The 71,280-nt window shown below is 44.7% G+C and overlaps 2 protein-coding genes and 1 long non-coding RNA gene across 11 annotated transcripts in view; all 3 read left to right on the forward strand.

The window, feature by feature from the left end:
* Positions 1 to 551: 551 nt before the first annotated feature.
* LOC143527687 (uncharacterized) lies at positions 552 to 37,404 on the forward strand. Of its 3 annotated transcripts, XR_013134229.1 has the most exons (5): positions 552 to 751; positions 33,431 to 33,467; positions 33,557 to 33,634; positions 35,620 to 35,671; positions 35,950 to 37,404. It is a non-coding gene; the product is annotated as an uncharacterized LOC143527687 (long non-coding RNA). The 3 variants fall into 3 exon arrangements; XR_013134228.1 differs by lacking the exon at positions 33,557 to 33,634; XR_013134227.1 differs by lacking the exons at positions 33,431 to 33,467; positions 33,557 to 33,634.
* Positions 37,405 to 49,148: 11,744 nt separating this feature from the next.
* cysltr1 (cysteinyl leukotriene receptor 1) lies at positions 49,149 to 51,282 on the forward strand. Its single transcript, XM_077022979.1, has 2 exons — positions 49,149 to 49,300; positions 50,008 to 51,282. Exon 2 carries the CDS (start codon positions 50,018 to 50,020, stop codon positions 51,083 to 51,085), a length of 1,068 nt encoding a protein of 355 aa, XP_076879094.1. The 5' UTR covers positions 49,149 to 49,300; positions 50,008 to 50,017; the 3' UTR covers positions 51,086 to 51,282.
* Positions 51,283 to 52,040: 758 nt separating this feature from the next.
* LOC143527474 (fibronectin type-III domain-containing protein 3a-like) overlaps positions 52,041 to 71,280 on the forward strand; it is a 23,927-nt gene continuing 4,687 nt past the window's right edge. Inside the window, exons 1-26 of one of the 7 annotated variants that reach the window (XM_077022710.1) lie at positions 52,041 to 52,241; positions 53,473 to 53,580; positions 55,386 to 55,515; positions 61,208 to 61,283; positions 61,378 to 61,454; positions 61,538 to 61,742; positions 61,870 to 62,160; positions 62,258 to 62,316; positions 62,442 to 62,611; positions 62,831 to 62,890; positions 62,968 to 63,106; positions 63,226 to 63,279; positions 63,368 to 63,492; positions 63,690 to 63,876; positions 65,290 to 65,376; positions 66,519 to 66,657; positions 66,855 to 66,917; positions 67,009 to 67,127; positions 67,246 to 67,351; positions 67,635 to 67,810; positions 69,422 to 69,535; positions 69,625 to 69,774; positions 69,893 to 70,170; positions 70,293 to 70,505; positions 70,751 to 70,917; positions 71,028 to 71,149. In XM_077022710.1, the coding sequence (XP_076878825.1) occupies positions 55,417 to 55,515; positions 61,208 to 61,283; positions 61,378 to 61,454; positions 61,538 to 61,742; positions 61,870 to 62,160; positions 62,258 to 62,316; positions 62,442 to 62,611; positions 62,831 to 62,890; positions 62,968 to 63,106; positions 63,226 to 63,279; positions 63,368 to 63,492; positions 63,690 to 63,876; positions 65,290 to 65,376; positions 66,519 to 66,657; positions 66,855 to 66,917; positions 67,009 to 67,127; positions 67,246 to 67,351; positions 67,635 to 67,810; positions 69,422 to 69,535; positions 69,625 to 69,774; positions 69,893 to 70,170; positions 70,293 to 70,505; positions 70,751 to 70,917; positions 71,028 to 71,149 (3,276 nt within the window). In that variant the 5' untranslated portion in view covers positions 52,041 to 52,241; positions 53,473 to 53,580; positions 55,386 to 55,416. Of the gene's footprint in view, positions 52,281 to 52,302; positions 52,799 to 53,472; positions 53,581 to 55,385; positions 55,516 to 61,207; positions 61,284 to 61,377; positions 61,455 to 61,537; positions 61,743 to 61,869; positions 62,161 to 62,257; positions 62,317 to 62,441; positions 62,612 to 62,830; positions 62,891 to 62,967; positions 63,107 to 63,225; positions 63,280 to 63,367; positions 63,493 to 63,689; positions 63,877 to 65,289; positions 65,377 to 66,518; positions 66,658 to 66,854; positions 66,918 to 67,008; positions 67,128 to 67,245; positions 67,352 to 67,634; positions 67,811 to 69,421; positions 69,536 to 69,624; positions 69,775 to 69,892; positions 70,171 to 70,292; positions 70,506 to 70,750; positions 70,918 to 71,027; positions 71,150 to 71,280 lie in introns of those variants that run through there. The other 6 variants (XM_077022711.1, XM_077022712.1, XM_077022709.1 and 3 more) reach the window with 6 other exon arrangements.

The raw sequence follows: 71,280 nt of genomic DNA on the forward strand, positions 1-71,280 counted from the left end.
GTGGTTTATAGACTTCCTGAGCCCTGAGAACCACTGTGTCAGGGGATTGCAGGAAAACACCATGTTTGAAATATGTATGTAGGAATAACTGGCTCTTTCTGATAAAGTTGGCTAATCAAACCAAAACAAGCTTTGTTTGTCACATACACTCTCAAGGATTAGTGTCTAAGTACAGCTGCAGCAGTTTGTTTACCAGAACAACATGCATTGCTGAGTGCAAACTGTAGTGAATACGTGTGAAACAGGAGCACCCACACTGCAGAGTTGGACTGGGTAAGGTCCAATCGGGGGGAAGCCATGTAAATCAGACATTAGCAACACAGAATTGGCCCAAAAGGCCATGCATTAATGTTTTGCTCAGCACAGAGACCTGAACTGTTTCCTTGTAAGTGCGTATAGAGCGTGCTCTCTGTCTGCCCCCAGCCCGGACTGCCCACAGAACTCATAGCGCACTCCCTCTTGCCGTAGACGGAGAGGGGGAGGGGTTATTGGTGGCACAGTATCCAAGCACTCAAACTCCAAACTCCTCACCACCGGGCTGCCGTCCCCGATGGCACGGTGCCGCCCGCCGCCATGCATAGTTTCATCTTGACAACGCCTTTGAAAGCCAAGCATTAGCTGCCCCGCCAGCTTGTAAAGACTGGCATGTGGGGCTGACTGGGTCAGCCAGCACTCTTTGTTCAGGGTGATTTGCTCATCGTTACAGGTGTGGACTGCTGGCGCGGACTGGGAGTGGTTCGGAGGAAATCACGTAAGTCCAAGCACTAGTCCCACTTTGGCCTGATGAGATTCATGGCTGGGAACGAGGCCAGAGGCAGTGGCCCCTGGTTTCCCACTGTGGCTCCGGTGCATTGTGAGGGATGTCTGTTTATCCGCCGAGGCTGATTGGGATGTGGGATAGAGGCACTTGACCTCCCCAGCCACTTTCTCCACTGGTTGGGACGTGTGTGGGGGTGGGACGTTTGCATGGCTTGATGGGTGGGGGTGGGGCAGGTGCGTGTTTTGATGGGTGGGGTGGGGTGGTTGCGTGGATGATGGGTGGGGGTGGGGCAGGTGCGTGTTTTGATGGGTGGGGGTGGGGTGAGTGTGTGTTTTGATGGGTGGGGGTGGGGCAGGTGCGTGTTTTGATGGGTGGGGGTGGGGTGAGTGCGTGTTTTGATGGGTGGGGGTGGGGTGAGTGCGTGTTTTGATGGGTGGGGGTGGAGTGAGTGCGTGTTTTGATGGGTGGGGGTGGGGTGAGTGCGTGTTTTGATGGGTGGGGGTGGGGTGGGTGCATGTTTTGATGGGTGGGGGTGGGGTGGGTGCGTGTTTTGATGGGTGGGGGTGGGGTGGGTGCGTGTTTTGATGGGTGGGGGTGGGGTGAGTGCGTGTTTTGATGGGTGGGGGTGGGGTGGGTGCGTGTTTTGATGGGTGGGGGTGGGGTGAGTGTGTGTTTTGATGGGTGGGGGTGGGGTGAGTGCGTGTTTTGATGGGTGGGGGTGGGGTGAGTGTGTGTTTTGATGGGTGGGGCTGGGGTGAGTGCGTGATTTGATGGGTGGGGGTGGGGTGGGTGCGTGTTTTGATGGGTGGGGGTGGGGTGGGTGTGTGTTTTGATGGGTGGGGGTGGGGTGAGTGCGTGTTTTGATGGGTGGGGGTGGGGTGAGTGTGTGTTTTGATGGGTGGGGCTGGGGTGAGTGCGTGATTTGATGGGTGGGGGTGGGGTGGGTGCGTGTTTTGATGGGTGGGGGTGGGGTGAGTGTGTGTTTTGATGGGTGGGGGTGGGGTGAGTGCGTGTTTTGATGGGTGGGGGTGGGGTGGGTGCGTGTTTTGATGGGTGGGGGTGGGGTGGGTGTGTGTTTTGATGGGTGGGGGTGGGGTGAGTGCGTGTTTTGATGGGTGGGGGTGGGGTGAGTGTGTGTTTTGATGGGTGGGGCTGGGGTGAGTGCGTGATTTGATGGGTGGGGGTGGGGTGGGTGCGTGTTTTGATGGGTGGGGGTGGGGTGAGTGCGTGTTTTGATGGGTGGGGGTGGGGTGAGTGCGTGTTTTGATGGGTGGGGGTGGGGCGGGTGCGTGTTTTGATGGGTGGGGGTGGGGTGAGTGCGTGTTTTGATGGGTGGGGGTGGGGTGGGTGTGTGTTTTGATGGGTGGGGGTGGGGCGGGTGCGTGTTTTGATGGGTGGGGGTGGGGTGGGTGTGTGTTTTGATGGGTGGGGGTGGGGCGGGTGCGTGTTTTGATGGGTGGGGGTGGGGTGAGTGCGTGTTTTGATGGGTGGGGGTGGGGTGGGTGTGTGTTTTGATGGGTGGGGGTGGGGCGGGTGCGTGTTTTGATGGGTGGGGGTGGGGTGAGTGCGTGTTTTGATGGGTGGGGGTGGGGTGAGTGTGTGTTTTGATGGGTGGGGGTGGGGTGGGTGCGTGTTTTGATGGGTGGGGGTGGGGCGGGTGCGTGTTTTGATGGGTGGGGGTGGGGTGAGTGCGTGTTTTGATGGGTGGGGGTGGGGTGAGTGCGTGTTTTGATGGGTGGGGGTGGGGTGGGTGCATGTTTTGATGGGTGGGGGTGGGGTGGGTGCGTGTTTTGATGGGTGGGGGTGGGGCGGGTGCGTGTTTTGATGGGTGGGGGTGGGGCGGGTGCGTGTTTTGATGGGTGGGGGTGGGGTGAGTGTGTGTTTTGATGGGTGGGGCTGGGGTGAGTGCGTGATTTGATGGGTGGGGGTGGGGTGGGTGCGTGTTTTGATGGGTGGGGGTGGGGTGAGTGCGTGTTTTGATGGGTGGGGGTGGGGCGGGTGCGTGTTTTGATGGGTGGGGGTGGGGTGAGTGCGTGTTTTGATGGGTGGGGGTGGGGTGGGTGTGTGTTTTGATGGGTGGGGGTGGGGTGAGTGCGTGTTTTGATGGGTGGGGGTGGGGTGAGTGTGTGTTTTGATGGGTGGGGGTGGGGTGAGTGCGTGTTTTGATGGGTGGGGGTGGGGTGAGTGTGTGTTTTGATGGGTGGGGGTGGGGTGAGTGCGTGTTTTGATGGGTGGGGGTGGGGTGAGTGTGTGTTTTGATGGGTGGGGGTGGGGCGGGTGCGTGTTTTGATGGGTGGGGGTGGGGTGGGTGCGTGTTTTGATGGGTGGGGGTGGGGTGGGTGCGTGTTTTGATGGGTGGGGGTGGGGCGGGTGCGTGTTTTGATGGGTGGGGGTGGGGTGGGTGCGTGTTTTGATGGGTGGGGGTGGGGTGAGTGTGTGTTTTGATGAGTGGGGGTGCCTAGGTAGCAGGAGGAGACAAAAACAATGAAAAACATGGTCCATGTGTCTCTTTGACAAGATACATGGCAGCAGTTTCAAGCTCAGATTAATTACAGAGGCGTGACACGGACTATAAACAAGAACATGAGGAGGGCCAGCTGGAGATATGGAAAATATCCTCTTAAACCCTGAAACATCTGAAAGTTAAAAAAATAGGACATTCATTGCAAGGGAGGGAATGATACAGGCAGGCTGGGTGTGCGTAAACAAACTGTCAAAGAGGGACAGGGAAGATATGTCTGAGAATATTATGACTGCGACAACTTATAATGGATGTTCTTTCCAATACTGCTTTCAGCTCGGTGGTCATCAGAGACCACTCCAAATGGCCTCCGAGGTCATGGGGTCAGTGGGACCAAAGGCCCGGGCTTTTACTGAAGCAGTGACACAGAGCTGTGGAAATGCATGTCTCACACACACATAGCCTTTGTTCTCATTGTTTAAACCCCGTCTGCACTTTAGATGATGTTCCAGCGTGGAGACATCAGCTTCACGTCTTTCTTCCAGTGTGGCTTCCACGACATCTGGGCTGGTCTGGGAGCTTCTGGACTTTTAACCAACACATCAGAACTTACTCATATTGTTCTATATTAATCTTGTACAAACAAGAGAATATATAAGAATAAAAGTATTTGTCTTTTTTGTGCAAAGAATACATTAACTGGCATGTGAATAAATATTTGTGGTTCCAAACAAAAATAGGAAAAATTTAAGAATCGGCTATACACGTTTTTTTAACATGTGCCTTCCTCATCCCTTTGCTGCCTGTGTTTTGTTAGTGTTCGCTGTTGTCATTGGCTGTGTCACGTGAGAGCCTTCCTATTATGGTGTTCCTTTAAGGGCCCCCAGTGATGGGTGGTGCTGGCTCACTGCCCAGTGCCTGTCCGATCACTGCTCTTTGGGCCTGGGGTGCCACTGTTAATACTGAACAACTGCTAATTCCATCTTCAGTTAGTCCTGACCCTAGGACCTAGTGCTACGCTGAAGCAGAATGAACCAACTGGTGACAGTTGAGCATTTCGTCTAAGCAGGAAGAATTTGGTAATCTGGACAAAAAAAAACTTCAGTTTAGTACTTTTTAGATAAAGGGAAACATGATTCTCACAGTTTCGTCTTTTTTCTTGAGCTTTTTATAGATGTTTTTTCTACCAATAAATCTGAAGGTGTCCTCAGACGTCTGCGCCCATCTGTACCCATCCTATTTGGTACCTTCCACCTCCATCTCCTCGCAGGCCCCGCCCCCTGATTTCTGCACTGGTCTGTGATCTCGTCATCCCTGTATTTTGTCTGTGAGGTATTGCTCGGGTTTTGTGAGCACGGGCATTGTGCAGACCCTTCTGTTTCCTTGCTTCCCCACTGTGCTCTTGTTTCTTGGCTTTTAGATGCCTTTTTAGAGTGCTAGAATATGTTTCTCACTACTGATTAAGTTTTTATATTGGACATACTGAAACAAAATAAGACTATGCTTAATTCCTATACCTTTAGACTTCCATAAAGAGATGTCATGACTAAATCGCAGTGCTAGGTATATATGTATAGATGTGTATATATGTGTGTGCTTGAACATAAGGGACATCATGGGACATCAACCTTCTTTTAGCCAGGGGAGGAGTTTCCAAGATAAAACCTCAGGAGGCGCATTCGGGGGGTGCACTATATATGTACACTATATTGCCAAAAGTGTTCGCTCACCCATCCAACTTATTGAAATTGGGTGTTCCAATCACTTCCATGGCCACAGGTATATACAACTAAGCACCTAGAAAGGCAGATTGTTTTCATAAACATTTGTGAAAGAATGGATCACTCTCAGGAGCTCATTGAATTCCAGCGTGGAACTGTGATAGGATGCTACCTGTGCAACAAATCAAGTCATGAAATTTCCTTGCTGCTAAATATTCCACCGTTATTCAAGTTATTCCACAATTATTCAAGAACATTGTGCAGAGAGCTTCATTGAATGGGTTTCCATGGTCGAGCAGCTGCATCCAAGCCATACATCACCAAGTGCAATGCAAAGCGTCAGATGCAGTGGTGTAAAGCATGGTCAAAAATCCCCATAAACACTGTGAAGCTGTTCTAGCTGCAAAGGGTGGACCAACGTCATATTGAACTCTATGGATTAGGAATGGGATGTCAGTTAAGCTCATATGTGAGTCAAGGAAGGTGAGTGAATACGTTTGGCAATATAGTGTATCTCTTGCCATATGTGTCTGGTTAAAGGTCATAGCTGTTAGTGGCTAGTGTCAGCATGTATACATATAGAGAAGTGAGAGAAGGAAACCTGTACAGATGAGGCTGAACCTTGTGCTGAAGCCTCACAGTATCTTACTTTTATCTTTTGTTTCTTTTCATTCGGTTTAGTTTTTGGTTTCTTATGTGTAAAGATTGGGATTAACCAGCTGTCCACTAGTCTGGTATCCCATCTCCCCGTGGCATCCAAGGCACGGTCGCATGTCAAACACAGCTTACTGTCTTTAGGAGATATGAAATGTTACACTCTCTAATGGATGAATAGAACTTTGGTAATGGCTTTGTTTGGATGAATGTTTTCGAAAGCTACAGTGTATTAATGATATAGCTGATGGTTTTTTCCATTTCAGATCCCATGAGATTATTGTTCCAAGAAATGTGAAATATAATTAATCTCAGGAAGCACTGGAAGAACTGTTCTTCAGAACTTCTCCACAATTGCTATTATAACAGGGATGGGCAACTTCCATGATAAAGAGGGCCAACATTTTTTCAGCACTATTATTGGAGGGCCACATGACCACGCACTTCAAATAATTGGATATGAAAGACACTACAAATTATTCTCAATAAGAACACATTTTAAATGAATTCAGATCTGTATGTTTATTGCACCAACATACATATATTTTCTGCATATAAATGCTTTAACATGTCCTTAATAAGCAACAAAGACAAAACATTTGCTTAATAAAAAAGTGCAAAAAGGAATTTGAACTCCTTCATATCAAAGAACTGTAACGCGTGGCGCGCTGCGGAGCGAGGAGGAGGACACAAACGCTGAGAAGAGTGAGATTTAATAAGGGGAATTCCATAGGCGAAGTCGATTGTACAGGCACGGGTCAAAACGGGAGAGCCGTCCAAGTGGTCAACAGGACAGGCAGGAGTCGTAACAGGAGAGTCAATCACACCGGAGAAACGCAACAGAGATGGAAAATACCAGAACAGCGATGACAGAGATAATCGACAAAACTGAACAAACCACAAATAACCAACAACGGGCGAAACACAGAGATACAAGTACACCGGACTAAACTAGACACAACTGAACACAATGACGACACGGGCGTGGCAGACAGAGGGAAACCAGTGCAACAGACATGCAGGGTGGGATAACCGGGCAAGGAACAACACAGACACGGGAGAGGGGGGCGTAGCCCTACGTGACAAGAACAAAAAAGTTTTTTCTTTTAATTATTAAATTATTATTGATCTATTTGCGGCCGCGGGCCGCCAGTTGCCCATCCCAGTATTATAACATTAGCTCCAGCCTGTTGGAACTTCACTAGGGAAAGATCCACTTGATGTATGGATGGATTACAGATACTCTCAAAGTGCACAAATCAGAGGGAACAGTTTGCAATATCCAGAAGTGCAAGGACTTCAGGCTCAGAAGATCTGAGATGAGCACATTTGCAGTGAGGAAAATAAGTATTTAAACACCCTGCAACTTTGCAAGTTCGAAATCAGAGAAATCATGGAGGGTCTGAAATTTTCATCTTAGGTTTTTAAAATTATTTATTCGTGTTACTGCTGCAAATAAGTATAAGCAAAAATTCTGGCCCTCAAATACCTGTTAGTCCGCCTCTAAAATGTCCACCTCCACTCTACTTATTATTCTAAAAACACCTGTTTGAGGAGGTTAGCTGCATAAAGACACCTGTCCACCCCACACAATCAAGACCAAAGAGCTGAATAAAGACACCAGAGACAAAATTGTAGACCTGCACAAGACTGGGTAGGTCTACGGGGCAATTGCCAAGCAGCTTGGTGAAAAAAGATCAACTGATGGAGCAATTATTAGAAAATGGAAGAAGCTAAACACGACTGTCAATCTCCCTCAGACTGGAGCTCCATGTAAGATCTCACCTCGTGTAGCAGTGATCATATGAAATGTGAAGAATCAGGCCAGAACTACACGGGAGGAGCTGGTCAATGACCTGAAGAGAGCTGGCACCACTGTTTCCAAGGTTACTGTGGGTAATACACTAAGATATCATAGTTTAAAGTCATGGTACAGAAGGTTCCCCTGCTTAAATCAGCACACGTCCAGGCCCGTCTTGAGTTCACCCATGACCATTTAGATGATCCAGAGGAGTCATGGGAGAAAGTTCTGTGGTCAGATGAGACCAAAATAGAACTTATTGGTCTTAATTCCACTCACCGTGTTTGGAGGTCAAAGAATGATGAGTACCACCCCAAAAACACCGTCCCTACTGGATACTGAATCATGGGGGTGGAAGCATCATGCTTTGGGGGTGTTTTTCTGCACATGAGACAGGACGACTGTACTGTATTAAGGAGAGGATGACCGGGATCATGTATTGTGAGATTTTGGGGAACAACCTCTTTCCCTCAGTTAGAGCATTGAGAATGGGTCGTGGCTGGGGCTTTCAACATGACAATGACCCAAAGCACACCGCCAGGATAACCAAGGAGTGGCTCCGTAAGAAGCATATCAAGGTTTTCAATTGTCGATGGGGGGGGATAGAGCGGATAGCAAGAGCGGATAGCACGATTGAAAAAAAAGATTCCTAAAAAAAAACACTTTTCAAAACAGCTCGCGGGCCAGAAATTGATAGCCCGCGGGCCGCTATTTGAGTATGGGGGCCCTATAGGGTGCTCGAACTCTGTTTCTCAGCAACAGCCCAGAAACCGGGCTGATCTGGAGAAGATCTGTGTGGAAGAATGGACCAAAATCCCTGCTGCAGTGTGTGCAAACCTGGTGAAACACTACAGGAAACGTTTGACCTCTGCAAACAAAGGCTACTGCACCAAATATTAACATTGATTTTCACAGGTGTTCAAATACCTATTTACAGCAGTAACACAAATAAATTATTTAAAAAATCATACATTGTGATATCTGGATTTGGTTTTTATATTATGTCTCTCACAGTGGACCCAAGATGAAAATTTCAGACCCCTCTATGATTTCTAAGTGGAAGAACTTGCAAAGTCACAGGGTGTTCAAATACTTGAATATTGAGGAATACAAATGTTCCTCACTGTAACCTCGCATGCTAAGCAGTGCATGTCTAGCCTCACATGCCGTTTCCTGTCCATCGGGAAGTCAGGGATCCACCAGCAGATGGAATCTGGCACAGGCAGTTGGGACAGGCAGTTGGCACAGGCAGTTGGCACAGCTTAGTTGGTAACATCTGAAGGATTTTTGGATTAAATGCAAACTGAATACTGACACAGAAATTGTTTCTTCCACTGCGCCCCCCTGTCTGCAGGTTTTCCACAGTCTGCCCATAGTTTACAAACTGTCCACAATATGTAGGTTAAAAATCAAGGCTTAAATTCATGGCATTGCTTGCATGTCTGTTTTCGGGGGCCACAAACTGCCTGGTTTAGCTTTTTGGATATGGTAGCACTGACCCTTTGAGACATCTTGAGACACTGGTGTCAGGTACTTAGTGTATCTGTACAGTACGTTCCACAGTGTCAGCCTGCTTTGTTTCTTCTTTAAAACTCCATGGAAACCTGAGTCATATCTCCTAGTCAGCCAAGCTAGGAATTTGCAGCCAGCCTTGTCTATGTGCTGCCCATGATCAAAGCTGACAGGCTAGGACGACAACCTCATTGTACAGAGGTTTACCCATCAATAAATACGACAGCACCATGTGTCAAATACACACACGGACACATACTTTCACAAACTATTTTTTTCCACAGTATCCATTTTAGTGATTGCTGTCAGGATGTGAAGACAATCCAGCCAAAGTGTTCGACATGGAAAGTGCTTACATCAGCTTTAAGTAGCTAAACGATGCATTGTTGAAGTCGTGCTGTAAAAAGAAGGGTCACGTTGGGCACTCAGGGGGTTGAGGAGGTGGTCAGATGCTGCAGTCCGCAGTTTCCTTCGCTGGACTGCATGACTAGGTTGTAGTGCGTATTTTTAACCAGCGTCAGCCACTGCCCGTCCCCTGTGCTCCCCATTGCTAAGGGTGGCTTATCTTCCTTCCTGTCATTCAGACAGACTCTCTGGCCTGCCTGAGGAGGCCTGACATTATAGAAACAATTCACAATCCCGCAAAATACAAAGAGATCGCACCTCACCCCCAGATCACCCTGGGCGAGGCCTCACGCGACCTGATGGTCTTATGCAACTGTGTTGTTTTGCTAATAGGTCCATAGTTCTAAATGTTTTGTCTGCATTGTCTCCTCTTCTAAGCATATTCCTGAGTGTGTATATTTAGCTGCCCCTCTAAAAATTCCCTGACATGACACAGCTCCACTGCATTTAGTCATAACAGTAGAGCCATTTTTAGTGAAAAGGATATGAGTAACATGAAGACCCCCACCTCAACCCCCCAACCTTCACAGTCAATTCGGAGTCTAAAGTCTGCTGGCTCTCTAGCTCCCTCTGCTCCTTGCAGCAGGAACTGAGCTCAGCGGTTTCAGAAACGCCCCTTCCCCTCCGCTACACCGTCATACAGCAGGTAAGGCATGTTGCTGAATGTCGGAAGACAGCGCAGGAGTCCAGAATATGAACTGCTAGCTAAAGACATCAGGACCATATACTACTTAACCTGCCATTGTTGTGCACTCTGGATGCATAAACTGCCCCCAATGTAGAATGATACTGTGGCTTAACCTGCCATTGTTGTGCACATTGGCTGCATAATGGGGAAGCAGTTGTTCTAGCCAGCCCCGCTCCCACAAGTCTTTGCTTTAATTGATTTGTTCCGGGAACTCCTGAACAATTGCTGCTCTGTGGTGGCCATGCTAATTGGCACCGTAACCTAGCAGCAAGAACTGAACAGACAAGTACACTGACTCCATAGCGTTGCAAACGCCCTCCCCCAATCCCCCTGCCGGCTGAAGACCACATGGTCTTATGCTCAAGCCGATTCATTTCCGATGTGACTTGCAGCGTTCGAGTGCTTGGCGGGGAGGAGCTGGCTGGAGGTGTGTGCATGAGGTCTTGTTCTGAGCACAACAGCAGTTATCAATTACAAAATGAAATAGGCTTTGCTCCGCCATAACTCAGACATAACTTTTTAGGTGTGTGTATCTCCATTGTAGTTTACAAGATAATCATAGTATTCCTGGTAGACAGGGAGGAAGTGCAGTGTTTGCCACTTACTGCACATTTGGGTAGTAGTGTAGAGTTATTTGCAGTGGTGCCACATGTTAGTCCAGCTGTGGATCATGGCAGATGTTTGAGTCCAGTGGGTTACTGCCCTCCGTGGCTTTCACCTAACCCTGTGAAGAGCTACAGGTGTCCTCAAAAACAGGGTTCAGCATACCAAATGCTCTCAGGGTGAAAACTATTTAGAAATGTTGAGAAAATCATATGTGTATGTATATATATATATATATATATATATATATATATATATATATATATATATATATATATATATAGCCTCACCATGATTAGATTATTAGATTGAACAAAAACACACAATGTAATGCATTGCAAACTAAGCAAGATATTTTACATAACATTTAATTTGTCTATACGCCGGCCACTTTAAGTTTCCCTGTCAGAAATTGACCTCCCAATCCAATAATGATTTTTAGTGTTTGTCCAAACATTCCTTTCAAATGTTCCTTCATTGGTCATTAATTCCCTTCTCTGTTCATCCAAAGCAACTTTCTTTTTCATCCCGTTTTTAGATTATTTCTGGGATCTAAACAGGTGCAGGGTTACACCTGGCTGATGTGTGATAGGTCCTCAGGGCCACAGTCAAGCGCAACACTTTTACTTCATTTATTTGTCGTCCTTCAAGTCAGAGGCAACTGGACCCAAAATCTGATACAGCGCTAGTTTATTTCTGCTTTCTAAACAGACGAGATGGAATGTGGGCTGTCGATTTGACACAAGGTTGATGAGACACAGCGACAGTTCCCACTGTTGTCCACCAGAGGGCAGAGCAAGTGTGGAGTTTAAAAGAGTTCACTGGCGTTATGCAGCCCAACAACCCTCAACCCCTTAGGTTTTTTTTTTTTGTTGTTTTGTAGCTTTTGACAGGAGCGAGAGGTTTACCTTAGGTGTGTGCTCGCAGGCAAATGCAAATGAGAAATTCAACTTCAATATTTAATGAAGGACTACTGGTCCATAAAACTGCATAGTAAAGAGTAACATAAGCTAATATCAACATTAAAGTCCTACTTGAATACATCAGTATAACTAACATGGGACTATATGAGCTATGTTGCCTTTTTTAAAGTTATGTTTCTTTCTTTGCTTTACTCAACACTGAGAGTGGCAAGTGGACAGAATAACCATATAATAATGTTAATACTCGACTACAAAGTTAAAAAGTCGCCAGGTTTAGATACCGCCCCATCATCTTAAAGGATACGTAGCTGAGTAACACTAGCACTAAAACACTTCGGTTCAATGGAGCGGCACGACTCTTAATTATTGACATAATTGGCATGAAGCGCTTCTTCCTCGGTGCTTTCCCATTTCACACAAATGTGCCTGGTGCTCTGTTCAAATCAGTAAAGGATTTCCTTCATAAAATCTCAGGGACAAGGACAAAGCTGGCGGGGGCTGCCACATCACAAAACAAGCAAACAGCCTACAGCTAATAAACTCCCAACTGCTCATAACTTACTCTAAACTCTCGCTGTGAGCTCGCGAGACACGTTTCTGCTCAGATCCGCAAATCTCTCTAAATATTTAAATCTCCTCGCTATAAAACGCTGCCATATTTGCACCCAAACTCCAGCCAACTCTAGTGGCGAATCCTAACCTTGCACCAATAATACATGTTACAGTTTCTTAAATGCTTGTAGTGAGTATGTCTGCGTGTAACTTTTTACATTAACTAGACTGATCAATCAAATTATGTTACATTTTATTTGATCCTAGAAAGTAAGCTGGCCTTATAGCTAGTTAACTGCTGTTAAACACACTCAAGTCCATATAACCAAACCCAGGGGCGATTTTAGGATCTGGTCTTTAGGGGTGCCCAGCCCCCAGTGCTCACAGAGGCACAATACCAAAGTATTGCGCAGGTGCAGAGCAAGGTTTTTGCATAATATAATATTTAAAAAATGTGTTGAGCCAGGGGGTGCTGAGCAACTTCACGGTGGTGCTCTAGCACCACTAAAAATACCCTAGCCTCGCCCCTGAAAACCGATGCTTTCTTATTTGGACATAAAAAATAACACTCACTGGAAAAGATTATTGTGCTTGGACAAATTGAGGGTCAAAACCAAAGTATGAACAGTTATCAAATCCTCTTAATGTACTTGTGAAGTACTTCCACTACTAGACACACATTTCAGATAATTACTGTTGTAATAATTACAGTCCCTCTGCTTCATGTAGATCAACAGTTTTCTCCTGGTCTGTTCCCCCTGAAAATGGAGTCTTCCAGAAATAAATCAACACTGGGCAAAATAGTTTTTATGCAGGAAATTCCATCTTTGGACATTGCTCACTCTTGAAATTGATTTGTACAAAGTAGTAAAAGCTAGCCAACATTAAAAAAACAAAAAAAAAGTAAAAGACAAGACAAGGATCAAGCCTGAACAAACACCATGATGCAGACATATGGTTTTCTCCCCAAATGCTGCCTGCATCAAGATCATCTCCTTCACACATTTTGGACTATGGTGTGATCTAAAAGATAAAATGGACTTGTGTGATAAAGCGTGACCCAAAACTAGTCAGAGTTTAGAGATCTGTGACTGCAAAGTCACATAGATCCCACCTTTACCTACATTACAGGCCTGATCTCCCGGGCTCGTTCTCCACTCTGGCTAGTTACACCCCGTTATATTCTGTAAGCCCCTCCACAAGAATATTCCATTCATGTTACAGGTAACACAGGAACAAAGAATATAAAACATTCTAACTGCTGTCAATACACAATTGAATAAACATCTTTGGTCACATCTTTTCATGTCATGACATTACTCCTTTTTACATAATTTCCACTTTACAGGTGCACATGCATATATAATCACTTTTGTCCAATTTATGTTCATCCCTCCTCTTCTGCAGAGGTTACACCTGGTAAGTAAAAGCCTGAATTTTGAACTCTTTCTCTTTTAGTCCAATGGATGCAGACTGGTCACAGGTAAGCATAATCATAAACCATAATCATATGTCTATTGGTGATGTGTAGGTCTACATCATCACAACTTGGCTTGTAGGGCTTTGTTAGATTTCTCCATTGCCTTCACCTCTGCCAAGTCCTTTGATACAACCCTGGATCAGTAATCAAGACACATCTGAATAAAGGAATCTTTAAAGCGCTTTTATTAGTTTCATTGGAAATGGAAGCAAAACCAAAATACAGATATGAACTGGGATAATGTATGCAGTCTTTTTTTTTATGCAGTCTTTTTTTTTTTCTTTCATCCAAACGAACACGCCCTCCACGGCGGGAGCAAATGTCTGGACCAGTAAGGACCGGTAGCAGTTCCAGGATGCCACCAGCCCAGCCCTGCGTCAGTGACCCATCCCCGCCCCGGCAGGGAGCAGGAAATGTGTGAAGGATGCAGTCTAAAACAATGAACTATTAGTGCAAGGTTTTCACCATCAGCCATCTAACCTAAAGAGGAGATTTCCGTAACCCAGTCACTAATGTTTTCCCCTGTATACACAGTACCACACACAGCGTCCAACTTTGGTACCTCATTGTATCATTTCCATTTACCTTTACATTTATGGCATTTAGCAGACGCTCTTATCCAGAGGGACTTACAAAAGTGCTACGTAGTTGCTTGGAATCTCCAAGGTAGTATAGATAGTCCTGAACACAAGGTACTCTAAGCTGGAAAAACCACTAGACGATACCTAACAATTATACCTGAATATACACATCACCTGAGAAAATAGACAGTAAGCAATTCCTATAACACAATTATGCACAATACCTGAGAAAAGTCAGTAAGCAATACCTGTAACAAACACCTGAGGAAAGAGACGATAAAGCACAGTAGACTAGGCATAATTAATTAAAGTGCACTTGAAAGAGGTGGGTCTTCAGTCGGCGCCTGAAGACAGCAAGTGACTCCGATGTTCGGACACACAAGGGAAGTTCATTCCACCACCTTGGAGCCAGGACAGAGAAAAGTCTGGATGCTTGTCTCCCATGTGTCCTGGATGATGGAGGGTCAAGACGAGACATACTTTAGGGCGCGGAGGGCTCTAGGTATGCTTCTGGGTATCAAAGAGTTAATATTCTAATGTCTTAATTTTAAAAAATTAACCAAACCATCTTAATCTCGCTTCTCTAACTTTATCTCCAAAACATGCTACATGTGCTGATCCTCTAATAAACTCATTTCTGATCCTATCCTTCCTCGTCACTCCAAATGAGTGAATCCAAATGAATCTTAACATCTTCATCTCAGACACCTCCATCTCCCTCACCTGTCTCTTGTCAGTGGCACTGTCTCCAGTCCATATAACATAGCAGGTCTCACTACTGTCCTATAGATCTTTCCTTTCATTCTAGCCGACACCCTTCTATCACAGATCAACCCAGACACTTTATGCCAACCACACCACCCTGCCTGCACTCTCTTCTTTACCTCTCTTTCACTTCCTCCGTTACTCTGTACCCTCGACCCTAAGTAGGTACTCGTCAACCTTCACCAAATCAACTCCTTGTAACTGGACCTGTCCACCGTCTGCCCTCTCATTCACACACATGTACTCTGTTTTACTCCTACTCACTTTCATTCCCCTGCTCTCCAAAGCATATCTCCATCTTTCCAAGCTCACCTCCACCTGCTCCCTACTCTCACTACAGATCACAATGTCATCAGCAAACATCATAGTCAAAGGGGACTCCTGCCTAACCTCGTCCGTCAGTCTGTCCATGACAATTGTGAACAGGAAGGGACTCAGGGCTGATCTCTGATGTAGTCCTACCCCTACTTTAAACCCGTCTGTCATTCCTACCCAGAGGTGGGTAGGAACGCGTTACATTTACTCCGTTACATTTACTCAAGTAGCTTTTTGGACAAAAATGTACTTGTAGGAGTAGTTTTAATATGAAAGACTTCTACTTTTACTTGAGTAAATATGTGGTGAGAAAAACGCGACTTTTACTCCGTTACAATCGGATTTGCGCCGCGCGCTACCGTTACTTTCGTTTTGTAAATAATTCGTCTTTTCAGTGAGAAGACTGACCAACGTCTCGTCACCTGAGTATGAGTGACCAATCAAATGAAGCCGGTCAATCACGTGATCACATACGCAAACTTTCTCCACCGGTAGCAAGAAAGTGACAGAAAAACTTACTGAGCAACCCTGACCTCATACAGCCAATGTTCACATTACAAACGTGTAAAAGGACAGCTATATTATGCGCTGCAGGGTTGCCAAGTTTTCAAGATCGCTTTTAGTGAGATTTAAACTGGGTGGGGGTTGGGATTTGGGTGGTGAACGTAAATTGTTGACGGTGGGGGGGGGGTGTAAAATGGACACAAATTAAGTATTATATCGCGATCGATCGATCGCCAGTGGTTGGCGCCAGAGCGAACTAGTAACTCATTGATTCATAGATGTGGATCAGATGTAAATCAGGCATGAAAATCTGTCACCTTTCGGCGAAATTCGCCGTTTTGAAGTTGAAAAGGGTGACCTACGTGAATCGTGTAGATCCGATGAGTTTTTTTGTTTGGGGGGGGGGGGGTCGGGAGATTATATTTTAATTATCATATTGACTTAATTAGCAAACAGAGCACTTCCGAAATTGGCTATTTCAATGACAGTGGCCAGCAGTTTCCGCCCAGAACCTTCATAGAGGCCAAATAGCGTTTCAATCATACGAACGTTCTTCATTCATGTTATTCATTTACTGCTAAGCGGGACGAGAAGCAGGACCTAGTGCTACACCGCGGACAAGTCAGAAAAGCGTACATTTACCACTACATTTACCAGATCGTACATTTACCACTACATTTACCACATCGTACATTTACCACTACATTTACCAGATCGTACATTTACCACTACATTTACCACATCGTACATTTTTAATTGGGTGGATTTAATTGGGTTATTAATGGTTTCAATCGTTTTCATATTTTGCGGTAAAACAAAGTTACTGCCGTTCGCTACAGCGTTGAACACTGTCAGATCTAACCACAAGCTCTTGTGATAATAGGGCCATCTATCTACCTATTTAAGTTCGCGTCAACCCCGTGTAGTTAACGGTGACATAAAATAAGAAACAAGATTTTTTTTCTAGTGTGTCTGTAGTTGTAACTGGTGAATCCAGGGACGTGTGAGGATCACATTCGCACCAGGGCTGAAAAGGTTGAAAATGAAGTTGTAAACTCTTGTCGTTTGAGTCTACCCTGTGCTTTAGCTCATGTTAGAAAATAAAAACACGTAAACCTGGTATTTTTACAATAATTTTCGCCGCTGATGTATGTATTGGTTCATTAAGACGTAATGGTTTTGACTGAGCCATCCGGAATGGCGAAAGCGGCTTCTTGCGTTTACGGATTGCGTTTATATTGAATCCATTGACATGACAGTCAAAAAAAAAATTTTTTAATGGATTTTACTATATTTTACGGAGCCCGTAAGGTGACATCATGTAAAAAATAAATAAATAACGCGTGGCCACGACTTATTAACGCGTGGGAACGAGATAGTAAGTCGTTCGCATGCGTTAGTATGTCGTGGCCACGCGTTATTATATTTTTTACATGACGTCACCTTACGAGCTCTGTAATATTTGGCATCACCTGTCGCTGTATCCCCGTACACCAGCAGCCACCCCCAACCCACCCCCCCCTCCTCGCAGTATACCCATGACGTCACATGTCAACGCCCCGTCGTCGTATCCCCATGACGTCACATGCCCCGCCCCCCGGTCTTCTCACCTTTTTAACCCCTGACCCATTTTCATGCCTGGTAAATAAACTAGATTTTTTTCGGCGTGAGAAATCGGATGTGTGGCGTGTAAACGTGTGAAGACAGCCAAATGCGTGTGTCTCACGCTCAATGCGTGAGAGTTTGCAACCTTGGCGCTGCCAATTGTGTCTGCAAACGTGTGGACATTTCAGCCTACAATAACTCAACATCAAATATGAGGAAACACGATGTGATAACGTTTGTATGATGTAATTATTAAATGTAACGCAGTGCAATACTAAAAACCAGTTCTCACACTGATTGTACACACTAGCAATATAGGATGATTAAGTCTGCTACAAATTGATTCAGTTGGGGTCAAGTTGTAGCTACACGTATTGGCTGACAGTCTCATCAGTTAGTGCCTTTGTGGAACACATTAAAGTTACACAGGCCTAATAATTAGGAACAAACAAAAATACATATTATGTATAATAAATAATTTATATATATAATATTTATTTATAATACATTATTTTTATCATTAAAAGTCATTGTTTCCCATAATTCAATTTCCCATGATGTAATTTACTGACACAAGACAGTACTCATGCATTTACTCACTACTTGAGTAGCTTTTAATCAAAGTACTTTTTTACTTTTACTCAAGTAAATTTTTGGGATGCATACTTTTACTTTTACTTGAGTAACATTTGGTTCAAGTAACTGTACTTTTACTTGAGTAAAATTGTTGAATACTCTACCCACCTCTGTTCCTACCGCACATCTCACTACTGTCACACTGTTCTGATACATATCCTGCACTACCCTCACATACTTTTCTGCTACTCTTGACTTCCTCATACACAGCTCCTGTCTGGGTACTCTATCATAAGCTTTCTCCAAGTCAACAAACACACAATGTAACTCCTTCTGTCCTTCCCTATACTTCTCCATTAACACTCTCAAAGCAAACATAGCATCTGTGGTGCACTTAGCTGGCATGAAACCATACTGCTGCTCACAGATCTCTACCTCTCCTCTAAGCCTAGCTTCCACTACTCTTTCCCAGATTTTCAGGCTGTGACTGATAAACTTTATTCCCCTGTAATTACTACAGCTCTGAACGTCGCCCTCTTGAAAATCGGCACCATTATGCTTTGTCTTCACTCCTCAGGCATCTTCTGACCTTCCAAGATTTTGTTAAATAACCCAGTCAAAAACTCCACTGCTGTCTCTCCCAAACATTTCCATTCCTCCACTGGAATATCATCCGGTCCAACTGCCTTACCACAATTCATTCTCCGAATTGCAGCCCTAACTTCCTCCTTGCTCACCTGAGGCACTTCCTGATTCACAACCTCTACCTCTTCTAACCTTCTTTCCCTTTCATTCTCTTGATTCATCAGTTCCTCAAAATACTCCTTCCACCTTCCCAAGACACTCTCCTCACCAGACAACACATTTCCAACTTTATCCTTTATCATCCTAACTTGCTGCACATCCTGCCCATCACGGTTTTTCTGTCTGGCCAGTCTGTACAGATCCTTTTCCCCTTCCTTAGTGTCCAACTTCGCATTCCCAGGTATCCAGAACACCACCACCATTACCCAGTACCTGCCTCACCTCATCCCTGAATTTTACACCACAGTCCTCATCCTTTAATTTCCACCACCTGATCTTAGGTTCCACTCTCACTCTCTTCCTCTTCTTCACCTCCAAAACCATCCTACATATCACCATCCTATGCTGTTTAGCTACACTCTCCCCTGGTAACACCTTGCAATCACTAACCTCTTTCAGGTTTTGTCTCCTACAGAGGATATAGTCGACCTGTGTGCATCTTCCCGCACTCTTATACGTTACCCTGTGCTCTTCCTTTTTCTTAACTACAGCCATCTTTATCCTTTTAGCAAAATCTACCACCATTTGTCCTCCTGTATTCCTTTCTTTAACACCATATCTACCCAACACCTCCTCATCACCATTGTTCCCTCCACCAACATGTCCATTTAAATCTGCTCCAATCTGCTCTCTCTTCTTTAGGAACCAGCAAATAACTTCATCTAACTCTCCAGAATTCTTCTTTCTCCTCCACAACACAACCTACCTGAGGAGCATAAGCACTCATGACATTCATCATCACCCCATCAATCTCTAACTTTACACATATCACCCTGTCACTTACTCTCTCTTTACCTCCACTACACTCTTACTAAACTCATCCTTCAGGATTACCCTTACTCCATTTCTCTTCCTATCTACACCATGATAGAAGAGTTTGAAGCCACCACCAATGCACCTGGCCTTGCTCCCCTTCCACATGGTCTCCTGTACACACAGTATATCTATCTTCCTCCTCTCCATCTCATCAGCTAACTCTCTCCCTTTACCTGTCATAGAGCCCACATTCAACGTACCAACTCTAACCTCCACCCTCCTGCTCTGCCTCCTCTCCTTCAGCTTCAGAACCCTCTTCTCCTCTCCTCCTCCTCCTCCTTGTCCCAACAGTAGTCCAATTTCCACTAATGCCCTGTTGGACAACAGCACCAGTGGCGGTTGTTGTTAACCCGGGCCTCGACCGATCCGGTATGGAATTCCTATTTTTGATCCACATCATTTGATTTGGCGCAGTTTTTACACCGGATGCCCTTCCTGACACAACCCTCCCTATTTATCTGGGCTTGGAACCGGCACTAAAATACACTGGTGTGTGCACCCTAGTGGCTAGGTTATGTCTATATATGTATACATACCTTTATTTAAACTTATATCACTATGCGCTCTTTGTTGTCTGTGTAGTTTCTTATATGGATTAGCTGTCAGTAGATCACTAGTCAGTAGATCACTAGCTGTCAGTAGATCACTAGCTGTCAGTAGATCACTAGTCATAGGTATAACCTGTTCACCACCTTTCACCACATTTGTTATGGGTCCAACCTAGACTGGGACGTAACAGCTACCGCTGGGCACCATCATTCGTTGGCATAGTATTAACTTCCATTGCTACGCAGATCATACTCAGTTGTATATATCTTCCAATCCAGATGATATCAATACTACTTTCAAAATTGAGAACTGCATCCAGGCAGAGGTGGGTAGAGTATTCAACAATTTTTTTATTTTTTTATTTTTTTCAAATGTGTGCATTTTTGGCAACATACTGTCTACGCAATGAGTGATATTTACTGTTAGGTACTATATGGAATGTAGATTAGACAAAAAAGGAGTCAGTAACAGTTTTGCAGTAATGGGTATATTTTACTGTATTAGGGACATTACTGTAAATTGTGGCCTAACCCAAAAAATAATTACCGTAATTGTAAACATAATTAGCCATGGTCCCATATGTGTATAAATACACATATACAAAAAATGCCACACAAGGGGGAAAAACAGAATACAAAACTGAACAGTCTTGTTATGTGTAATGTAAGTGGTCTTCAGCAGTTGGCCACGTTTTCATCCACATCACATCTGATGTTGGCCCTTGCCATGCACCTGAGATAGAAAAGCTTGGTATGCCTTATTCACCCCTGGCAGTCTTCAGCTGAAATGTCTCTGCAGCCGGGATCCATTGCATCCAGGAGGGACATTTGGTCATGGGGCCGATGATCATACACCTTCCACCTCCAGACTGAAAAAAGTTCCTTAGTGGGGTTGAGGAAAGGCGAGATGGGCGGGAGGAAAAGGGACATCACTCTTGGATGGTCTATAAACCAGTTTGTGATGACATGAGAATGACAAAATGCTACATTGTCTCATCACAAATGTCCTGGTGTTTCCTCCCACCTGTTCCCTTTCTGCTTCTGGAACCAGTTGTTGGTAGAGTTCATTCAAAAATGAAAGAAGGAGGTCACTGTTATAGGGACCAACCCAGTACTTGAGATTGCAGGACAAATTGTTATATTTGCTCCTCTCTGACCCGGTACATTACTGTACTTCATTGTATTTCATTGATCTATGTGTGCAAAAAATATGTATTACAGTAATAGCTTTTCAGCTGCCTTTGTTTTTGCAGAACTTTGCATTTTATACAGTATTTAAGGTTTTGAACCTTAGGTTTTCATTTTTGACATGCTGTATGCAAGCAATTGTAAATAAGGCAAAAATGATCCAGAATTTTGTTATTGGATAACCTTGTGTGTATAGAAAATTTAGGCATTATAAAAACATGTAAAATGACTGCATTTCATGCCATAACAACATGAATTGAACTAATAGTATAGCCACTAAAGACTGATGTTGTGTTCAATGTGTTTAGAGTTTTGAAAATGTGACTACAGATTGGACAAACGCACGTTAGCAGTCAAAAACTGTAAGATGGCATTAAGACCTACCCCTATCAACCATAGATGGCTTAGTGGAATGATTCAAACAGACTCAAGGCTATGCTCTGTAAATTCGTTTCACTGACTGGGACCATCGGCTTCCCTACCTTCTCATTGCATATAAGGAGGTCCACAAAATCCACAGGATTTTCCCCCTTTGAGTTGCTGTACGGACATCACATAAGGGGTCCATTAGAGCTTTTGAGTGAACAGTGGAAGGAACCCAAGGCTACTGGAGAGAATGTGGTGGTGTTGCCGGCCTCAAGGCCTAGGGGTACCTGGGCCGTGCACAAAATGGCATCATAGCCGTGGATGGCTGTATGATGTCCGTAATCAGGTCTCTAGTGTAGTCTCTAGTTCTCTCTCTCTCTCTCTCTCTCTCTCTCTCTCTCTCTCTCTCTCTCTCTCTCTCTCTCTCTCTACAATGACAAGAAAAAACCCAACACGCAGATTAATGTGTTGTCAGCCCGATGCAGTAGGCTTCTTCTGAACCTCCTAAGCTACACAGGGCTGTAGTTGCCTTGCCACTGCAGGCTAAGAGCGCCCCCTACTGGGTGAGACGACAATACAAGCAAATAATGATGTAATGAGAATTACACTATGTTTTAAAACAGACTAACTGAAATCCAATTAAGTTAAATACAGAAAAATGTAAATAATTTAAAAAAATTATGGGTGCCTATTTTTACTAAAAATAACTTTTTTCAGTCCGTTACACTCTCCCCTATTTTTTTAAGATGGCTCCGTGCATCTTATTGAGTGTCAAGGCTACACCACCCAAGTGACTGGCTGGGGGTAGAAATGGAATTCTGGTGGGGTTGTGTAAGCTAACAGGATCGGTGCTGTACCAACTGTATTTACTCCCGGTGCCCATGGCTGATAAGAGGGCTGACCAAGGTTTTGGTATGTAAATAGTTCTTTCGGTCTCACAGTGCGCGCAGACCTTCGCAGGACAGGTTCCTCGTCCTCTGCCTGGTTTGTCATTTCGCATTCATTCTGAATCTCTGAAGGCATCTCTGGCACATTTTCCATTAATTCAGAACGTTCTTGGCTTTCTTCCATTTCTGCATCTTGCTGCACTGGTACTGGTTGTGGTGTTGGTTCTAACTGTTCGAATTCTAGTTGGTGGGACTCTTGGATAACAGTCTTTGGCATGGAGTACATCTCAACATTATCAGTTTCCTGGCTGATTCGTACTGGCAGACGTCTCAAAGGTTGTGGCAGGTAGTAGAGTTCCTCATCTTCCTCATCAGAATCATCATGCTTACTGGTGACACTTTGGGTTCGTTGTCTTTTTGGCGTGGTCCTAACAACAGGTCTACTGTGAGTGTCTGTTTCAAGAGGTAAGTCATTCACAGGTAAGAGAAGGTTTCTGTGTAGGACACGGAGGGCTTTGTATCCACCCTCTGCTTGGACTCTGTACACAGGACTGGAAGTTTCCCCCACTCTGTCCACAATACGGTGCACCTTCTTTTCCCAGTAGGACCGAAGTTTACCAGGTCCGCCTCTTTCAGAGAGATTCCTGACAAGCACTCGGTCACCTGGCTGAAGGGGAATGCCTCTTACTCCCTTGTCATATTGCCTTTTCCCTTTTGCCGATGACTTTAGACTATTCTCAGCAGCAATTTTGTATGCTTCACGCATTCTCACGCCCCACTTTTGTGCAAATGTCTGTCCTGTGTCCGTGTCACTGTCTGGTTTCAGTCCAAAAAGTAAGTCTATCGGTAGGCGAGGATTTCTACCAAATAGTAAAAAAAATGGGGAATATCCCGTAGACTCATGCCTTGTGCAATTATATGCATGGACAATTTGCTGCAGATGGTCTTTCCATTCGGTTTTCTCCTCCTCATGTAGTGTCCGAAGCATTTGTAAGAGTGTTCGATTCAGCCTCTCGACTGGATTGCTTTGGGGGTGATAGGGTGTTGTACGAGAATGAGATATTCCAGCCAACTGCTGCAGTCTCCTGAATAAGTTGTTCTCGAATTCCCGACCCTGATCATGGTGGAGTCTTTCTGGATATCCAAAACGAGGTATGAAATCATGAAATATTTTCTCAGCCGCCGTTTTACCTGACTTATTCTTTGTAGCGTATGCCTGTGCATATCGGCTGAAATGATCAACCAGTACTAGGATGTATTGATAACCACCCTTGCTGGTCTCAAGGTGGAGGTAATCAATAGCAACCAGCTCAAATGGTGCAGATGTGACAATGGACCCCATGGGTGCCTTCTCATGGACCACGGGATGTTTCTGTTTCACGCAGTTGCATTTTCGGATTACGTGATCTTCAATTTCACGCTTCATGAAAGGCCAGTAAAACCGGTCTCTAGCTAAATGAATGACCTTGTCTGCCCCTACATGTCCCATTTCATTATGTAATTTCTTTAGCACCTCTGGTCTTAGTTTACTTGGTAAGACTAATTGTCTGCGAGTACCTGTCTGTCTGTAAAGAATGCCGTCATTGATTACCAGTTTGTTCCACTCGTGTATGAGTCTCTTTGTGTCTTGGCCCATTGTTCTTTTGTCTTTTTCATTTGGCTTCCAATTTCTTTCTTTCAGTTTCAGAACCTCCCTGATCGTCTCATCCTCGTACTGTGCTGTCTTGATGTCATGGGGTATGACCGAGGACGTACTACCTGATGAGAGGTTTTCATCACTGGAAGTAAGCAGCAATGCAGCAGCCCATGGCACTTCCTCTTCCTTGACAGCCTTGCTGCCCTGCAATACAGTCGAGACCATCTCTGGTGACATAGTTTCAGTGTACTCACTCAGGTTGTCGGTAAGCGTGACAGGATAGCGGGATAAGGTGTCTGCATCCACGTTCATCTTTCCTGGCCTGTATTTGATATCGAAGTGAAAGTCGGCCAGCTCCCCCACCCATCGATGACCTACTGCATTGAGTCTTGCTGTACTCAAAACATAGGTTAGTGGGTTGTTGTCGGTAAACACTGTAAAGGTAGGTGCATAGTATAGGTAGTCCCTGAACTTATCACAAATAGCCCACTTAAGAGCTAGAAATTCCAGTTTGCCAGAGTGTAAATGATATTTCTTTTCAGCTAGACTTAGTGTTCGAGACCCATACCCAATTACTCGCAGTTTACCTCCCTGCTGCTGATAAAGTACAGCTCCTAACCCCTCATTGGATGCGTCAGTATGCAGCACAAAAGGTAGGTCAAAATCGGGGTATGCAAGAATAGGTGGGCTGGTTAACATATCCACAAGCTTCGCCACAACAACTTGGTGTTCAGTAGTCCAAGTGACTGGTGTTTTTGAAGGGAGCTGTCCAGAAGCTTTACTGTCAACCCTTCTGTTCTTGGACCTGGCTCCTGAACTTTTGGGTTCATCTGTCCTCTGAAGGAGTCCAAATAGAGGCCTGGCCAACCTTGAAAAATCCTGAATAAAGGAGCGATAATAGCTTAGGAAGCCGACCAGAGCTCTAACGTCTCCAACTGTTTTGGGTATCTTTTCTTTCCATTGTAGGACTGATTCTAAATCCTTAGGGTCAATCTGAACCCCCTCGCCAGAGACTAAACGACCTACATATCTAACTTGGTGTTTAAATAACTCGCACTTCTTTGGACGCAGTTTTATTCCATGCTCACGCATCCTTCCAAATACACGTCGGAGGTCCTCCACATGCTCGTCAAATTTTTTCGAGAAACAAAGTACATCGTCTAAATATGGATAGCAGCACTCATCTCGCAAACCTTCCAGTACCCCTTCCATGCACCTCTGGAAAGCTGCTGGGGCGTTCGTAAGACCAAATGGAACCCGTACCCAGTCATATAGACCCCAGGGGGTGCTAAACGCAGTGAACTGCTGTGAATTTTCCTCAACAAAGCCCTGGTGGTATGCACTGCCTTGATCTAAAATCGAAAACCAAACATACCCCCCTAGGTTATCTAGCAGGTCCTGGATACGTGGTAGAGGGTGCCGATCTGGGATTGTTTTACGGTTGAGTTCCCTGTAGTCCACACACAGGCGCAAGCTTGCATCCTTTTTCCTGACACACACCACCGGAGATGAGTACGGTGAGACAGACTTCTTTATCCAACCACGATCTAGCAAATTCTGTACGTATTCTTTGACTTCCTTATACAAAGGCTTTGGGATGGAATTATAACTTTTCTGAACCGGTGTTTCGTCTTTTAAATTGATCTTGAGTTTCAGGCTCGGGATACACCCAATGTCACTGTCGTCCTGGGCAAAAATATCAGATTCCTCATATAACATACCTCTGACAATTTCTTGCTCTACTGCTGACAGATGGGACAGGTCAACAGGTGGATTCCATTTTTCCCCATTTCTTACATTGTTGCAGTTTTTGTCAGTAGCAACTTGAGCTGAGTTTGCTTGGGCGTTGACTAGTTGAGTCACTGGACCTGAATCTTGCTTCTGCTGGAACATTGGCACAAGGTCAGTGATTTCCTCTAGCCTACCCAACACTGTTCTTTTAGCAAGGTAGATGTCACGCTGTGTGGAGTTTTGAATGGGAATTTTGACAATCTTAGTGAAACCTGCAGGAACATCAACAACAGCTGGAAATACTTCTAAGCCATCAGGACAGTGGATTTCCATTGCTGGTTCAAACGACATTGTCCCTCCTTTATGACAGCATCTCACTCTACATCTGATGTCACATATCCGGCCTGCAGGAATGACGAGACCTCTCTTTCCCACTTTCACCAGATTGCCAGATGATGGTGTTTCCAACAAATTCAATTTGGCTACAGATACAATTGTCTCAACAGTGTTTTTCCTTAGATTAAGCACTTCACTGAGCAGTGCGCTTAGATCAGTCATGCCAGTTGGACTGTCATTTTCCCGAATAATCTCTTCAATGACATTGAATCCTAGGAGTGGACAGTTAACACTGCTCCCACTAACTAACATAGGCACTTGAATTGCTAGACCGCCATGTCTTTTGCTTGCTAGTTCCAAGGACACATCTATCCATCCGTCAAATGGGACTTCAGTGCCATTAGCTGCAGCGATATGGAAAGATTCATCATGAAGCAATCTGTCAAGAGGTTGGATCTCAATGCCCGGGAGTTCCCTCTCCAGCCATTCTCTACCAATGATGCTGACTTGAGCGCCAGTGTCTAATAACATGTTTGTTTGGACCCCATTTATTGAACAAACTACCATACATCGACTCCCAATGAGCTGTGCCACGTAGTTCCTTTTGGGGATTTTATCTCGAGTGGGGTTACTCATTGGTAATTTTGTGTCACTGCGACTCGGACTGCACTGGGACGACTGTTTTTTATAGGTCACTGGCTGTCCCTTTCCAGTGACCTCACCCCATTTCCCGATACTGATCGCCTAAGACACCCAACTGCTCTATGTCCGGTCTGACCACAACGAAAACAATGCGTACATTTTTCATTTCTCTGCTGAATACATTCATGGCATTTCCCTTTTATGGCAGCCTTGGGTGGTTGGAATCTCGGACATGATTGTGAGGGGGTTACAGGTATTTCGCTACCCGACTTAGGGGTCACTACGTTCTCTAGGCTCTTGGTCAGTGCTGACACCTGGGCTGTCAGCTGCATAATGGCAGTGCGGTTGGCTTGTAACTCACTATCAACCTGAGTTAGTTTAGTCTGACTAGTCTGGTCAGTATCAACCTCCTGAGCTAAGTTAACAGCCACTGGTCTCTGTTTACCTATAGGAGCCAAGCGTTTCTGTCTTTCTGTCTCCTCAGTTGCAGATTTAGTGATTTGCTCTAGGAGAAAATCATCTGGCACTTGTGGATCTGTGAGGTAAGGCTTTATGTCACGTCTAATGTTATTGCTTTTTTCATTCAGACCCTGATACAGTGTATGGAGAAACACACCTTGGACTAGTCGCCGATCGTAATTGAACTCAGGGTTACACTGCTGTGATGCCAGCAGTACGCGTTGTTTAAGACCCATTATTCGATAGACAAACTGCTGAGGGGTCTCCTTTTCAAGCTGTTTAGCATTGCTCAAATCTTGAAATAGCTCAGTACTACTTTTGTCTCGAATGTGAGATCTCAATAAGCGCTTCAATCCATCCACTGTGAGGTCAACATTGTCTGTCAAAAACTCTTTGAAAGTACCCGGTTTTGTGACTCTGAGAACAGACCTAATAATTTCTGATTCTGTGAATCCATCTCTCAGACCTTCATCTATCTGTTTACAGATGCTACTGTAAGTAATTTCAGACCCCGAGTCTGATATTTGCCCCCCCTGAATTTTCAACTCTCTACGTGGGAGAAAAGCAGCTACCTCAGTGAGTCTTACCACCTGATCTGACCCCACTGATGAAATACTTCTCCTACCTACAGATGCAGAAGCTCTACCTGCTGCACCCTGCATTAAAGAGTCTCTGTCCCTGCTGGCAGGTGTGCTTGTCTCTGGAGTTGTCGTGGTTGAGTCTGAAGATGGGTGATCGTCACCTTGAGCAGGAGTCCCAACGGGTGGTGGAGTTGTTCCCTTGCTTTGCTGCGTCGCTGTGTCCTCACTTGCTGCTTGTGCCGAATCATCACTAGCTGCGAGTTCATCCATCATATCACGGAGGAGAAGCAAGCATGACATCCCCTCATCCTCCAGGCTCTGCAACTTTGTACTCTTAACATAGTCTGAAATGTAGAAAAACAGTTCTGGCTCGCTGAGGGTAGAGACGTCTGGAGTCTCTTCCACTGGTTCACCCCCCAAGGTTGCGGCCAGAGTTTGTAGCTGTCTCAGGTTTAATGCAGGCAGTTTTTTGTGAATGTCCCAGACAAGCGTCTGACGTGGTTTGGATGCCATCTTCCTTGCCTGAAGTCTTTACTCTCTGGATGACTTGATTTCAGAAGCCCTCCCTGAAGCGTTGACCACAGGATACTTTAGGTGCAATAGCTTCTATCCTCACCAGGTGGCGCTATCCCGGACGAGCCCCCAATTGTTGCCGGCCTCAAGGCCTAGGGGTACCTGGGCCGTGCACAAAATGGCATCATAGCCGTGGATGGCTGTATGATGTCCGTAATCAGGTCTCTAGTGTAGTCTCTAGTTCTCTCTCTCTCTCTCTCTCTCTCTCTCTCTCTCTCTCTCTCTCTCTCTCTCTCTCTCTCTCTACAATGACAAGAAAAAACCCAACACGCAGATTAATGTGTTGTCAGCCCGATGCAGTAGGCTTCTTCTGAACCTCCTAAGCTACACAGGGCTGTAGTTGCCTTGCCACTGCAGGCTAAGAGCGCCCCCTACTGGGTGAGACGACAATACAAGCAAATAATGATGTAATGAGAATTACACTATGTTTTAAAACAGACTAACTGAAATCCAATTAAGTTAAATACAGAAAAATGTAAATAATTTAAAAAAATTATGGGTGCCTATTTTTACTAAAAATAACTTTTTTCAGTCCGTTACAGTGGCATATTTGATAAAGCTGAGGGAGAAACTGGGAGGAGATGACAGCCCTGGCCCAGAAGCACCACACACTATTACTACTCCTCTTTATCCACTGTGGGGCCTAAGGCTTCAATGAGCTCTACCCATCACATACGAGCTTTGGCAACATGCTGTTTGTCCCCTCGACAGTTTCATCTTTTAAAGCTCCTGTACCACAGTTCTACACCAGGTGTTTTTAGGTCTTCCAGGTTTTCTTTTTCCAGGTGGTGTCCATCTTAAGGCAACTCTTGGAATGCAGTTTTGCTACATCCTTAACACAACACATGTCCAAGCTATCTTAAGCGTCTTAATGTAATGTCCTCGGTGATGCTTTGACTGCTGGTTTTCATGTATAGTTGGTTTGATATTTTGTTAGGCCAAAAGATCAGGCAGATTCATCTGAGGCATCTGATGTAAAAGACCTCAAGTCTCCTCCTCCACAAGACCTGTCAGTGGACACCAGAAACAAAGTTGTGCACCAGGCTAGGAAGACTGAATCTGCAATGGGCAAGTAGTTTGGTGTGAAGAAATCAACTGTGGGAGCAATAATCAGAAAATGGAAGACCTACAAGACCACTACTAATCTCCCTCGATCAGGGACTCCATGCAAGATCTCAGCCCGTGGGGTCAAAATGATCACAATAACGCTGAGCAAAATTCCCAGAACCACACGGGGGGACCTAGTGAATGACCTGCAGAAAGCTGGGACCAACGTTACAAAGGCTATTGTCAGAAACACATTACGCCACCAGGGACTCAGATCCTGCAGTGCCAGATGTGTCATCTGCTTAAGCCAGTACACATCTGGGCCCGTCTGAAGTTTGCTGGAGAACATTTGTATGTTCCAGAAGAGTATTGGGAGAATGTCATATGGTCAGATGAAACCAAAGTAGAACTATTTGGTACAAACACAACTCGTCGTGTTTGGAGGAGAGTGAATGCTGAGTTGCATCCATAGAACACCATACCAACTGTGAAGCATGGGGGTATCAACATCATGGGGGGGGCAACATCCTGCTTTGGGCCTGTTTCTCTGCAAAGGGACCAGGATGACTGATGCGTGTTCATGAAAGAATAAATGGGCCCATGTATTGTGAGATTTTGAGTGCAAACCTCCTTCCATCAGCAAGAGCACTGAAGATGAAACGTGGCTGGGTCTTTCAGCATGACAATGATCCCAAGCACACTGCCAGGGCAACAAATGAGTGGTTTCAAGGTCCTGGAGTGGCCTAGCCAGTCTCCAGATCTCAACCCCATAGAAAACCTTTGGAGGGAGTTGAAAGTCCATGTTGCTCGCCAACGGCCCCAAACCATCACTGCTGTAGAGGAGATCTGCATGGAGGTATGAGCCAACATACCTTACAGACTTACAGAAAACATTTGACCTCTGTCATTGCCAACAAAGGATATATAACAAAGTATTGAGAAATTTTGTTATTAACCAAATGCTTATTTTTCATCATTATTTGCAAATAAATTCTTTAAAAATCTCATTTTGTCTCTCATAGTTTAGGTCTATCTATGATGTCAATTACAGGCCTCTCTCATCTTTTTAATTGTGAGAACTTGCACAATTGGTGACTGACAAAATACTTTTTCCCCACAGTACATTGCTTTACAGTTTTTTGCAGATGCTAAGACAATTTCTGAAACTATGGTTCTTTTGTCGAAACTTACTGTAACACATAGTAGCCAATGCTACACACACAACAGGCAAAACATCTCACACTTTTGGAAAAAACACACACTTCAACCAAAGCTCTTGCAACTCTTGCCAAAACCATATTTTTGCATCTAAATGCTACACATAAATATCAGATGATTAGCCTTTCATATATGTGACTACACACAGTTTTTGAGTGTTTAGTTTGTAGTCTGCTGTGAAGGTCTGTCAGAGGTCTCACATAGGCTATACATGAATATTCACAAATATTGAAGTTATTTCTGCATATTCAGTACATTTACACCATAAAGTAAAATAAAAGGGGAAGGTTTTTTTGTTTTGCATGAACTCTACAACAACACATGCTGTATATACTGTAAACCAGAGTTGTATAGTAACGAAGTAGAACTACTTCGCTACTGTACTTAAGTACTAAAATGCTGTATCTGTACTTTACTGGAGTATTATTTTTTTCTCCTACTTTTACTTCGTTACATATTTTCCATCAGTTTAATACTTTTACTCCAATACATTTTTTACATGCTGTATAGTTACTTGTTACAATTATAAACATGTTAGCTGGCGCTGTCACCGGGTCAAGCGATCAGGCTGTCTTATGAGAAAACTGCGCATGCTCCGGTCGCGTCTCGTTTACTCTGCTGCTGCCTTCACTGAACACTTGAGCTTCCTAATCTAGGTTCACTTGATACGTTGTGACTGCCGCAAGGGTCCGCGCAGCAAAATGACGCAATCGCGGTGGCTCCGCCCATGCGCGTTGGCCATGCACGCGGTCGTGTCGCGAGGTCGTGCACCTCTCGATTTTTGTGTATGTGGCCTTTGAAGGTCAATTTTCAGTATTTTCTAGCACCTTCAGCTTAATTTACATATTTATACAAATACACATATACTCAAAATTATTCCAAATAATTCGCTTTTTATCTCATTATAAGAGATGGTACCGTGTTTGGTAACAGCAGAAGAGCAGCATAAGTGCTGCATAATAAGCTTGTTGGTGTTTTAATGTACATATATTGGCACCTTCTACATCGAGTGATCGTGAGGGTGAGGAAGGAGACCACCCTGGCCCTACCTAGAGACAGTGTTTGCGTTTGCTGGATTGAAAGTAAATTCCTATAGTGCCATCTCTGCCTCCCTAAAGAGGGTGAAATATTGACCTTCAAAAATTCACCTTCGAACTTGAAGAAACACATCAATGTAAGTTATAAATATAATGCACAGAATATATCTTCGCTAATTAACCTAATTATGTTCATGACGTGCTGCAATATTCACTCAACATTAGCTGGCAGTCATAAAGGCGATGTTTTGTTTTTAGCAACAGTAAGCCGTGTCTCTTTTCATGCTGACTAATCATGTGCCCATTTTTATAGTGTAGTGCATTTTTTGTTGGGGGTAAACGCAGGACAGTAGGCTCATCCTTAGAATCCGACGAACGGATTTTACATCCAAAATACAACTCGTTTTCTCAGCTAAATTAAGTCGAACTTGTACTTCGCGTCAAACCTACGACGTAGCGGGACATAGGTTATCTGTTTTTTGTGTATGAAGTGTTAAGCCCAGTTTTTTAAGTTGCTTCTTTGGACATACAGAACATACAGTGTTTGTGGTCTTTGACATCTTTGATTTGTAAGAGATATATAAAAACAATTGATAATCAAACTTTGACGGCTTTCTCTAATTAATTAAAAACACAATACTTGTACTTTTTACTTTCAGTACTTGAGTAATACATTTTAGAATAAACTACTTGCAATACTTAAGTACAAAAAATGCTGAATACTTCTGTACTTCTACTTAAGTAAAGTTTTTAAAGAACACTTCAACTTCTACTCAAGTAAAATTTTTGATAGAGTACTTGTACTTTTACTCAAGTATGGGTCTCTAATACTTTATACAACCCTGGTCATCTGACACTGGTCTCTTAGTTGTTCCCAGATTCAAGTTGAGCACCATGGGTGGTCGATCTTTTAGTGTGACGGCCCTGCCCCTCTGGAACTCTCTTCCCCTCTCCCTCCGTCTCTTACCATCTCTCAACACATTCAAGGCTCAACTAAAGACTCATCTATTTAATCAACATTTTCTCACAACCTCCTCTACTTAGGTCTGTTCTATGAGATTTCTGTTTCTCTTTCTATTGTTTTTTTTTTGTCTGTTTTGTTCTTGTCTGTTCTTTTTTGTATTTCTCTGTCCTTGGGTACTTTGAAAGGTGCTATATAAGTGGAAATTATTATTATTATTATTATTATTATTATTATTATTATTATTATTATTATTATTATTATTGTGTGCACAGAACGAAGGAGAGTTAGTTTTCCTTGCTGCTATATATATATTTTTTTTACTGTTTTGTGGAATCATCTGAAGCCCCAAACATTTCTATGTATATATAAAAAAATATTTCATCATATGCCCACACTAAGAAAAAACTGTTTCAAAAAGAGCAGAGAGATCTCAACCTTTTCCCAGTACACCACAAACAGCTGGTTCCCACAACTGGGACACATGTACATTGGTGTAATAGCTATTGGTATTATTCAGAAATTCTTATTCTGTAATTCATTTTTCTCATGAAATAGTAAACTGATTATAGATGTGTGCATTGCAGCCAGGATGAGTCAGGCCATTTGTCAGGATCTTGTTAGAAGTTCCAGAGAAGAGACATTGGCAACAAGATTTGTTTGTCTTCTGTTCTGATCTTTGTCATCTTCATAGGAATCACGGAAGTAAAGAAGCTAAAGAATCACTAACTGTAAGATTTACAGTATGTCTAAAGATCAAAAACAATAATTTTTGCTACATCTTTTAAATCTTTCTTTATTATATTATTTCTTTATATAGCGTCAGTATTCCAGGAGCTAACCAGGCAATTCTACTTAATCCTCGTCTGCAAGTAACTCAGGTTTCAGTTTGGATTAAGTACGTAAGACAGGGCGAGCGTGACTATGTCCCGTTCCCCTCTCTGACTATGGTTCCCTCCCCATGATCTCCCTGACACCCCGGGGTGGGTGTTTCTGCTGCTTCAGTCCTGTCCCGCCTGCTGGATGAATCTCTTAACTCAGGCCCTGTGTTTCAACTGAGTGTAACTGCAGACAAATTTGTGTTTGTCTGTATGTTGGTGTTTCTGTGCCTCTGTGTGCATGCGCATGTGAATGCATATTTCAGGACACTTCTGATCCCTTTTGTGTATGCTGGAAACACGGCAGCTGTAACCATTGAGGACAGCGGCATTAACAGCAAATTTCACTCTTATCCTCTTATCAGACTGCGATCAGATAACAGCAGCAACATGATTTATATCTCACGTAAGAAGCATGAACCTCAGGTATTAATATACATACGTTTGACTTTCAACATTTACTTATAATTTATCACAATGCAAGATGATTTTTTTTCTTTGGACATATGTATCTGATTTGAAATAAACTTTTTCTTAGCTTGCACCTGCAGCATAGAAAACCTTCACTGTTTTTGCTGTGTGTATATATAAATGGTTCAGTGTATTGATTGAAAAAAGTGATGATATTGAGCAAATGAGAATGTGTCTACACAAGCTGAAGATAAAGATCATGTCTATGTTCAATTTAAAGCAGGTCACTAGAAGCTATTTCAGGTCAAGCATTCAGTTTCTTCAATTTATTCTGACTCAAAAAGGAGCATTCAACCAGAGTTCAGCAAACTCTGTTTAACAGACAGCCCTAAGTCATGCCTGTGACCTAAATCTGTGTAGATCTATCGTTAACCTACACGTACACACACATGTATGTACTGAATAGAGGCACAAATACAGCGTTGCACTGCGTTCCTTTTAAGGTGGCTGCAAGCTGACATAAGCAGTTAGTTTTGGTCCAAATCCAGGCTACCATAAAAGGCATTAGGTACCTCAATAACAAATGAAGCAACCTTCACAGTGTAGACCTTGTAGACCTTGTTTTTTCTCACCTAATGTAATGGGTCAGCATAGGTAGCTCTGAGATTTCAGCAGCAGTGGATCCAAAATTGGTTCAGTAGCCCCATTTCATTGACATTTATAACAGCATGACACCATCTGGTCACGTGCCAATCTCACTAAGTCTACCATTGCTGTCTTTGATTGACAATTGTCTGGACCTTTGTACAAGTCAGCAAGAGTTGTGGATCTTTACTAATCTGTCAAATATTATCCATGCAGTGTGAGCAAACCAGAGCAAGCTTTATTTCAGCATGCCAGCAGCTATAGTCCTCTTCCCAAAGCAAACACTGTGGCCAGTCCTGGTGCCTATCTTCCACAGTACATACTGCAGTCCTCACTGTCATGAGTTAAGGAAACATCCTCCTTCCTCCTTCTAGTGAATATCATCCCATCACTTATTATAATCACAATGTTTTTTAGATCATGTGACCTCTGTAAAGAGATCAACACTGTTACTTCAAAAGCATCGCACCCGCATTTAAACACAACAGAGTAGAAGTTCATTTATTTTTGCTAATTTTGTCATACTAACTGAAACTCTGAAACTCACAGGTGCCATCATACAATGTGTGACCTGATAAATAATCTATAGATGAATTGCGTGGTGGAATAGCTGAAGACATCCCAGCTTGTGGGTTAAACATCAAACAAGTCTTCGCAATAAAGCACAAATAATTATAATGGTAGTTTAAAATAATAGTTATTTTATTCACCAGCTGCCATGTACAGTTGAATTTTGCTCATGGCCCCCATCTGGTATACTGAGTAAACCTGAGAGAAACGCGGTGTAGACTCTCCGATAGCACCAGGACGACATATATATGCCTCTTTGCTCTCACTCCTGGCTTTGTGTGGACCCCAGCTAGGCTAACAATATCACTATTTTGTATGTTTTCTACTAGCAATTGTACTGACTTTAATCTGGGTGTTGCCCTCTCCTCCCACCCCACAGGCCTGCTGAAGAAGGGATGTGGTTAACAAAAAGAGGCAGCAAAGACATCTGTGTGGGTATAATATTTCAATAAACGAATATAGCTACTGATGCAGTAACTGACAATTTTTTTAAAGCCTTCTTAAAGCTTAAGAAGGTTTATGCCTTAAAGGGAGTGTAAATTCTGCTGTTCTTTCACCAAGACCTCTGAAATAAAACAGAGACCACTGGCAAACATCCAACAGAAGCAACATCAACCATCTAAACATAATGAGAACTATTAAACATGGAGAATTTAAAAAATATTAGAAACATGTAAAGAGTTTGTTTGTTTTATTTTCTGCTCTGCAGCAGTTTCCGAGAAATCAAGACTCTTCAGTGATCCATTGTGACTTGTGTGCACATTTACTGGACGGACCGTCATACTGTCAGAGCAAAGGATGAAGATGAAGAAAACAGAAACAACAACACATCAAACCAATCTCTAGCCACATCTTGCAAACTCATTTGCTCCTTTAACTTCAGTCTACTTCTTTCTCAATGCTCTTGATATTTTTGAGTGTGACCCAGTTGATCGTATCTATAGAACTAGTTTCAATACAAACAAAAAACAAATCAGGTAAATGCCACACATATATCACCACATGAGTCTAGATATTCTGCTGCTCTGAATCTAGAGGGGTCTTAATGGAAATCTGGAGTTATATCTTACTCAAAACATCAGTGCTTCTTTAAACTTCAGTGAATCTTTCATACTGCTACAAGTATTAATGGCCTCAGCCTGCTTCCTCCAACGTCAGTCTGTTCTCGCCGTGAGACAGTGGAGTCAGTGGAGACAGTGGAGACAGTGGAGACAGTGGAGACAGTGGAGTCAGTGGAGTCAGTGGAGTCAGTGGAGACAGTGGAGACAGTGGAGTCAGTGGAGACAGTGGAGTCAGTGGAGTCAGTGGAGTCAGTGGAGACAGTGGAGACAGTGGAGTCAGTGGAGACAGTGGAGACAGTGGAGACAGTGGAGACAGTGGAGTCAGTGGAGACAGTGGAGTCAGTGGAGACAGTGGAGACAGTGGAGACAGTGGAGACAGTGGAGACAGTGAAGTCAGTGGAGACAGTGGAGTCTAGCTCGGACCTTCTCCAGTGTACAACCAATCAGCAGCTGTTTCTCTTCTGAGGTTGGCCGTGTATCAGCATTAAAACTAATGGGTCTAATAACTGCCACCATTTCATTATTGTTCCTCATGCAAATGATGCACATACCTTTCAACAAATAATCACACCTTTAGTTTCACATACTACAGTTTCAGTAACTTTGAGAGATTTGAGATCTTTGAGCCATCAAAGTCAAACTTGAATTTATCAGTATTTACAGATAATTACATTAATTAAAGTTAAAGGTTCTGATCTCTCATGCCAAAGCACTCTCCAAAGGATTTACCCTAGATGGTTGCTTTGTACTGAACGTCATAGGAAAGTGAATGGGTGTGACTCTAATGACTGTTCCAAGTTATAGGAGCCAAACACATCATACGTCACTGTGTTTAGAGCAGATCATGAAGATCATAATCAGATCATGGTTGATTTCCCAAGTTTTCGCAATGTTCTTGCAATAAATGTACGGATGTTTTGAAGACTTGAATGCGGTGGTGGCCTCTCCGCCTTTTTGACATTGTATTATCTCTCATTATAAAAATGAGCATATAGATAATGGAGACCCACTGTAGTACATTTTCTGTGAGCATGTCATGAATTGGAGAAATGCCTCTTTCTTTCCATGTAAGCCTATAGTGATGAGGAACAGGGAAGCAGTGTATAGTGAGAACAATGTAGAACATACAGCATATAAAACTAATTAAAAACCTTAAAAATGATGATCTGCAGATCCATTTTTGAACATGAACAGTAAATTATTTCTGTAAGTCAGAAAACTTAATGTATCTCAGTAACAGAATTACACGCCCAGAACCACAGACAAATGCTAATACTGATTTGATTAGTGCCTTAGCAGAGAAGATGTCTCACTTAGCAGAGTTTGTACAAAGTGCACCCAGATTAATGCACTGTTTCCATTCAATACTTTAAACAGAGCACTTTGGCTGGCTTGGTACTAGCAGGACTTCCACTTGCTATCAGATCAATTGCCACATGAAGATTTGTCTGAGTTTTGGTTTTGTCATTCATAAACATTTGCTCACAAAGCACAGAATATCCAATACAACTACAACAGGAGCAAATACCCCACATTTTACAGGAAACATTCATTTGGGCAGAGAACATGCAGAATAAATTAAGCAAGTCTTGTGAAAACATGAATTTGGTGCTCAAACAAATCCATATACTGGATACAACACACAACATACAAGCCAAGGACAAACGACCCTCAAGTGGAGAACTTGCTTATGGGTACCACCCACCTGAGGGTGTAGACATAACAAGACACTGCCTCTGCTGCTGGAGGATGGCACAGGCCTCCGTACAGTGACAACTGTGAGTGATCTGCTACCCACATTAAAAAACTGTCAAAACAAGAAATTTTACCAAATAAAGCCAATACATAAAAAGAGAGATTACATATTGGTGATAAATTAAAGCCACAGCTAAAATGTATTTTTATATCAACATACATTTATATCACATACATTTATTCTTGAAGTTCCTTCATTTTTACCAATATCTGTGTACAAATATAAATGACGCAATAATGAGATCTTGGTGTGCGCATGGGAGCAGGACCAAGAACCTTCTGCATGGAGAATGTGGTGTAGCTGAGATATTGAGGGAGAGCCTCAGGAGCCAAGCACTCCTGCGGGATCTCCTGTCAAAACACAACAGCTGGGCGTGGGAAGTTGACTAGGCAAGAGCCTTCCAGGATCTGAAGGATGCATTGACATCACTGCCTGTGTTAGCCGTGTATGATCCAAATAGGGACAGCAAACACATTATTGTACGGGTTGGGAGGACTGCTACTCCAAAAATAGGGGGGAGGAATGGAGACCAATAGCCTACAGGTCACGGTCTCTCACTAACAGAGATATGCACAAGTAGAGAAGGAGGCATTTGGTGCAAGAGGTTTCACAACTTCCTGATTGGGAAACATTTCCAGCTGGAGACGGACCATAAGCCTCTCCTGGGTCTCCTGGGGTCACACTAACTGGCACACTAACATTTATATAGACCTGGTGATGGAGAACCTACCTGAGAACACAGCCTACCTGGTGATCAGTAGCGAACCGTGACCATTAAACCTGGGCCCGCTACACCCCCCCCCCCCCCGATTTTTTTTCCTCTCCTAATAAACTGCACTAAAGAATAAAGAAAAACCGACAGTATAGCTTTAGAAACGCATGTAGTGCGTTCAAATAACATTTGTACTAGATAACTTGTTAAGCAAAATAAGTTTCCAAACAAAATAAGGTTTCACAGCTCCGTGGTTCTCGCAAGCGGAATATGTAAATGAATATGTGAGATGCAGAAGGACAGTGTGTGTGCACGTGTGATGCAGAAGGACAGTGTGTGTGCACGTGTGATGCAGAAGGACAGTGTGTGTGCACGTGTGATGCAGAAGGACAGTGTGTGTGTGCACATGTGATGCAGAAGGACAGTGTGTGTGTGCACGTGTGATGCAGAAGGACAGTGTGTGTGCACGTGAGATGCAGAAGGACAGTGTGTGTGTGTGTGTGCACGTGTGATGCAGAAGGACAGTGTGTGTGCACGTGTGATGCAGAAGGACAGTGTGTGTGTGCACGTGTGATGCAGAAGGACAGTGTGTGTGTGCACGTGTGATGCAGAAGGACAGTGTGTGTGCACGTGTGATGCAGAAGGACAGTGTGTGTGTGCACGTGTGATGCAGAAGGACAGTGTGTGTGTGTGCACGTGAGATGCAGAAGGACAGTGTGTGTGTGCACGTGAGATGTAGAAGAACAGTGTGTGTGTGCACGTGTGATGCAGAAGGACAGTGTGTGTGTGTGCACGTGAGATGCAGAAGGACAGTGTGTGTGCACGTGTGATGCAGAAGGACAGTGTGTGTGCACGTGTGATGCAGAACACCGGGCTGGGCTGGGCTGAACGAGCCCTTCTCACAGTCCAGGATGGTCTTCTGCTGAAAGGCCTAAGACTCGTCATACTCTCAACTATGAGGAATGATGTTCTCATTAAGTTGCACAAAGGACATCAAGGTATGGTCAAGTGCAGAGAGGGGGCACGACAGTCGTGGCCAGACTGAGCCAACAGCCACACGAGTTGGTCATTAACTGCCGAACATGTTGCCAGGAGAGACAGAACCATAGGGAGCCACTGATACCAACACCATACCCGGCCCGACCATGACAGAGGTGTGGAGCGGATCTGTTCACGCTAAGGAACAAAACCTATAATGATGCTATAATCTACAACACCGTACACAGAATGTTGACAGACTCACTCCTGACTCCAGCTGAGCGTATGCAGGGAGAACCTTCAACTGAACGTCCTGCAGCAGCAGCACTGTGAACCACCATCTACTCAGAACCACCATCTACTCCTACACTCAGAACAAGGTTTGGGAGAGCTGGAGTAAGACCAGTCCGGTTAGATTTATAATTGTGTTTGCCACAGACTTTAAAAAAAGAGAGTGAAATGAGCCCAGGAAAAGAAAAAAAACTGCAGTTTTAATGTGCTGATACTTTCATGGAGCCATTTTTGTGTTTTTGCACTGGTTGGAATATGAACGTTCAAGTCTCAGGGTTGAGAGTTAATACAAACAATACGGGATTATTTTGTATTGTATCTGAAATGTATTGTTGGTTAAGTATAAACCACGGTGTGTCTACTCTGTTGTATGTGCGTCGTGGTTCAGATGCAGATAGGAGCTCACCTTCCAGAATAATACCCTAAGGTCCTGCAGAATCAATGGTAGTCTACCCACTTATTCAAGGAAAGGGAGATGTGGTGTAACCGAGATATTGAGGGAGAGCCTCAGTGTTGTGAAGTGATGATGTGTTCAACTGTGCGAGGAGCACATGTAATGTTAATTACCAGCAGTATACCAGCAGTTGGACTCGCGCGAGTGTTTCTTTGAGAGACACGGCAGAGAACAGATGGCCCAGCTGAACCAGCAGGTCATTCAATCTGGCTACGTTTGCAGCTCATTGACGTTGGCTTATTAAATGTCTGACTTCTCTTTCATCGGGATACTGGATTCAGAGAGAGATTAAGGGTACCAAGGTTTGTAGCTGGAAAGATAAAGGAACTAAGAAATGAGACAGAAAAAGTCGTTGGCTGTTTTTTTTTATGTTTTAAATCAATGAAAGGAGATCTACACCTCTCTTCTCTCTCTTTTTTTTCTACACCTCTCTTGTTCTTCCTCTCCCCATCACCAATTGGTTGCAAAGTTCCTGTATGAATCTAAATGTGCAGCACACCACTTACAATCATTGATTTCTACTAACCCACAAAGTATTAGGAGACACATAATGTGACATCATATTTAAAGAGATGATTTACACATGTTATGATTGTAACAGCAGTTTAGCAATTTATAGCTGACAACTGAGTGGTAGTACTTTCACTGTGGATTGATCATAAAGGTCAACATAATATACAGTATAAAACATGATTGCTGACGACATGATATCTAACATTAGCTGTATGTCTATGTAAATACTCCACTCAGCCTGCTTCCTGTACACATTTTACTGATTGCTTATGCCGAGGGTGTTAGGAGCTTGATTAGATATGTGGACTGTCCTGAGGTCAGTTAAGACCTTGTGGTATAACTGCACTTCGAAGCTTCTGCTTTTTAGTGGACAGTCAGTTCTTCAGTCATCCAGTTGCTTCCTTTGAAGTCTGCTCATGAACTGGCCTCTAACTAATTGTTTTAATTATTATTATTAAATTTACAGATGTAATTGTTGCAGGCATAAAGGAAATTACGTGAAATTTGAAACTATCATTGTTTAGATTGGAATTAGATTGGAAATCATCATTTTTATGGAAAGTTTGTTTGTCAAAGATTAGTCCAATTATTTTATGTATTGTATATTATTTATGAAATGTATGTAAATATCATGAAGTACTGGTTGGTTTTAGACATTAATCAAACCTTTATAGGCTTTGATACACTGTAAAAAAAAGTCCTAAAAAAACGGTAAACGACTGCCAAACAAAAACTTTAATTTTAAAGTAAAAAACCCTGATTTAAATTAAGTAGAAAAACTATAAATTTACAGAAAAATTCATTAAACATTCTGCAGAGAAATACAGGTATTTTACATATTTTTCCTGGATTATTATGATTTAGCACTTTTAATAGAGTGACAGCACTAATATTTTTGCAGAGAAATATCGTTATTTTACAACTTTTCCCTGAATTATTATGATTAAGCACTTTAAAAAAAGTGACACCACTAATATTTTTGCAGAGAAATATTATTGTTTTACAACTTTTAACTGAATTATTACAATTACAATTAATTATTACAATGCAGCTGCAAGATGAATTTTAATTGCATAGAATTTTCTCCATTAATCTGGAAAGATTTTGACAAAAAATACCGCAGTTTTAAGTCTGTTTATATTCATTACATGTTGTAACGACTTCGACTCAGAAGGACAAGAATGAGCCATGACACCAATGTTAGTGAACTGTTATTTTATAAGCAACACACTAAAGGGAGGGGGAGCACTAACGCACATACAACAGGGGGAACTCACCGCAGGGCCTGCTGGGAAGTCTGTAGACTCCACCCCTCAACGCTGCCCATTGGCTGACGGTACAATATTCAGCCACCACAGAACGTGATAGAGGTGGATTTAAAAAAAACCCCATTAATGTCTGCCACCCAAAATTTTATGTGACTATTAATCATTAGCGATAGAATAGTCGGTGACGTTCCTAGCAAATTAGACTTTCCCTTACAATGTACGTCTACCAGTATATCAGTTCATCTGTCTCTCAGTGTGTTACAGGTTATTTCCTTGGTTATGTTCAAGTATAGACCCAGTGTTTAGAAATGTTTCTTTTAAAAGCACCCAAACAAACTGCCATTTTCTATTGCCATTGACTGCACAAGAACTTAAATGAGAACAGACATCAATAGAGATGGAACAATGAACAGAAATCTCCTACATACTTTAGATATGCCAATGTAAAAATCTAATGTCTGAACTGACATTAGGAAGTCACTCTTCATTCTGTAGGCATCATAAAAATGAGCATTTTCAATTGCAGAAATTATTTTCTTTTTCGTCAAATCAATTAGCATCACGTTCTGTGGCAAATTAATATGTCCGAACCTATATATTTTGTTCTGTGTACATTTTTCTCCTGAACATCAATGGATCCTCTGAATTACGAGGACGCCTAACAATCAAAATACGAGTATTGATACATGTAAGCTAATACTATGAAAACCCCATTCATTTCTGACATTGAAAATCATGTTTAAACCAGCAGTGCCAAAAGACATAAGATTTTGATTAAAATGACAGAGAAAAAACTTTTTAGTTCTTACTAAAAAGTTATTAGACATAAACCTTTATATAATCAACCGAATGTTTAATTGCAGATAATCGCTGTAATTATACATGAATCTGTATATAATTTAAGAAAGCAGAAAAATACAGTATAAATAATACTGTATTATTTCCTTTAAAAAACAAGAAAAGCATGTAACTTGTAATTATTGTCATAATGCTTAAAATAAAAGACATGTTGTCAAATTACAAATAATGTCTGTAATTTTACAAAGTTTTGCATACAATTGGAAAAAATGTTAAAATACATTAAATATTTACAGTTATTTTCCATAAAATTTGGATTTTTTTTACAGTGTATGGTGATATGTCAGTGTCACCACATGTCTTTTAAAACAGCATCACAGTATTTCATATTGAAGGACACAAACGCATGGACAAGATTCTGAACATCCTGGTCTTTACAGCAGCCGTATTTATTCAGATGTTGTTTAAAAAATCATTGTTACTGAATCTAAAAAAGAAAATCATCAGCACTATGGAGATATTTCAGTGTCACCAGAACCTGAACCTGAAACCATTATTTATTGAAAAACAGTTTGTGAAATTTATTCAGGTATCCAAAAATTCAAGTTAAAATTCAGGTTCGGGTTGAAATTCAGGTTCAGGTTAAAATTCAGGTTCCACAAATGCAACAGATTGGGAACATTGGCATGATATGAGTGAGTGGCCATATGCATAGTCACCCAAAATAATCTTTGGATGCCTGTCATCAGAGGCAGACTGTGTTTCTGGACAGCAGATGCCACAGTCAATTAGCACTGCCCACACTAAGTGCCACAATTATGTGGAACCTGCTACAAGGTGCCATTTCTGGGTGGCACAGAGGTCACTTCATGCTGCTTACATGCCAAACATGGACCGCACCCTTACTGCATTGATTATGAGAAGAATTTCTGCAGTAGAGTGGTTAACAGTACCCTATTACACTGTTAGAAAAATGTCTCCACCTAATTATTACATGTAATACAGATTTGCATGGCCCCACATGATCAGTTTTCAAATGGTAGCACTAAAGTAGTGAATGAATCATATAGCATGACAGTTGCAGTAAAAATGCAATACCTTTACGTTTTTTTATCTCTTTTAATGTGATAAAAAGCGAATCATTTCAAATCATTTCGACCATATGTGTATTTGTATATATATGTAAATTAATTAAGCTGAAGGTGCTGGAAAATATTGAAAATTGACCTTGAAAATTCCATACAAGTGCTTGAATTCCATCTTGTAAAGGTGGATGAACCCTGCAAACATAACAGCACAAAACACAGAAGAGCGTAACGCCTCGACACGCCACAGCGGAGCCCCCGCGATTGCTACCCATATTTTCCGGACTATAAGCCGCTACATATTCCCTCTTGCTTTGATCCATGCGACTTATAATGAGGTGAGGCTTTTCTGTAGATGTTTCAAAGCTCTAAATCAAAGAATAAAGTGCTCATTTTCATTTAGCACATGCGAGCAGCAGGCACAACTGAGAAATTTTTCCAAACCAACATGTCTTGTGCCGAATTCCGAGTCCCCTCGTTTGCACACGCATAAAGACGCTACAGATGATATTCGGGAGTTACAGTGATTATAACTTAGTTCATTGAGCACTCTAGTTTTGTCCTAACTAGATATTTAGACATAATACTGCTGTAATACTGCAAAGTCGTGGTCAGAGGTGAACTTTGGTATAGCCAGTGTGTATTTTATTTAAAATAATTAACACCATTGAGCCAGTGTGTCTTTGGACATAGGTAATGCCATGCCGTTTGCTGTGATGGATAATTAAAGTCTAGCTCTTATTTATGCATAGAAAAATAAATTGACAATATCATCTGTAGCGTCTTTATGCAGATAAACGAGGGGAGTCGGAATTCGACAGAACACCGGCTGAAAGCCAACACTGTCGCACGTGAAATGCTACAGGCACTGTTCAGAAACTGATCAGTTCAGTTATGTTCAGTTAAATGTATTCAGTTCAGTAGATTTATGCGGCTTTTAGCCCGGTGCGGCATTTTCCATTTTTTTTTTTAACTTTGTAGGTGCGGCTTATATTGAGGTGTGCTGTATAGTCGAGAAAATACGGTACTTCCCGACAACAGACACGGCTCCTTTCTTTGGCAAAAGTTCCTTTGGGGCATCATCTTTTACTTCAATGTTTGGGAGAATTTGTGGTTCAGAACGTCCCTCGTTTACAGCAAGCTAGATTTGCGCTCTGTTACATGTATGGGGCGCAGCAATAAACAGCATCCCTTGAGAAACAATTAACGACCGTGCTGCATTCCAGACACGTGAAGGTTATTTAAACTGGTGTGGCCGGTTTATGAAAAATTCTTATGATAACAAAAATAAACACCGGTTTTCGGTGCAAACCGGTATACCGCCCAGCACTACTTACAGGAAACTGGACAGAAAGACGCACCTCCCAATGACGTCTGAGATGTTTTGTGATTGGCCAGATGCGAGTTTGATTAGCTCTCAGTTTGTTTGCTCGTCCTAATTACCCCAAATGCTTGTGTTGTGTGACAAGACCTCATGTAAGTAAGTCTGCCTGTCTCAAACCACTACAGGTAGGAGTGACTTGCGGAGGTGAAGTAAGACGGAAATATCCCATAGATCCCTTGGCAAGATTTAAAGATTGGAACTGTGTCAGAATCTCAGAGATTGAGGTGCGCAAAACGAAACCCAAAAACCATTCAAAACCAGAACCAAACTATCAGAAACCTAAAACCAAACCAGAAACCAGTTTTGTCTGTTCCAGACTTGCGGAGGTGAAGTAAGACGGAAATATCCCATAGATCCCTTGGCAAGACACGCGGTGTGTTCTCAAGCACCAGTGCAAGCTCTCTGTGAGGGTGAGCAAGCGAGGTGGGAACCGCCAAGAAGGGTCTGTGTCTGTCTGTCTCCAGTTCCTGGCATGGGAGAAGCCATGCCTCTGGCTCCAGTTCCTAGCATAGCGTGGGAGATGACACAACGCTGGAGTTTACCACCACACCTGTCCCCAGCAAGGAGTTCACCACCACAAACCCACTAAAGAATTTTTTGGGTGGGAGGGAGGGTAGTGTACACCCATGCCAGGTCGTCGATGTCCATCAGATCTTCCCCAGTGCTAATGCCTCATTTCTCTCGTGTTCCAGAGGCCTTCTCCAGAGGTCTTCAGAGGTCTTCAGAGGTCTCCAGAGGCCTTCTCCAGAGGTCTCCAGAGGTCTTCAGAGGTCTTCAGAGGTCTTCAGAGGCCACCCGGTCTGCATAATGGTTTTGTCTGTTCCAGTTCTGCATCCCCCATGTCTCTGTTTCTTTCCCCTGTTCCCAGTTACGTCTTAGTTCCTGTTACAGTGTTAGTGCCTTTGTCCACCCCTGCACCTGTTCCTGTTCCTGTCTCTGGTATTCTGGTTCCTGTGCTCTTTCACACATTTGTCCCCAAGTTAGTAACACAAATTGCTCCACTTGTCTGTAATAATGCAAATATTGTGATGGGTCTTTTCTTTGTTCTCTTGATCCCACATCTTCACATTCTCCCATATTCAACTCCTATCTGCCCTTCGGTTTAGGCCCCTTGCTTTTAGTCCTATGCCTGTTTCTCCAGCATCTAGTTGTCTACCTGTTCCTCTGTCTTTGTTTTCAGCCATGTGTCTTTTGTGTCTCCTGCTCCATGTTCTGTTCCCATGTGTCCTCCTGTCTCTTGTCCCACCAACTTCTGTTCCTGCTCCTGTTCCCAGTGCTGTTTCTGCCCTTATTCCCGGTTCTGATACTCATGCTCCATTTTCAGCTCTGGTTCTGGTTCTGCTCATCCTGTTTCCTGTCCTAGTTCATTTTCTCCTGTTTCTATTCCAGTCCATAACACTAGACTAGTCTAGTCTAGGCTAGTCTTGTTCGGGCTAGACTTATTCGGTCCTGTCTGTATTCAGTAGTTTCTGGTTTGGTTTTAGGTTTCTGATAGTTTGGTCCTGGTTTTGTATGGTTTTTGGGTTTTGTTTTGCGCACCTCAATCTCTGAGATTCTGACACAGTTCCAATCTTTAAATCTAGAATTAAGACTCACCTGTTTAATCAAACCTTCAGTTAATATTCTACGTGTGAAGGTGTGGAGCTCAGGGGCCCCCAGTCATCGGGTCTTCTGGTAATCTGAGATGTTAATGCTGTTGTGACATTGATTTGGGTGTAAAGCAACATCTCAGTGAGCCCTCATGACTGTGGTCACTTCCAGGCCCCTCCCTTTAGTTATGCTGCTATAGATAAACCTGCTGGAGCCACACGCTGATCACTGGCACGTGTGCTATATATGTGGATGTTTCATTTGATGTTTACATATTTAATCTGTATTTTGTATGTTGGTTACATTCCATAGAAAATAGTCTGACTTGCCAGTGGATGTGCTAATGTGTGTGGATGTGTGTGCCACGCCTTTTTTTTGGGGGGGGGGGGGGGGCAACATCTCCTTTGTTTTGCTTTTCCTTGTGTTTTCTGTTTCCACAGCTTGCCATATGTTACTCTGCCTCTCATGATTGTGATCACCTGATTGTAATCATATCTCTTCCATATTTATACTTTGTCTCTTGCTTTGTTCTTAGCTGGTCATTGTATGTAGGCCCATGTCACTGAGTCTCAGTGTTTCCAGATCCTCTGTCTTCCTGGTTTGTAATGTTTGCATATCGGTTTGTTTGAGTCCTGTCTGTGTTGCTTCTGTTTGTTTCCAGGTTCTCTTGTGTATCTTGTGTTTGCACTAGTCATGTCACTCTGTATTGGATACATGTCTCTTTCAGCCTGCTCACCTAATATGACCTTGGACTGTTCTAACAACCATACCTGTTCATTCTGAGCTGGTGTAGTATGTGTACCATACATGAAATGTCAACCAAGTGAGGGGGGTGGGGGTGGGGAGTGTGGGTGGGGTGGGGTGGGGGGGGTCAACCTTCTGTTGTACCTAAGCTCAGAAATGCCACATTTCATGATATCAGAAGTCAGTGAAAGCAACTTGACTTGAAGACTGTAATTACCATGCTCTCCAAGGTGACTGACCTCAGGCAGATCCGACCTGCATTACTGAGAAGAACTGTGATATTTGGTACATGAATGGACTAAGATTGTTATTGGCCTGGTCATGGCCTGGTGGTTAGGGAACTGGTCTTGTGACCAGAGGGTCGTGGGTTCGATTCCTGACCTGAGGCCATGACTGAGGTGCCCCTGAGCAAGGCCCTTAACCCTCAATTGCTCACTTGTATAAAAATGAGATAAAAATGTAAGTCACTCTGGATAAGGGCGTCTGCCAAATGCCATAAATGTAAATATAGCCCACTTTGAGTATACAGTAGTGTTGCCACAAACTGGGGGTATGAGAGTATGGAGCTACATTGCAATCCCAGGATGCCATGTGTCCCCTGACAAACTGAAATTAGTTTAACTTTTACAATAATGTTTGTTTCAATTGCTTTGTGTATGTGAATGATTTTAATTAGCTGATCAGTATGTTGGTGTCTTTGTAAATGTGTGTTTGATGCCTTTCCATAATTCCCTCCATTAAGTGGTATTTCCAGTGATTGCTGGTGCCTTTTTTTAATTAATAAAGTATGTCCAACTGAAGATATTCTGGGTATACTGCAATACGTTCATTCTATACATAAGTATTCTTATGTTCTTATATTCTATTCTATAAGTATAGAATACATACATATACATGCTGAAAGTGCTGCCCCCGTGTGGTGACAAGTATACTACAAGGATTCGTGACTGAGCGTTTGAATATGCTACACGAATAACATATTCGAAAAATAAAAAAAAATATGAAATCTACAGCAGTTAAATTATGTTTACGACTTTTTCTGTGAAGATCATGGATTGTCTCACTCTTGTAAGTTGGTCAAAATTTTGCAATTCAGTTAATTAAGTTGAATAGCTTTAAAAGTTTAATAAAATAAACTATTAAATTGTCGGTCATTTTTGGTGCAACGATTGAATAACAAATGCACACAGGTTAGCTAAGGTTGAAAAGTGGTTGCATGGTTGACACTCGCTCGCCGACCGCGTGCACACTGAGGCGCACGCGCGTGCCAAATGATAGCGTCTTTAATCTGACGCGCTCCTACATAAACCTCATTCATGGTACAGAAAGGAAGGAAGCTTTCTTGCTACTTAGCACTTTCTCGCCCACTGTTACGGTTACACTACAGAATACTGGATAAATACCGAGACAACGGGGGATCATTTTGGTAAGCGTTTCTGAAACACCCATTTATATGGACAACCAAACAGAGCAATGTATCAAATATAGTATTTACTCTTAATATGGCAAGTTTCCCTTTTAACCTTTGCTGAATTATATTGCGGTAGACACAGTGGGACTGAAGTCTGCAAAACGTTGTATAGTCAAGTTTTACTTGTAACGCTAAATTCCTCGGAAATTGCGAGGCAGTCCGACTTGTAAACAATTCCTTTCTGGTGAAGAGTTAGTAGGATATATCCTTGCGAAGGATTTATTACCGTGCATGGCATGCACACTGTTTAGAAAATGGAAATGAACCTTATCAGCCTAATAAGCACGACAAGACCAGAATAAAAGCTCATCACGTCTTCTACCTTTCTTCATCAGTCATTCTGTGCAGTTTCCGGAGAAGTTCTGATGGTAGCCTATTGTATGAATTGATATTAATAATCCCTTTTACCTAACGTAAGAGCAGTAAGACATTTACGGCATTTAAGACATTTTGTGTGAGCTGGTAGTCATCTTTAAATTGCTCATTTGCTAGGCAGTCATCGGTTTATCATTTGTGGTGGATGCTGTGTGAAGATATAGAACATGATAAGTGTAAAGAAGAACCAAGATTAACGTGCAGATATAAGACTACTCTTTTTTTTCTGACGTGGCCATGTTGTATTTAGTTTCTGCTCGTGTGAATGTTCTCTTTTTTTCTTAAAGAAACCAAGACATGGACCAGCCGAACAAAACCATGCATAACTGTTCCTCCATTGATGACTTCCGCAACCAAATTTATTCCACCGCCTACTCCATCATCACGGTTTTTGGTCTGGTGGGCAACGGTTTCGCCCTGTTGGTGCTGATCCGAACATACCGCCAGTCCTCGGCCTTCCACATTTACATGATCAACCTGGCAGTAGCGGACTTGCTGTGTGTCAGCACGTTGCCCCTGCGTGTGATCTACTACGTCAGAAAGGGCCAGTGGGACCTGGGTGACTTCCTGTGCCGGATCAGCTCCTACGCGCTCTACGTCAACCTCTACTGCAGCATCTTCTTCATGATGGCCATGAGCTTCACGCGCTTCCTGGCCATCGTGTTCCCCGTCCAGAACCTGCGCATGGCCACGGAGAGGCGAGCCTGCATCATCTGTGTCTTCATCTGGGTGTTCATCTGTGCCAGCAGCTCACCGTTCCTGCGCTCAGGGCAGCACATGGACAAGAACACGCAGAAGATGAAGTGCTTCGAGCCGCCGGAGGAGACGGGCAGCATCCAGAAGCTGCTGTTGCTCAACTACGTCTCGCTGGTGGTGGGCTTCGGCCTGCCCTTCCTGGTCATCCTGGTGTGTTACGCTGGCATCGTGTGGACACTGCTGCGCAACAGGAACGTCCTGAAGAGGCAACGTAACACCCGCACCCGCGCCATCCGCATGATCGTGGTGGTCATGCTGGCCTTCCTGGTCAGCTTCATGCCCTACCACGTGCAACGAACCATACACCTGCACTTGAAGCAGAGGGGTGCCTCGTGCGAGGACATGAACTCCATGCAGAAGTCAGTGGTGGTCACCTTGTGTCTGGCTGCCGCCAACTCCTGCTTCGACCCCATACTCTACTTCTTCTCCGGCGAGAACTTCCGCAACCGGCTTTCAACCTTCCGGAAGACGTCGGTGAGCCTGGACAACGCTCAGATGTCCTCACGCCCACGCAGACTGATGCCAGACTTCAAGGAGAAAGAGGAATGTGAGCTACAGAACTGTAGTGAAGGAGCGAAAGAGCAGATAAAGATCAAAAGGTCACATTAGGGCATTAGGGTAAATGGTAGTGGGTCGCAACAGACACTCAGAACAAATTTGGAAAGGAAAGGGAAATGCATCTGCAGTGCTAGAGAAGAAGCTTATGTAGATGAATAGATTAATAGGCGTGAAAGCGTGATATGAACATTCAGAAACGGAAATGTTACATAAGGGTTAGCAGATCACCAAATTACTTTTGCTAAGCACAGCACTATATATATATATATATATATATATATATATATATATATATATATATATATATATATATATATATATATAGTAATACAAGAGGTCTTTCGTAATACAAGAGGTCTTTGCTTTTTTATGCCAGTTGTCTGTTTTCAGGAGCGTATTTGAAGCTTTTTTTTTTTTTTTTTTTACCACTGACATGTATTATAATTATATAAAAATGTTTTATATAAGTTTCATATAAGTGCTAATGTACATAGTGTATATTTTGGATATTGTTTCTTTGAAGTATCGTGTAAACAATTAGAAAGAGAAGATGTATTAATTAATTCATTAATAATTTTATTATGTGAAAATAAAAAGTTAGGTTAATTCTACAGGGTTGTTTTTAGTCCAGGCCTTTATCTGCCCCTCAATTCTGGTGGTACTGTTGCGCCATCTAGCGACCAGTCATTGTAACTACAGAAAACAAACGGGTTCTGGTAATGATTATTCTGCTCTTTGCTGTAGTTTCTAACGTAACTATTACTGACCCAGTCCTAAAGCTGGAATCAAGTAATGTTTATAGGGCACTTATACAAATCATTAAATACATTTATTTCGTATGACTAAGAATAACTTTAAACAGTAGCTGAATTCCTAAAATTAAAAATTAACCACATATTCTTTGGTATGTTATAATAAATGTCTTGTAGTGCATCAAACTGTTAATCGGTGAACAGCATGAGAAATAAATGGACCACACGTCCTATCGAACTTCCTTGGCCGTGATGGCCAGTCCTCCGGGGTGTGGGGGCACTGCGCATGTTCCTACAGCCGGGTGGACATGTAGCGCAGTCGGGTCCGATTCACTTCACATGTCGCCTGTTTCACCACTGGAGGTTGCGGAATGAACCCAAAGGATAACCGGGCGGAATAAAGAGAGAGGCGGACCGAACCGGGCTGTGGTTCCCTGCGTGTGATCACATGCGAGGTGCGTTGTGGCCGTCGTCTCCGCGCCGGCTGTGTTGCGGTAGGATATGATTATTTCACAGTCATGTAAACGGACCTGGTTCGGATCTGCTGGGATCTATTGGGATCTGCTGCGTTTCTACACTCCCTCCATATAGTCACTGATTTAGCCGACGCCCTGCTCGTCATTAACGGGCCTTTTCCTTATGATTTTCTTAACTTTCGCTTCTACTCGACACGCATAAATAAATAAATATGTCTGTGTATGTAAGATCCGCGTGTCGATTCATGAGACGGGTTCTGGTTAACTTACAGGACAGAGAGGACACCTGTGTGTATACGACTATACGGTTAAAACGTTAAACCGGTCCGCTTGAGCGTGGACGCAGCTGAACGGCACCAGGCTGCTGTGACCCAGAACTGAAGGAGTACGTGGCACCGTGTATAGTATGAGGCAGTCTTTGATATTTGGTGTATAAACCGTTGGTATCTAGCTTTGCCACGTACGCACTCGTAATGTGAGCTCTAGAGAGATGTTCACATGTTTCACCGTACAAAAACTTATCAAGTCTGCTTGAGGTACGTTTACTCTGCACCACATGTTCTGATCTGTGTGGTGCTTGTGTATACAGTATAATTAGCTTTATTGTGCCTGCTTTAAAAATATACGGATTATCCCAGGACAGTTATATACACGCCACTCTTGTCTATGTAATGGTTAAGAAAACGTTCCTGAGACATAAATGAAGGTTATCATAGTCCAACACTGCCACCCAGTCTGCTGAGCTGAGACTGTTATTGTCAGGTCTCCAAGGTAAGGCTGCTACCGTGTTGTGGATCAGCCCTCCGTGTGTAATAACTAGGCTGTTCACAGGTTTAATAAAAGGCTGAAGTGCCGTTAAAGGCCCAACACACGTGCCAAACACTGGAAGAAATTTGGGGGCAGCTAAGAAATAATTCTATTCTGTCTTAGACTTGTCTTGTAAGATAATACTTTGGTTCTGGGTGTGATGAAGGTTTTATCACAGATGAGAGGAAAGGGAGTGGTCACAGGAAATCGAGATTCCCTCTTTCAGCATCTTTTGTCTGGGAAGGGTTCAGTTTCCTCTGTGCCCCACACCCTGTGTCACCCTTTCAAACGTTGGCCCAACGCAGGACACCCCAAGGGCCTTTCGCACTCCGTGTCTCATTCAGATCTGTTGGCCTCGTTCTTTTCTGTGGCTTCTCTGTGCCGTGGATGTGTGGCAACGCAGTGTTTCTCAGGAAAGGTAACCCAGGACTCCTGTTGGTAGAGCATGACTCTAGAGACCGCCGGCGCACGGACCCGGAAGGATCGGAGGGGACAGAACCGTCAGGACCAGGTGACCAGGGTCTGAGATGCAGGGTGGGTTTATGCGGGACAGGCGACGAGGTTTAGGGAGGTCTGGAGGGGTGGGGGGGGTTTTGTGCGGGACTGGCGAACAGGACTGGAGGGTGGGGGGGTTGGGGGTGGTGGTGGTGGACGCCCCATGCGGGAGCAGCTGTTGAATGGAGGGGAGAGGAAGGAACCAGCAGCCACCCATCTCAAAGAGTCATTGTGCGGCACAGGGGCCCTGGGCCAACGGGTGCCTGGCACTGATGGGACTCTTCACCCTCAATCCCACAGCAGGATCTCCACTTATCATCCCCTACGAGAGAGAGAGAGAGAGAGAGAGAGAGAGAGATGTTTGCTGTATGCTGCGATCATCCTGACCAATGTCAAGTGTTTCTGATCTGTTTCTGCTTTGATGAATGATTCAACAAATGTAAACAATTTTGTTTAATAATCAAAATAACAAAATAATTCACGTCAGTCTTCTCAATATTTCACAAGGTATACTGCAATTACAATATGTAGCACTTTATTTATAATACAATATTTTGTTCATACCCTGTAAGGGTTTTGAAAAACACATTTACCTCACTGTTAATTAGGCTATAACCAATAAAGCTAAATAGAATTTATTTAAATGAAAATGCAAAACGTTGCCTTTGATATATGATATGGAAAATGGTATTGATAGTATGGAATTGACATGTATTATCTGCTAAGTACCTATAAATACCCATTAAGTACCCATTAATGTACTTGAAAGGGGTTTCAAATTCCAGTGCTGTAGTGCTATTTTAATTGGTTAAGAATTTGTGCATCATGTTATTTTTTGGTACCCCTCAGGAATTACCAATCGATTAGTGTTCATGAATTAATTAATATTAACTCTCATGGTAGAGAGAGAGAGAGACAGATCTTCAGACAGTGGTGCTATTTTGTGAGTTTTTCTCTCACTCTTTCTGAAACACCGTCTCCGTGCGTCCCTCTCGGCCGACATAATGCAGGCCCGTTCTCATAGCACGACACCGTGTAGGGAGACGTGTGTGTGTGGTCTGAAACCCTGGGCCTGCAGCAGCTCCCCACGCGAGGGGCAGGTGGTTCCACACCGTCTGTCTGGCGCAGAGCTGCGCTCCACAACGCGTCGCAGGCCTTCCTCGTGTTTCCTGTTTACAGCTTGGGCTGCGTTTGTGCAGAGGAGTAGGAGGTTATTGACTCCAGATGGGAGAAGCAGCCCGGCCTTAAACGCAGACCCAGCCGTGCGCTACACCACGGCCTGTTCTGACCGCTCGGGTTAAGCCAGAGGCCCGAGTGTCTTTGTCTTGACCAGATGATGCACTGAGATTGTGCAGAGGTCAAAAAATGTCCAGATATGAAGGGAAAAGTTATCTTAGTTTGTCCGAGTTTCTTGGTTTAATGGTTGGACTTGGGTCAGTGCCATTTTAAGATCTATGGCATTGTACTGGAAGGACCTGGCTGTGGGCATGTTGCTCATTTTGAATGCATTGTTGGAGGAACGTCAAATATGTTAGTCATTCACTAAAATAAATCTTTCATGAGAAAACAATTTTCATACCAATATGCCTGCTAACCGGAATTGTAAACATGCACAAATGTGACCTTTTAATGTAGTTTAACGAGGCCACTGATGTGCGAAGGGTGTGAAACTTATGCCAATTATATTTTTACATACTGTTGCAATATGTTTCTGCTCCCACCTTGACAGGTGTCTTTAGTCCAGTGGCTGTGATCCTCCATCCTGACTAAGAAGCAGCGTAACGGCTTTGCATCCTATTAATATTCAACATTGTCCCTTAGGGGTTGCTGTAAATGAAAGGTCTCTTCAGCTATGATGACAGATCAGCACCTCCCACTTCTGGAGGCCACACCCATGCTGGCTGAGGTACCCTTCCTCCCGCCCGTGCTCAATGGGGACGCCATGCAGCAGGTGAGTTCTCCAGAGTGACATGTATCATCTTAACAGCTAGATTCCCCAGCAGGGAGTTCACGTTTTATTTTTAAGCAATGACCTGCTTGAAATACACACTCGGAGAAAGAGTTGCTGACTTTTAAGTCAATCACTATTGCTGATCCAAGCTTAAGGAACTTTAGCCTTGAGATTGCAAAGATTGGAGGTTTGACAGAAGACTTTAAGCTCAAGAATGCCTAGTTATTTTTGCAGTTGAAACAGAGCTAGGCTAAACAATAAGATGATAAAATCCCTGAAAGTCCCATCAAAGGCATAGAAACCGCTAATAGCAACGCAGCCATGACCCAGTGGACGTTGTGATTTGACAGGTTGAAAGAAGGTGCTGTTCAGTATAAGCTAGCTAGCTAAAATGGCTCAGTGGGTTTAAGTGGTATGGGTACAGTTATTCATGGCATAAATCTCTTCAGATTTTTTCAGCTTGTGGGAGTTCATACAGTGAATGTGTGTTTTACGTGTGGGGGATCGGGAAGGCGGATGAATGTGTGGTGTATAATGCACTTGACAGAGATTTCCTGTCACATCATTGGCCTCAGTATTCACCAGGTTCATGAAATGGCACTTTTATCCCATTTTTCTTTATCCCATTTTCTAGACATTCTCTGTCAGTGGTCCTTATAAAGTAAACAGCAACAGTTTAGATTTTTTAAGTAGGCTGTTTGCTGTTGGTTGTTTTTTAAGACCACTGGGAGTCCCTCTGTGGTAGTGACAGAGCAGTACCTTATGGCCAGTGTAGTTTTTGAAAGGAACATTGCAAACAAGGACATTTGGATGTTACTCACAAGCAAGTCAAGTTTGCTTACATTCAGAAATAGCAGCAATATACGAAATAATAGTGGCATATTGTACAAAACTATACACTCATTCATACTAAATAACTACAATGCATTCCAGAGCTAAGCAGTGTATTGTGTGAATTTTATTTTCTAGCTCTTGTTAGGCAGAAAAATGTAGTGAAGCTTGCAGCATAGTGCAAATATAAGATTTTATGTCATTTCAAGTTGGGCTATTCACTGAAGTGATAAACTAATTGCTGCTAATTAATGGCTAAGCACTCATTTGAAAGACAGCCTAGTGAATAATAAACGTTGAAGCATAATATCAATTTTGCTTTTGTAGCTGTAAGTACAAGACATGAAAATGTTTGTACTAACAAGTAAAAAAAAATAGATCATGTGATGGTAACAATGTTAACTTGAACAGTATGTTTTGTTACTCTTTGAAATGTATGCATTAAACTATGTGTCGCTAAGCAATTCATTGTTAGACACAAAGCACTGGTAAAAAAGAAAATATTTACCCATTTGAGAGCACTTCATTTGGGAACTGTACATTAACAAGTGTATTGTGTTACTTTGGCTAACACCTGGACGCTCTGTTCTTTTGCTCTGTTCTATGTGTGGATGGTTTCTAGAGTAATTAACTCTTCCATACCACTGGATGTCAGGCAATTTAACGGCCAGTATGTCTAGACAACTTATTTTACGAGTGCCTGACCTGACTCTTTTAGACTTAACATTAATTATTAACATTTGTCTGCTAATTATTAAAACGGAATTGGTTCTGTTATTCACCTCCGGGCTCATAAATCCTAAATGGTGGGAGGTTAGGATAGGATGTGTTGCTGTTGGGTGAGGGAGTTCTTCAGTGTGAGCTAGGAGCCTGCCGTGTGTGCGTGAGGGGGAGAGGGTCCGGGCCCCCAGAGGGGGACGACCGGCGGGGCAGAGCTCTCGGAGCGGGGCTCGGGGTTTTGGGGTTAGCCAGCCCTCCAGTAGAGGAGCGAGGCGTCTGCATTCCTCACAGCCACACTCTCTGCCAGCAGCGTTTCCAGTAAGAGGAGGCGGGGGTGCGGGAAGAGTACACATCCGGAACTCAGTCCTGATAGCCTCCGCTGTTGGGAGGGTGTTTGAGTGTGTGTGTGAGGGAGAGAGTGTGTGTTTTTGTGTGAATGTGTGTGCGTAAAAGTGTGAGTGAGGCATCCGTGCTTGTCCCTAATTGTGTGTTCTGCCCATTAATAGATGAATGTAAATCATTAGTTAGATAAGAGGGTTTTTTTTCTGCATATAGCATGTGTAATAATTTTCTAATTGTGTTTTAGGTTCTGTAGAACTTCAGGAAGGTGTAACATCTCTATAATAATTTATGCTTGTGTAATGCAAGATAAAACTTTAAGCCAGTTCTTCGTTGACGCATGAAAATGAACAATATGATGGAATTGCACATTTCTGTAAAATTCTTTACAAATTCAGCATCACAATACATTGAGAAATGTAATGTTACACGGCTTCTGCGTTATGTATGTTTCTGCATACGCTTTGCCCAGTTGGTGTTCACTTTGTAGAAAACTGCTCTCTTACATAGCAGCAAGAAAGGAGTTTGCTTCTTCCTTGTGTTCATTCACGTCTCCCCCTTCGGAAGAAAGCCACATTCCGAGCCTTTTTCCCGTCGTTTGGCTGCCAGATCAAAGCCTTGTGGGCACTTGCAGGCCACACAAAGAGCAGGAATGAGAGCTTGAGTTAGGCGCTCTGCTTTTGTGCAACTTTATCTCCTTGAGAGCGAATGTCAGATTACCCTTGAACAACCTGTGTCACTGCAATCCACTGCGTACTCGGCCACTCTTGAAGGAGGAGGTGGTGGTAGTGGTGGTGTTCTGGGGGGGGTCACATCACCCTTTTAGCTGCAAGACCCCGGACTTTTTCATTAAGCACCCTAGCGTCCCGATAGATATCCTTCCACTGCAGAGATTTACCCCTGTGATTAAGTGCAGGACTCTTTCTTCTGAACTGCTTTAAAGCACGTGTGGTTATCTGACTCAGACCGGGCTCTTACCAGGCTCCCTAGCTTCTCACGCATTTTACCAGAAGTAGGTCCTGGGATCGGTCAGTTTTTGGAATTGTGCTGATGTTGGGACGTCGGACGAGGATTTATTTGGAACCACACAGAACCGTAGTGTAGATGGAAAACCATGCGGGTGGTTCTGTGCTCGCGTACCAACTCACCCTGTTTAGAAGTGTGCTGTGACTTAGTGCTATGGACCAGCGAGCTCTACACCCGCGTGACTAGTCTGGGCCAATCGGCTTGTCCCCTGTTGCTCCTTCTCATTGATGCGAAGGAGTGAAAATATTTACCCAGTACCCTCAAGACTGCTGCCTCAGCCTAAACATATTGTGACATTGGTTTCTATTGTTTGGCCACATGAGTGTGCAGCTCATCGTGGTTTATGTTTTGGACTTTTGATTGGCCAACACTCTTCCCACTTCCTGTATGTGCGGCATCCTATTGGTTTGAACTTTGAAACAGCAGGTTCCTTGCTTGAGTCATTTGTTGGTCTCTGAGGAAGCTCGTGCAGTCCCAGCACACACGTTCAGCGACGCTACTAAAGCCGGCGTCAGTACACCATGGCATATTCTTCTCAGTATTGCCAAGACAGCATAGAACCAATTATGTCTTTTTAAAGGGGCACCAAATTATGCGAAACTAGACACCAATATTTCTGTTTCTGTGTCTATAACTGTGTTTACTGCCAGTGCTGGTGGTTCAGACATGCTTGTTAAGGACAGTCTAAGATGTTTTAAAGCAGATCTGAAGATTTTAAGAGTTGATGCCACCGCCTTAAATCCAAACGGGAGGGAGAGAGAGAAGGAGAGATAGAGGGAAAGAGAATGATGAATGTTGTCCAGCGGTTGTGCGCTGTAGCACCTTCAGAGTCTGTGTGTACAGGTCAGTTCTGGTGTTCTTGTCTCAGCGTTTCTCTTGACTTGTACGAAGTGTTGAAGCAGTATATAGAAGCAGGCTTTACAAAGACAGCTACATTCTTTTTCCCTTACTGTTTATTGAACCTTTCATAATATTTGAAATCTCAAAAAGTTAAAACATTTGTATAGTATTCAGTAGCTTTTAGCTTGCTAGGAAGAACATTGATCAAATTAGAAACTAAATAAGTTTAGTTCAGTTAGTGTTGGGGTTAAATTAATGTTTTTAATTAGTCACACTCACACACTGTTTTGCACTAACGCTCTCCTGCTGATATGATGGGTGCTACAAGGTTTTTAGGAAATTATCAGATGATCCTGATGTGGCAACAATGGTGTCCCTGCTCTTCCCTCTTCTTCTTTAACCCCTCCCCCTCCCTGTCCTCATTTCCTAGCCCCGCCCCCGGCTCCAGCTCCCAGGGCTGGCAGTGGCTTTGGGGGCTGGTGGGTACATTCCTCACATACCTCAGCCCCTCTTTCACTGTCTGTATCCTGCATTCCTCACATACTGCCCCCCTTCCTCGCCCTCTTTCTCAATGTCTCTCTCTCCTTCTCTCTCTCTCTCTTTCTCTCTTTTCATTTTTCAGCACAGCTTTTATATCTTGCTTTCACTTATTTCTTCCCCCCTGTATTCTGCAGTTGGGCAATATTTATACGGAGAGAAGCTAACAGAGGCAAAATATCAAACGCTTTCAGTTTTCATTTCAGTATCAAAAGCTTTGTTTAGTAGTTTGTATACATGCTTTTCATGGCATCGGTACATGGGCCCGGCGGGGAAGCGGAGGGGCCACAGAGCGGTGCGCTACGGTGCTGGTGTCCTGGCTGCGTGAAACGCCCGTAGGGAACGTGTGTGTCCACGTGCACGCGCGTTTGTAGAAGGGCAAACAGCAGGGACGGTGTGCATTTCCCACGGAGGCGCAGTGTTTGTTGAGTGGACCCACAGCCCCTGTGCACACACACACACACACACACACACACTCACACTCAACACACACTCACTCCACAGGGAGGGGAGGGTGTGCGGTGAACGCTACGCTCTCTTAGAGCAGAGCGTTTCAACAGAGACAGCTCACGCCCCGGCGGCTAACTGTGCTCTGGCCGCACGTCTGGACGGACGGAAACCGCTCCACCGGTTCCAGGAACCGGGACACAGACAGCTGGGTTTGTGATGGCAAACGCCCTGATGATTCACACGTGTGTGACGTGAGACTGGACGTCTCACGAAGCTGCACGTCACTACACACCACTATAATGAAACTAGAACTACAGTTTGAGTTAACATTATTATTACAGTTTGAGTTAACATTATTATTACAGTTTGAGTTACCATTATTATTACAGTTTGAGTTAACATTATTATTACAGTTTGAGTTAACATTATTATTACAGTTTGAGTTAACATTATTATTACAGTTTGAGTTAACATTATTTATCCACTCCCCTCAATCTCCAAGCGCTTTCGCTGATTGCATGCAACACTGACCTTCTTTATTAAATCCAGAAGGTAGTGGTGAGGCTTTAATGACACATTAACTTGCTGAAACACAATGCTGTCTTTTTGCTGAGCATGCTCATTTAAAGAAACTGCAAACCTTCTGTCTCTGAAGGTGTCATGCAGCCAAATGCTACAAAAACCCAATTGCGCCAGACCGTGTGTATAGGGTCCAATCTTCTTCAGAGACGTGCTGCTTCTGGTGTTGGTTGGTAATGGCATGTGGTTTGGAGCAGCTGGTGTTTCTGGTTGGGAGAAGTGAAGCTTGCTGTGCCTCTGAACGGGGTTTTTTTAACGACTGGCCTTTGTTTGTTTAAATTTGTCTTTATGCAGCTAACCACACGTGGTGTTTGTGTCTGAGTGGAGCAGTCTGATTGCTTGCTTTGTTGTTTGTTTACATCCTGTCCAGATGATCTTGGTCCAGGTGAATCCAGGAGAGACATTCACTATACGTACAGAAGATGGCCACTTTCAGTGCATTACAGGTAAAGTTGACACACACAGACACACACACACACACACACACACACACTCGAGCCGCAGCAGCAGAACCTAACGTTACATGCTGGGCTTTTCCAGGTCCAGCACAGGTGCCCATGGTCTCTCCTAATGGAACCATGCCTCCTATTTTTGTGCCTCCAGGTTACGTTTCTCAGGTATTGTCCACCTTTCCCTTTCATGTCTCCCGTTATCTCAGCTGTGGCCACGTCGTTGAACCGTGTTGTGTCCTCGTGTGTAGGTGGTGGAGGAGAACGGCGTCCGCAAAGTGCTGATTCTGCCCCACAGTCTGGAGTTCCAGCCCTCCCTGGGCCCCTTCCCGCAGTACGGGCCGCTCTACGGCCCCCCCCACCCCGCCCTGCTGCATCACCCGCAGCTCTACCACGCCGACCTCTGCCCCCGCTACGTCCACCAGCTACCCACCTTCCCTGTCTACACTGAGCAGGGTGAGAGCCCCACCCCCCCAAGAGAGGTGTCCCATTCGGATTTACTGACTCAGCCCCTAGTGCTGTAGCAGGTGGTGCTAAGTGTGTGTTTGTGTGTGTTTGTGTGTGTGTGTGTGTGTGTACCCAGATGTGATGTGCCATAATATGTCGGTGCCCGTCTGTGAGGAGCGTTCGGTGAAAGTGCAGGAGCAGATGCAGCGGAGGTTAAAGGGCGGGTACGGGGGCGGGTACGGGGGCGGGGCCAGTGCATCCCCACACGTCCACAGTGGACCTGGACCGTTCACTAAAGGGGCCCAGGCAGCTGTAGCCAACGGCCTCGGCAAGGGCCGCACAGGCTCCGCCCCCTCACCCACACCCCCACGACTGAAGCACTCTGGCAGGACCAGATCCACACCCCCGACAGACTGTGACATTAAAGGTGAGTTATTTGCAAAGATACAACCTTGCTCCACGACCCACACACACACACACCCGCAGGTGCATGACCGTGATTCACTTCCTTGTTATCGCCGCAGACCCGGAAGAGGAAGTGAGGCGTGTGTGGGGGCTGCTGTCCACCGTATGCAAACCAACAGTGAGTGTGGCGCTGCCCGACCTCAAGCCCGTGACCTGTCCCACTTCAAGCCCACTTGTTTGACTCTTTCTTTGCTTTGTCCCTCGCTCGCTCCCTCCCTCCCTCTCTCTCGCTCTGCCGTCCAGGTGGGCGGAGTCACGTCCCACTCGGCGGTCCTGTCCTGGCGGCCGCCGGTTGCCGTGGCGACAGACGGGGAGGCGCGGTCGACCACTTGCGCTCACACTGGCTTGCTGCTCAGCTACGAGCTGGCCTTGTCTCAGAGCGGCACAGACGGAGACTTCACGCCCGTCTACCAGTGAGCTCTGGCCTTGCTCTTTCCATACACACACACAAACACACACACACACACACACAACATCGTGACGTGTTCGAGCTTTTCATATACTCAGTGTTACTGAAAACCCCATGTTTCCTAAGAAGCTTCAGTGTTTACATTCATTATGCAATGCCAGTTTACTCTGTTTACCGTAGAAACCCAGCAGACTTAGTCCATAATGTTTCTCCGTTATTCCAGAGGGAAGGACACTACCTGTACAGTGGAAGACCTCAGACCAGCCACGCCCTATTACGCCAGGTGAGCTGCGTTCACCGCTCACGTCGAGCGCGTACGCTTCGCTCCGTGCTAACTCCCCTCCCCTCTGTGTGTAAAAGGGTGTGTGTGGCTTGCAGCTCAGTGAAGGGAACCCCCTCGGAGACGGCTGCTTTCACCACGCTGTGCGGAGTCCCGGACGTCCCTGCTGTCCCTCGCCTCGTCCATCGGACCACGACCTCCGTCACTCTTCAGTGGAGGGTACTGCCGTCATGACGCCCCTTTTCATAACCCTTCAGTACCCTAGACCTGAAGTTACTCAGTGACCTTATCACATAATACGTGCCAGTTCCTGACTTCTTCACGTTTGTTCACACCAGTCACCCAACGACAACGGCGCCAAAATCACTGCGTTTCACCTGGAATACCATGAGGTGAGGGGCCAGTTCCTAAACCTTCTTTCCGGCCTAATGATCTGTGTTACTGTGGTCTCGGGCTCATCTCATCTGTGCACTGTGTCAGCAGGGAGATCAAAGTGCATTTAAAGAGGTTTACAGTGGCCTTGCCAAGCAGTACAAAGTCATGAGACTCACGCCTTCAACAAAATACGCCTTCCGACTTGCTGCTAAGAACGATGTAGGAATGAGGTGAGTGGCCTTTGTGTAGCTCAGATCTCAGGTGTCAGTAGTGATCTCTGCTTTCAGCAATCTTGTTCAATGGATCATTCTTGGATGTTTCAGAATCTAGTATACGATGCATAAAAATGCATGTTTCACATTATATGGGGTGCTTGGGTAGATGGAGATGATGTGTATGTGTGTGTGTGTGTGTGTGTGGTCTCCAGTGCCTTCAGTACTGTTGTGAACTGCTGCACGGTGGCCTGCATTGCCTCTCCCCCTGCGCCCCCATCCGCCGCCCGGCTTACGGAGGCAGGAACGACGTGGCTGAGTCTGGAGTGGAGCGCCGCCTGTGGGCCAACCAGCCAAGACACACTTTCGTACATTCTGGAGATGGAGGATATGGGTGGATCGGTGAGTAAGTGGCAAGCATGTAAGAGATCTCCAGTGAAGATCCAGTGAAGATCCAGTGTCATTTCTGAGACATACAGATTGAGAAAGTATCTATGATTTAGATTTTTTGATTTATGATTTTTTATTAGTTTTTTATTTATGAATTGATGGTAAATGCATAAACTATATGTGCTATATGATTTACTTATTTCCAAATCAATCCAATCATTTCCAAAACTGCATATAGATAGTGCTGCAGATAAACTGCTATAGTAATAATAAATCTTTATTATTGCTTTATTCATCATTTATGATAAAATACAAACTGACCCATGCATAAAATTCACCTTCCTAAATGAAATGGAAAAAATTTAGTTGTTGGCCAAGGACTAAAACCGCTGTTCAAACAGGGTGATGTGCAGTATTTGACCCTGGCTCCAGAAACCCCAAACCCGATGCCCACATGTGACCTGACCCCAGTGGGTGCCCACGTGTGACCTGACCCCAGGAGGTGCTCACGTGTGACCTGACCCCAGTGGGTGCCCACGTGTGCCCTGACCCCAGTGGGTGCCCACGTGTGACCTGACCCCAGGAGGTGCTCACGTGTGACCTGACCCCAGTGGGTGCCCACGTGTGCCCTGACCCCAGTGGGTGCCCACGTGTGACCTGACCCCAGGAGGTGCTCACGTGTGACCTGACCCCAGTGGGTGCCCACGTGTGCCCTGACCCCAGGAGGTGCTCACGTGTGACCTGACCCCAGTGGGTGCCCACGTGTGCCCTGACCCCAGGAGGTGCTCACGTGTGACCTGACCCCAGTGGGTGCCCACGTGTGACCTGACCCCAGTGGGTGCCCACGTGTGCCCTGACCCCAGTGGGTGCCCACGTGTGACCTGACCCCAGGAGGTGCTCACGTGTGACCTGACCCCAGTGGGTGCCCACGTGTGCCCTGACCCCAGTGGGTGCCCACGTGTGACCTGACCCCAGGAGGTGCTCACGTGTGACCTGACCCCAGTGGGTGCCCACGTGTGCCCTGACCCCAGTGGGTGCCCACGTGTGACCTGACCCCAGGAGGTGCTCACGTGTGACCTGACCCCAGTGGGTGCCCACGTGTGCCCTGACCCCAGGAGGTGCTCACGTGTGACCTGACCCCAGTGGGTGCCCACGTGTGCCCTGACCCCAGGAGGTGCTCACGTGTGACCTGACCCCAGTGGGTGCCCACGTGTGCCCTGACCCCCCATATTCCCCCCACACTCTCCCCACCTTTCCGCAGACCACTGACCACAAAACTCCTCTTCCTCCGCTGCTAGTTGAAGGAGCAAAATGACGATGTTGTGGAAACTCAAACGCACAAACGACCTTATGGTGACCTCGGCATGGTTGAAACGTTCGTAGCTGGTTGGATGACGCTGCTGGGTGTGTTTTTCTCCCATCCAGAGCTGTGGCTTTCAGATGAAGCACAAAGGGGAGGAGCCGTCGTGCACGGTGAGGGAGCTGAGGAGGTTCACAACCTACCGATTCAGGGTGAGTCCGTGGGCCGAGCCTAATTAGATGCCGGCAGCTTGCAAATCACAAAGCACAGGAAGATGAATCTCCATAGCTTAGCTCAAATTTTAGATGCTTTTATGCTGTTTACGTTTTACTGGTACACCTACCAGTGTCAGTTGGCAGGCGTGTGCGCATGCTGAGGTCAGACCTCTGTTCTCACCAGTGTTGCGAATAACGGCGTTAAAAATAACGGCGTTAGGTAACGGCGTCATTTTGTCAGTAACGGGATAATATAATTAATTACTTTTACTGTTGTTACAACACCATTGACGTTACTGGTCATTAAAAGCGGTGCATTACTATATATCGATATACTAACAGTAATGCGAGCGGACCGCTGACCAGGCTAGTGAGAAGTAACAGATCTCGATAGGTTACAGTTCTCGGTGTAACACCTGTTTAATTTAACAAGTCAGTAAGCGATTGGCTAAGGCAGCGTTATGGTAGCCAATTAGAGCCAGTGTTTTTACACGCACACTGAAGCACGCCAGTGCAAACGGAGAAGAGGCAGAAATAGCGAGTCAGGAGCAAGCCGAAGAAAAATGTACATTTTCAAGGTGGCAATATAAACATTATTTAAGAAAATACTTGAAGTTCCTGAATGTCTACCAGACTGGGTATTTGATTTATTTCATTAAGAATAGAGGTTTTATTGTTAAGTTTACTTCTGTTGTGAACAAACCAGATGTCTCAGGTTGAGATAATTAAATTTAATTTGATAGATGTAAATGCACTTTATATAGTGTAACTGTTTACTTTTGCTTTTTTTTTTTTTTTTTTTAACAAAGATTTGGGAGTTTAAAGGATTTTATCCTGCACTGGTCTGTGGATGTGCAATAAATATCAAAAGTTAAACACCTTTCTGATCTACTCATTTCAACCTGATTTCAACTGACTGTGAAAACTGCTTTTTCAAAAAATCCTTATTCATTGGCATATAACTTTTTTTAAAACTGTAATGCAAATAGTTACTTTCCCTGATAACGAGTTACATTTATTATAGAGTAATTCAGTTACTAACTCAGTTACTTTTTTGAACAAGTAGTGAGTAACTATAATTACTTTTTTAAAGTAACGTTCCCAACACTGGTTCTCACGCGTGTCTTTGGGTGGTGTAGGTGGTGGCGTCCAGCTCAGAAGGTCACAGCCAGCCCAGCGTGGCGGTGGAGTACAGGACCCAGGCGGAGCAGCCTGGCCAGCCGGGCCGGCCAGTCCTGCACGGTCCCGCCGAGGCACACAGGCTGCACGCCGGCTGGGGTAAGATGCCACACCGCGGGGCAACACTGCATGACACACACAGACTAGATTGAGCCCAGACCTCTCACGTGAAAACGTTCACTTGGGTTCAGCAACGTGTGTTCACGTGTTTTCAGAAGAGGAGAATCTGTCAAAAATATCATATTTTTAGCCTTAGTGGCCTCTTACATCTCTTGGCTTCTTTGCTTGAATTTCAGAGGCCCCAGAGGATGATGGGGGCGCCCCAGTCACTGCCTATGTACTGGAACTTAGTCACAGTGGTGAGAGATGATTTCTGCGTATGCAGCCACTCTTAGTAATCACATTCTAGAATCAGGATGGCATTTTTGTTGATGTACCGTGTGTGTGTAGGAGATGAGTGGGACGTGGTGTACCATGGGCCTCTCAGACAACACGTATGTGAGGACTTGCGGGAAGGAACATGGTACAAGCTGCGGGTGTACTGCCGTAGTCAGGGAGGGAGGAGTGAGGTAAGGCCAGCAGGCGAGGGCACAGAGGGTTATTGGAACACAGCCGCATCCTGCTGTTCACGGTGGGAGTGCCCGTGTAATCCTCAGGTGAGGCACATCTCCACTCTGTCCTCCTCAGGTATCCGAGAGCCTGTCTGTCAAGACGGCACCTCTGCCTCCTGGACCGTGCCAAGCCCTGCGTGTGACGGGGGGGGCCACGTCCTCACAGATCCCTCTCTCATGGGGTGAGCGCCAAGCACACACTCTCACTTTACACTTGTAAGCTTGTAAGATGTTTTACAGACTACATTAACTGTAGTGAATGATGGCATAGCCTTTCATATAAATCAAGACAATCCTCCTTTTTTGCTTGATGTTCTGTGCCTCAGTACAGTACATTTGCAGGTAAATGGCTATATATACTCAGGAAAATGGTTTCACATGTAATAGTGTGGCACACAGACCACTGGGACAACATGAGGCAGCGGTGGTGGAGTAAAACTTGGACTACATCTGTGTGCTTTCCAGCTCCACCAGCATGGGATGGTGGTGCACCAGTGTCCCAGTACTGCGTAGAGATGGCCCAGTCAGCCGAGACGTCTCAGGAGCAGGTGTTCCAGGGCACGGAGACCCACTGCACTGTGGGCCAGCTGCTGCCTGGCACAACCTACCTGTTCTGGGTGAAAGCCTCCAACTCCGCAGGGGTGAGCTCTGACTAACCTTCATATTAGTCGTGGTAATGGTCGGTTGACCAGGGTTTGATTCTTAATATAGCAGGTTTCCCAAGGTCACAGAATTCATCATACACAGGTCGGGCATTTTGTGGGTGGAGGGGGGTAAAGGATGTACAACTCACCGGTCACTATTAGGTACACCTTGCTAGTACCGTGTTGTAGAGGTCTGCGCGGGACTGCTTTTTTAATCTCGCTCCCGCCCGCTCCCGCTTGTTTTAGACCCGCTCCCGCCAAAAAATTGCTTGTTTTAGTCCCGCTCCCGCCCGCAACGGCCAAAAAAATCACTTACCCGCCCGCCACATACACATTTCTGTCGCCCCCGCCCGCAATCCTAATATGAACTGAATTAATTAGATTTAGTACTTGAAAATTTCTTATGTATTAATTAAAACAGCAATATAGCGATGGATCGCGCTGTCCCATTTCTTACCACAGTCCAAACACATCCCGTTAGGTGACGTACACCAACACTTTCTGACATGTATCACAACAAGCCAATTTCCATCTCCATTAATTACAATGGAATATGACTTCCATACATCAGACTTTCCTGTAGTTGGCTTAATTGTGGTGTATTCGCCTGTTTTAATTTTCCACAGCTGAAACTGGTTGACCGTCTACAGCAGGGGTCGGCAACCTATGGCACGCCGAGGCATAATCACTGGCACGCGACACGCTGGACCAGCATCAGCAAAAATATATATAATTTAATATAAATTATTATATTAATGGATTATACTTTCGCAAGTGACCGTAGCGCGCGACTCCGCACGCACACCTCGCGCGAACGGCGGAGGCGTTTATACTTGGCGATCGATCACGATATAATACTTAATTTGTGTCCATTTACACCTCCCCCCCTCCTCGGTCAACAATTTAAACTCGCCGCCATAGTGGCACACTCATTGACTGGACATGTTAAAGTTGGCACTCCATGCCTCAAAGGTTGCCGACCCCTGGTCTACAGTCTCTGCCATTTCTGTATCAAAATGACAAAATGACGCACACTTCATGTTCACGCGATCAGTTGCTTAGCCAATATTTTGAATTAGTTTATTGCTTACTTACTGAATGATTAGTTGTTTTCGTCCTGTTCCTTATGCATGGAAATCATTGTGTTGTTATTATTATAATTTTCTAGACTATTAATTTGTGGGATTTTTCTACATGTATATGTGGTCCCGCTCCCGCATCGCCTGGACTAATTCAACTCCCGCTCCCGCCAATAACAATTCAATTCTGTCCCGCGCCGCAAGATATTCTGTCGGGTCCCGCGGGATTACCGCGGGAGTGCAGACCTCTACCGTGTTGGACCCCCGGTTGCCTTCAGAACTGCCTTAAATGCTACCCGGTGTGGTCTTCTGCTGCTGTGGCCCATCCACCCGAAGGTTCGACGTGTTGTGTGTTCAGAGAAGCTCGTCTGCATGTCTCGGTTGTAGCGATTATTTGAGTTACTGTTGCCGTTCAGCTCGATCCAGTCTGGCCATTCTCCTCTGACCTCTGGCTTCAACAAGGCATTTGCACACACAGAACTGCCGCTCACTGGATGTTTTCTCTTTTTCGGACCATTCGCCTCCACAGTGGGGTGCTCCATCAGAAATGTGCCCAGCCAGCACAACACCTGGTGTCCCGGAGCAGTGCAGCCCCCCCCATCTGGTGCTGACCACGCCCACCAGTGTCCTGGCTACCTGGGAGGTGAGCAGACAGCCGGGCTGACGTGGTTCTGGCGTTTCTCCATCGTTTCTCTCGTCCTCACGAGCGTATCTGTACCGCCCGTTCTGCAGAGCCCGGCGTGCAGCGGGGAGGAGGAGTGCGGGTTCGTGCTGGCGTGGGGGGCGGGGGAGGACGCTCTGGAGGTGCTGTACTCCGGCCCCTCCACCCAGCAGGAGGTGCCTGACCTGCGGCCGGCCACGGACTACTACTGCAGAGTCCAGGTAGGGGCGGAGGGCTCCTGGGGGCGGCCCAAGCAGCCCGGGGGGGAGGGGGGGGTTAGGTAGAAACAGAGGCATGCGTAAATGCAAAATAAAGTGACTGTCCTCTCTAAAAACACAGGCGGTCAACGCTGTTGGGGCGGGCCTCTTCAGCAAGGTTGCCATGATAACAACCCCAGCCTCGGTCCCAGCCGCTGTAGAGCGAGTGGAGCAGGTGTGGGGGGAGCCTCTGGGTGTTGCTACGGCTGCGACCTCTCTGGCTCTTCGGTGGGAGGAGCCTCAGTGCCACGGAGCAGAGATTACTGGCTATAATATAGACTTTGGGGAACAGCTCCCCCTATGTGTAGATAGGACCAACTTCCACATACTGGAAAATCTACAGCCAGACACCACATACAGGTAAGACCGGGAAGTCAAGAAGTGTAGCTAAAACGATGTTGTCGACTTACGGATTTGTTTATGGATCTCTTTATTTTGTGGTGGTAAAGTATGTCTTGTTGGGGCATCTCCCTGTGTGTCAGGATACGAGTGGGCGCGGTGAACGCTGTGGGGGCCGGCCCCTTCGGCTCCGCCCTGAAGCTGAGGACGGCGGCCACGCCCCCGGAGCCGCCGCTGCTGGAGTGTGTGGTGGCTGGCCCTCAGAGCCTGAAGCTGAGGTGGGGAGAGGGTCCCAGCCGGCCCCCGAACAGCCGCAACACACACTACTCTCTGCACATGCTGGCCGCAGCTGACAGGTACCCACATGGCCCCTGACCTGCAGGGCATCAGCTAGGAGCAGTGGTGTGAAGTGCTGGAAAGGTTGTTATGCTTAGATGTATGTAACTCACTCTGGATTAGAGTGTCTTCATCCCAGCAAGTGGTCGCTGATGCTACATGTCAGTAGTCATAGTGTATTTACTGTAATTATTAATAAATTGAGTACATGTGTGTTTCACATTTTGTCGGTTGCAGAGTGCATGAGCGTGCGTTTCTCTCCTAGGCCAGTCTGCATCTACAGCGGACCCTGCCGCACATTTAAAGTGCAGAGGCTATGTGAGGCCACCGCGTACCAGTTCAGCATCCAGGCTCACGGCGAGTCTGGCCCGGGGCCCCTCTCTCCACCCTACACCTTCAGCACCACCCGCTCACCCCCGCCGCAGCTCAGAGGTAAGCCGTCAGAGCTCGTTTTAGCCCCGCCCGGCTGCGTTTTAGCCCCGCCTGGCTGCGTTTTAGCCCCGCCCTCGCTGACGGTGCTCCCTCTCTGTTGCTGTGCGCAGCCCTGAAGGTGGAGCCCGCCGAGTGGAACAAGCACGTGGTCACCTGGGAGACGGTTCAGCCAATGAGGGGAGACCCGGTGGTGTATGCCCTGCAGCTGCTGAGGGGGCGGGAAGTGGAGCAGGTGAGGAGGCAGCGAAAACCTCTTTTACATTTAGGGCACTTAGCAGACGCTCTTATCCAGTGAGACTCCGTGCTTCAGTTGTCTAGTCAAAGTGTCCTTAGCTAGTACAAATAAGTCAAAAAATACCCTTG

The sequence above is a fragment of the Brachyhypopomus gauderio genome, chromosome 11, assembly GCF_052324685.1.
Source record: "Brachyhypopomus gauderio isolate BG-103 chromosome 11, BGAUD_0.2, whole genome shotgun sequence".
Classification (NCBI taxonomy): Eukaryota; Metazoa; Chordata; class Actinopteri; order Gymnotiformes; family Hypopomidae; genus Brachyhypopomus; species Brachyhypopomus gauderio.

Bases quoted from the DNA above. Each gene is read 5' to 3' on its own strand.
- cysltr1 (XM_077022979.1), top strand. From the start codon at position 50,018: ATGGACCAGCCGAACAAAACCATGCATAACTGTTCCTCCATTGATGAC.